The sequence below is a fragment of the Megascapheus bottae genome, chromosome 3, assembly GCF_031878675.1.
Source record: "Megascapheus bottae isolate mThoBot1 chromosome 3, mThoBot2.hap1, whole genome shotgun sequence".
NCBI lineage: Eukaryota > Metazoa > Chordata > Mammalia > Rodentia > Geomyidae > Megascapheus > Megascapheus bottae.
The window spans coordinates 43,299,327-43,371,415 of record NC_143511.1 but is presented as its reverse complement, the minus strand read 5'-3'; the positions used below and the strand labels follow the sequence as shown (position 1 = coordinate 43,371,415).

At 37.9% G+C, this 72,089-nt stretch overlaps 1 protein-coding gene across 2 annotated transcripts; it reads right to left on the bottom strand.

Annotated features, from left to right (window-relative positions):
* Positions 1–28,716: 28,716 nt before the first annotated feature.
* Lurap1l (leucine rich adaptor protein 1 like) lies at positions 28,717–60,850 on the bottom strand. Of its 2 annotated transcripts, XM_090329990.1 has the most exons (3): positions 60,583–60,850; positions 59,700–60,322; positions 28,717–29,472 (listed from the first exon to the last, which is right to left on the bottom strand). In XM_090329990.1, exons 2-3 carry the CDS (start codon positions 59,985–59,987, stop codon positions 29,098–29,100), a joined length of 663 nt encoding a protein of 220 aa, XP_090186116.1. In that variant the 5' UTR covers positions 59,988–60,322; positions 60,583–60,850; the 3' UTR covers positions 28,717–29,097. The 2 variants fall into 2 exon arrangements, with proteins under 2 accessions (XP_090186116.1, XP_090186117.1); XM_090329991.1 differs by having other exon boundaries at positions 59,700–60,850.
* Positions 60,851–72,089: the final 11,239 nt, after the last annotated feature.

The following is a 72,089-nucleotide window of genomic DNA, read 5'->3' as shown; positions in this document are numbered from 1 at the left end:
CTACTGTGTTTCACCTATTTTTGTTGCTATAATTTATTTACATTTCATATTGAACTTTTGTGTCTTTATATTCTGTAATTTATATATTCTACTATTCATAAACGATTAGGTAGTCTTTCCAGTCTGGCCCTTAATTGAACATTTTTATGTTGCTATTATGACATTCATGTAGGTAAGTTGTTTAACAGTTAATTTAACTTTTGTTGTTGGTGGTGGTGGTCGTGGGGCTTGAACTCTGAGCTTAGGCACTGTCCCTGAGCTCTTCAGCTCAAGGCTAGTGCTCTACCACTTGAACCACAGTACCACTTCTGGTTTTCTGGTGGTTAACTGGAGATATGAGTCTCACGGTCTTTAGTGCCTAGGCTAGCTTTGAACTATGATCTTCAGATTTCATGCTCTTGAGTAACTAAGACTACAGGCATGAGCCACTAACCCCCAGCAAATATAACTTTTTATAATCAAACTTTAGGAGCTAACATTTTCTCTACTTTAAAACACTGTCATAAAATAAATTCTATGGTGGTTGTATACTCTAGATGTTGCAAATGTATGTAATATTAAAAATAGTTGAATGCTTCTGCATTAAATATTCTTTCTACGACAAATATCACTCTAAGAAGTACCATTTAGGAAGGTATTTTCTTTACATTATGTTATTTGTACAGGGATTCACTTGCTGAAATTCCCTGGTCAAATATGAATATTGAAAGATTCTTGCTTTATTTTTATAGCTGTTTACACAAGTAGAGAAAAACTTTATTTGGTGTATTTTTCAGCATGACAATGTACTTTAAAATCATAGATCAAAGTGTTCCTAGTACCTAGCTACATGAAAATTCTTTTTTAAATTTATTTTTAAAGTAATAGAGGAGGGATTGCAGTTTCCTACGTAAGGTAATGAGTACATTTCTTGTCAAACATTGTTATACCCTCCCTCATTTTTCTCCCACTTTCTCCACCCCTAACCTACTCCCCCATATTGTAAATTTTATTTGCAACCTATTGTTTTGAGAGTATTTCGGTTGCCTTAATTCATTCTTTGTCCTTTGTCTCATCATTTTGTTGTTCCCCTTTCCTTCCCCACTTCAGATAAACATATACACAATACACAGGATACCAAAATCAAATACAGTGACTACAGTACATAAACTGTAGGGGAAAAAATGAAAGAAGAGAAATCATTTCACATAGTACATTAAAAACAACATCCATAAAGAAACACCTCTTGTTTCCAAATCTTGGAGTTGATCTCACGTAACATCATCTCCTATGGTCATATGTACATACCTATTGCAATCCTCTGCTAGGACTATCCCAGACATACTAATTATTTCAAATGAGGGAAACCATGGAGTCTATGTTTCTTAAGTGATTTTTTCCAAATCTTCCCATTTCTTTATGAATGGGTGATGTCTTTCTGATGAGAGGCATATAACTGCTAGGGTGTTGTACACATTTGTAGTAACCTTTGTATATTTGAAAATAAAATGTTTTTGGAAGTATGATTCAATACATTGGTTGACATTATGATTAAATGGTTTTAGTATTGCAGTCACTTAAATATATCAAACATGTTTGTTTCAGTAATAACCCCTAAGAAGAATTATTCTTATGATACATATATCTTACATATATATGTAGGTATGTACACACACACCACACACACATACCCACACATCATGCATATAACACTTAAATAAATGGGAAAGAACAAATGCTTACGAATTAGCAGTAAGGTAGAAACAATCTATTTTGTCCTTTCCAGTAACTGACAGCCCTCTGCCCAAATCCATTTGTCACAGTGTCATACACAAGGCTTGGGCTGAGTTTTATGTACCGCCCTTAGTGACTGGAAATAAACCCTGGGAAAATGTGAAAAGAGGAGATGATAAATGGCACTGCTTGTTCCTCTAAATTAAACAATTGAAAACACCACAAGCCTGTGTGGTTATGATATCTATGGAAAGAAGGAATGAGGCAGTGATTATAAAATAAGGTGCCAAGACTGCTCCTAATAAGGAAAAGTGAGTGAGCTCAGCTGGACCGAGGCTAGGTGTTGCGTGCAATTCACACAGGAGGAGTCTGTTTTCATGGTTGTGTTGCCCTATTAAAAACTTGTCCTATTTTCTGCATTGGTCCATTGCTATGTCTTTTTTCTGGATAAAGCAAAAATACAAAAATTCTGTGCATATATTTTATATTGACCTGAGTTTTATTCTGTTACAAAAGGGAATGTATTTTATTCATGTATTTTTGACCATAACAACCTGGATATGACCCTCTTAGATACATAATTTAATGCTAACATAAGTTTTATTTGGTTGTGTTTTACCCTTCTTGAAAGAGATCTCTTTAGTTGAGAACACATCCAGTTTTACTTGAAGACATCTTCACTTCTACAGATATCTGGTGCCATTTCTTTTCGGTAGAGGTAGGCTTTCATTTCAACAGAGGCTTCCTGGATTGCTGGAAGGCAGGATTCAAAGTCTGGAGGAATGGCTTCTAGCTTGGTGTAAAAATGGAGTCATTATCCTGATACCAATGTTAGCCTAGTAGATTTTGAATTATTTATTTTATTTAATTTTATTGTTGTCAGTCATGGGGATTGAACTCTGGTCCTGGGCATTGTTCCTGAGCTTTTCAGCTCAAGGCAAGCACTCTACCAGTTGAACCACAGCACCACTTCTGGTTTCTGGTGGTTAACTGGAGATAAGAGTCTCACAGACCTTCCTGCCCAAGCCAGCTTCGAACCTCCATCCTCAGATCTCAGCCTGCTGAGTAGCTAGGATTACAGGGATGAGGCACCAGCGTCCAGCAACTTTGAACATTTTTTTTCCTATGTATGTGGTACCGAGGAATCGAACCCAGGTCTTCATGCATGCTCAGCAAGCACTCTACCATTAGGCCAAACTCCCCGCCCCAACTTTGAACATTTTTTAGTTATCTTTTTTGAAATAAAGTTCATCTGAGGACTCGGATTATAGCTAGGATGATGGAAGTACAGTTTATGTATGAAAAACATACCGTAGTTAATGAGAGAAAACCTACTCAAGAATCACAGAATGAACTGATTGCTCAAGTGATCTCTTAATGCTGTTTATAAGTTTAACAGTGAGATTTCTAGCTATAGTTTGCATGAGTTGCTTCTCTTCCATATGTGTCAGTCTTATAGTTATACTCATGATGGAGCTTCAGATTGCTTTACTATTTATTATTACCATAGCAAAAAATTCTTAGTATCAGCTCACAATTGCCTGAAGATTTCACAGTGTCATTTCCTACCTAACCTTTTAGACTTTGTTTCTAACTACTGCATTGTAAATCTTAACCACATCTGACATGTTCTCTTGTTCAATTTCATTCTTACAAGCATTGGCACTCATTCCTAGAGATGTAAGAATAAATGCCATCCTCCATTTTTAATCATATAGTGATCTCCTGAGGAGCAATGTTTCCACTAGTTGGTGTTTCTAATATTTTTACCTATTTCTTTGGTCACAAAGGTCTGGGTAAGATGTAATTTACACACAATGTTTGGCCATGTGTCCTTGTCTCCTGCTTCTCAAACACTATCGTAGATTAAATCATGTATCAAATAATGAACACAATTCACCACACATGATATATTTCAAATATACCTCTAACCTCATATTTTACTAGGTGTGCCCCCACAAATTTTTTTTACTGTTTTTAATTAAGTAAACTTTTGATCTAACAATTAAATAAACTTTTGATCTAACAATTAAATACTATTGATTCAATCCACTATCTATCTAGCCAGTTCTAATAAACCTGGACTTATTCTATCAAGACTTATAGTACAGCAAAATGGTTTTCTCCAGGAAGATGAAAATGAATTTTTAAAATTTTTATTGTAATTAATGGAGGGGTTACAGTTATATTCGCCAGTTAGAAGTATTACTTCACACACATTGATACCCATTCTCATGTTTTTGTTCCCATTTCACTCCCTTTACACTCTTCCCTCATTTGTTTTCCCCCCTTCCCTTTCCTATTTCAAATAAACAAATAAACATATATACAATATACCAGATTACAAGGTAAGATACTGTAACAATATGAGATAACCAAGGGACAACAAAAGGGATGAGAAATAACAGTACATTAAGAACAACATTCACTCATTATATAGCTCTTGTTTCCATATCCTGGAGATCCTTTCATTTAACCTCATCCTATATGACCTTATGTATCTAGGTTTTGTGCTATTGTAATCCTCTTCTAGGAGAGTCCAAGGTTTGTACTAATTATTACAAGTGAGGGAAACCATTGAGCCTATGTTCCCTTGGGTCTGGCTTACTTCACTTAATATGATTTTGTAAATGAATTTTTATGAGTGACTTTTGGGTGAAAACAATCCTATCCCTTCCATTATGATGAATCAAATTAAGGAAGATGCATGCACTCGGGCTGAGAGTCAGCCAAAGCAGTACAGATGATCACACCATTGAACCATGTCATGATGGAAATAAAGGGGGGGGGGCTTGTGTAATTTTTTTTGAGGAACCCTGTTCCCTTTTGTGGAACACCAGAGGACACTGGAATGTAGAATGGGTATTCCATACCCATTCTTGGAACGCATGTTCTGACTTAGATCCTCAGGGAAAAAGGAAAGAGAGAGAGAGAGAGAGAGAGAGAGAGAGAGAGAGAGAGAGAGAGAGAGAGAGGGGGGGGGGGAGAGGGAGAGGGAAAGGGAGAGGGAGAGGGAGAGGGAGAGGGAGAGAGAGAGAGAGAGAGAGAGAGAGAGAGAGAGAGAGAGAGAGAGGAGGGAGGGAGGGAGGGAGGGAGAGAGAAGGAGAGAGGGAGGGAGAGAGAGAGAAGGAGAGAGGGAGAGAGAGAGGAAGAGAGGGAGAGAGGGAGAGAGAGAGAGGGAGAACAGAAGGAAGGAAGGAAGGAAGGAAGGAAGGAAGGAAGGAAGGAAGGAAGGAAGGAAGGAAGGATCGAGAGATTGCTGCCTTGGAAGACATTTTACATTCAAATATGTAGTAAAATTATAACAGTTAAAATAGTTTTAAATAAATTTCAAGTATTTATGAAGGAAAAATTAAGATGACAGCTACTTTAGTGACAAAATTATAATTTAAAGCTAGAGTGAGTATATAGATCCCTCTGATATCATGGCTCTTAATCTTTCTGGGTGTCATAAGCCTACCAAAACCTGAAGAAAGCAGCACTCTCTTTCCTCACAAAAATGCAACAAGGCATACCCTTATATAGTTTTCTATCAACCAAAAAGTAGAGTCAGGCATGGCAACATATGCCTGTAATCCCATCCTCGCTACTCAGAAGGCAGAGGCAGGAGGATGACAAAACTAATAGCATAAAGGGATGAGTGTGTGCCTTAAATGTTGTCTAAGCAAGTACATGGCTTCTTACCTTTCTTATGGTGGACACATGAGCGAGCACACAAATGCACAGTTGCTTGTGCACACTCAAACTAACATGTAAACTTTCTTGGTCTCTGGCTTAAACAAATTCTCTTAATGGTAATGGAAAGATTTTGCTGAGCAAATTCTCCCATAGCTAACAATTATAAAACATGGACAAGCAGGTTGCCAGTGGCTCACGCCCATAATCCTAGTTACTCAGGAGGCTGAAATCTGATGATACATGCACTTGGGCAGTAAAAAGGCAGCCAGGGCAGGAAAGTCTGCGACTCTTACCTCCAATTAACCACCAGAAAATGGGAAGTGGCACTGTGGCTCAAAGTGGTAGAGCACTAACCTTGAGCGTAAGAGCTCAGGGTCAGCTCCCAGGCCCAAAGTTCAAGCCCTATGACCACCAACAACAATGAAAAACAAAACAAACAAACAAAATAACCAATGACAAAACATTTAAGGAAACAAAAGGAATTGTAGGAAATTGAGGAGTAAGAATTATCTGAGTGGCATTTTTTTGATCCAACAGAACTTCTCTACCCCCTGGCATTTTTTAAAACTTCGCTTTGTTTTTAGTTCTATCCAGGCTGCTGGATGCTGAACAGTAACATTTAATTTTTCACAGTTCTAGAGGCTTGGAACTACACAATAAATATGCCCACAGGTCAGACTTCTGGTGAATGAGCAACTCACTCTTAGTTCACAGAAGGATGTTTCTCCTCCCCAACCGCACATAACTTTTATACCAAAAGGAGCAAAGGAGTTGTGTTCTGCTGACCTAATTACCACACAGGCTATGGACATATGAATATAGGGAAAACTTAAACATATAGTCTATATGTTATACTGAAGAAATTAAGAGGGAATCCATAGATAAGAGAATTTAGAGTGATCATTAAAGCTAGCATATACTTTCTACATACATGGTTAGCTGACTGATTCCTTGTTTGGTTTTGAATAAAAAAATAAGCAAATATACTCAGAGAAAAATTTAGTGGCCAGAGAAAAACCTAATGTTCAAAGAGCTTGTTGCACCAAACTCTTCTTTCTACTCGTTTCACTGAGTTCATTTCTCAGAGCCTGTCTAGGTCAAGTGATGGAGAGTCAAACCATACTAATTTGTGATGGTAAGGCACAGAGGCCAAGGCTGGTTGAGCTGCTAAAAATAGAGGAAATTTTTCCAGGAAGAGCCAAACAGAAGGTGTACCCTTCATAGCCCCAAATTTGCTCAAGTCCTTGATTGCCGCTAAATTATGCAACCAGAACAGACCAACAAAGAACTAAGTTAAAAAGCAAATAGAACTTGAAGCTGAAATGTCAGCTACTGTGTAGCTACATGTAGCTGTAGTCACAGGCCAATAGGAAGGTAAATTATGTGCCATGTTAGTTTCCCACATGCTCACAGAGTCAGCAAAGCATGAATACATGACTAAAGCCTTTGTGTTCATTTATGTCCAGATAAACATACTGTGTGGATTTATAACATATCCTTAGCAACCTAACCTTAAGGAGTTACTTCCTTTAAGACACAAATCACTCACTTACATTGTTTATTTTTTATATGTTAAAGTTTATCCTAAGGATATGCTAATAAGGGTAATTTTAGCCTCCCTTTCTTTTTCCCAGATATTTGTGGAATGTTTGTTTGTTTTTTTCCAGGAGAGCATGCTATTCACTGTTGCTATGACAAATCCAAAACTATCTTAAGAAACTCATACTTTCAGTATTGCAATGACATTTAGCTTTATTTTTAAAATGAGAAATTTTTTCTAAAACTTGGCCATGCAAGCTAGTGATAGTTCCTTTGTTTACTTTTTTGCTTGCTGAAAAATAAGCATGAATCATAGAACAATAACTCTGAAAATGTCTACAAAACGTACCAATTGACATTTGGACATACGTTTTAGTCTCTGTTATACTTCGAGGCAGAATATGTTACACAATTGTTTTTGGCATCTACAGATCCTTTCCCAGTGAACTCTGTTGTATAAATAATCTTTCTCTTTGTCTGTTGGACAACTTTTCCTTTTTTCTGAAAGGAAGAGTTATATATTGATATGTTTTATGAAAAATCACCATACAGGTCTTATCAAAGTTATCTATGACTATGCTACAGCTTGAAAATATTTTCAGTAGTTCACAGCTAGTCTCCAAGACATATTTTTTAAGTTTATTTTTGTTTCTTGATCCTCCAGTATTTACTTTGATATCTTTTAATATTCTTTGCTTTTCTGTTTTTTATCTTAAATATCTCCATGTGTTTACAGTATGCAAAATAAAGTTTACCTTTACCAAATCTTCTTTTGAATAAATCAATTTGAGATAAAAGTTTATAAAATGATGTGGAACATTATAGAATTAATAAAAACAAATATCTTAGTGTTAAGTGGCTTGGAAGAAAGAAATGGGTATTTATGGCAATTCAACTTCTTTATGACATTCAGTTTGAAAGCACTCTATAACATATTGTTTATGTGATGGTTTAAATCCTACTAGGAAATTTTCATATTTTCAGAACTCTAAATCAAGAGTCCACTAATCAAGTGCTGTGAATAATCATGAACGCTCAGATAAACATATATCCCATATCATATATAGATACATCTGGGAAGATACATAAATCTACATAAAAGATAACTGTGGGACAACCTCTGTCATTACTGAGGGATTTATAATAATAATAAAGTGCACTTGCATGGCATACACTGCCTAATCTGACTTTGATTTCCTCCTCCCTTTTTTTTTTACTGAGTAATCGTCTTTTTTCTTTTTATAAAATACTTCATCATTTCTTTGTCTCTTTCCAGATTTCCACATCTCACTACAATTCAGCAGTTCTTTTCCAGGTCTTTCCTTTTGTCTATGCACTGATCCTTCAAGTCTTTTTCTCACTAGTTCATATGTATTTTCTACAGGTCCTTGTATCTTTTTTTTTTTTTTTTTGCCAGTCCTGGGCTTGAGCTCAGGGCCTGAGCACTGTCCTTGGACTTTCTCAAGGCTAGAGCTCTACCACTTGAGCCTCAGCACCACTTCCGGCTTTTTTCTATGTATGTGGTACCGAGGAATCGAACCCGGGTCTTCATGCATGCTAGGCAAGCACTTTAACCACTAGGCCAAACTCCCGGTCCAGGTCCTTGTATCTTATTCTCAGAGCTAGTCAAGATCTCTGCGGCTCACTGATTCTGAGAGTCTAGCGTTGACTTTTTCTAGGGAAATAAAACAGTAACCAGATAATGAAGCTTTGCTTACAAGTGATACTCTGAATAAGGTTTCATTATTCGAATCTATTTTAGTCATTATCATTCTTGTCATTGTGCTTGCTTTTAAGATAATGTACTACTGTACATTTTTCTTTTTAATTTCAAACTTTTTCCTTTTACCTCCAACAAAGCGAATGGCTCAGTGAGAACACATCATAACTCTGTAGAATGAATGACCACTTCAAAGATGAGATTTGTCTCCATAGAATTGCATTATTTCTTTCTATATTGCTTCATTGTTCTTCCCAATACATCTACATTCTGTAGCTCCAGAATATATTAGTTGTGAATGTAACATTTCCTTGGAATGCATAAAATAGGAAAATATTTTAATTCATCAAACACTTATATTAGCTTTCAACAGCCTATTTTCTCTACATATAATCTTTTTTCTCTCTACAAATTCAAATGATTCTACTGGACTCTTGGCACACAAATAAAGTTTTCTTTCCTTTCATGAACATTTGATTCTGATTAAATCCAAACCTAAATCTACTGAAGCAATAGATAACTTAATTGAACTAAGAGAAGAAAGTATCTATGAACATCTGGATGTGGACATTCTCCAATCAGTTTATTTTATTTAGAGTTTAATTATGAAATAAATCAATCACAAAAAAAATACTCAAATTGGCCAGGAGTTTAGCCTACTGGTGGAGTCCTTGCCTAGCATGCACGAAGACCCACTTTCGATTCCTTGGTACCATATACCTAGAAAAAGCCAGAAGTGATGCTGTGGCTCAAGTGGTAGAGCTCTAGCCTTGAGATAGCCCAATGACAGTGCTCAGGCCCTGACCTCAAGCCTAGGACTGTCAAAAACAAAACAAAACAAAACAAAATGGCAAATCACAAAGTAACTGTGCAAGTTTGAGAAAGCAAGCCCTTGCTCCAAAATCAAGTTGCATGAAATCAAATGCTGAATAAACCAAACAACAGCTTTGAAAATCTTTCTAGAAAATGACTACTTAGCATGATATTTTTACTATTAATCATATAGCAGAAAATCACATATTTATCTACCATATTTTGAGAAGTAGGTTAAACAAATTTAATCATTCTCAGTACTGATAGTCTTGCACTAGTTTTTAACAGTTCCCTCTTCCCCCCACCCAACACACACACAGCAATAAGTAGAATGAGAATTTCTTGAGTGAAAAATTCAGAGGCTACATGGAAATGGATCACCTTAGTTTTACCAACACTTATGTCATTTGTCTAGCTTTCTGGAGTCATGGCATTTTCACAATAGTGTTGCTTTATAGAATGTTTCATAGGATTTCTTGATCATGGCCATTCTAACTGGAGTGAGGTGGAATCTCAAAATTGTTCTGATTTGCATTTCTTTAATGGCCAGCGATGTCGAGCATTTCTTCCTGTGTCTATAGGCCATACTTATTTCTTCTTCAAAGAAGTCTCTCTTTACATCTTTGGCCCATCTTTTAATGGAATTCTATGTTGCCATCAGAAAGAATGACATTACCCCATTTGTAAGGAAATGGAAAGACTTGGAAAAAATCATGTTAAGTGAAGTAAGCCAAACCAAGTGGTTTCCCTCATTTGTAATAATTAATACCCAACTAGGACTCTCCTAGCAGAGGATTTCAATAGCGCAAAACCTAGATATATAAGGTCATATAGGATGAGGCTAAATGAAAGGACCTCCAGGATATGGAAACTAGGGCTTTATCTTGTAGGGTTTGTTGTTTTTAATGTTCTCTTCTCCTTTTGTTGCCCTTTGGTTAATCTCATAGTTACTGTATCTGACTTTGTTAACTGGTATATTGTATATATATTTATTTGTTTATTTGAAGTAGGAAAGGGAAGGGGAAAACAAGATGATTGGGAGAGAGCGGGGTGGGGGACAAAAGGGGACAAAAACATGAGAAGGGGTATCAATGTGTGAGAAGTAATGCACTTACTACCTGGTGAATATAAATGTAACCCTGTCTAAACATTACAATAAAAAAATAAAAGAATGTTTCATAGGAAAGTCATCAAATAAATCATGAATAAACACCAGTCACCAAACAATACTAAATAGATTGGTGCTCCCAGTAGAACTACATCCTATGATGGGTAGCAGAACTAAATTACAAACACAACAAAAGGACACTCCCTAGCATTTGTGGAGGGTGCCACAGTTTTCTAGTGCCAACTGAATGACTCCTTCCATAGCCTTGGAGTATAGGTTTTCAGTTTTACCCATGAACAAAAAGAAGGTTTGCCTATGATGATATAGCTCCTAAAAAGAACCATTAGATTTAAGCCCTGTACAGCTGGCTATGAGTCTAAAGAACTTCTCATTACAAAAATAATCATTTTAATTAAAAAAAACACTGCCCACCTTAAAATAAGATAAACTAGGGGTCCTAAACAATTTAAAATTTAATTTTTCAAATCCAATATCAAAAAGTAAAATTAGGTAATATATTTTGAAATGACTATGAGACAATATACACATTTATGTACTTAATGACATACAAATGATCTAAGTGTCAACAGACAGCAAGAGATAGCAAGTATTTTTAAAGATCTTATACTTTAAATAATATTTTAAAATACATGTTATTTTTATCTGTTGTATATGAGCACTTCTATATCTACAAGAAAAGTATTAATAAAGATCACAGGAAATTAGCCAGGCACCAATGGTTTACCCCTGTAATCCTAGGGAATCAGGAAGCTGGCATCCGAGGAATTGTGAGTCAGAGCTAGTCTGAGCAGGAAAATCTTATAATACTCTTACCTCCAATTAGCCACCAAAAAGCCAGAAATAGAGCTATGGCTCAAATGGTAGAGTACTAGCCTTGAGGGAAAAAAAATGCTAAGGGACAGTCCACAAAAAAGGAAGAAAGAAGTTAATTAAATTAAAACTATTCATAGAAGAAAAGTCAAGGGTAAATTAACATAAGTGAATGTCCAACCTCACCAGTTACTAAAAAAGGAAGACAGAAATAAAAACAAAATTGTACTAAATATATATCCATTACTGATAAATTGATACAAGCCAAGTAGGGATCTGTTTGAGAATGTGTCTAAAAAATATCTTCCATTCAATGGATACAGAAAATGTAGTATACATATATACAATGGAATTCTATATAGCCAACAGACAAGATAAAATAATGTCATATGCAGGGAAGTGGATGAATCTAGAGCGAGTCATGTTGAGTGAGACAAGTCAAGACCAAAGGAACAGAAGGTGCATGATATTCTTAATATGTGGCTATTAGATCCAAACAGTACAAGAGCGAGGACTCAATATTTGCATACCCAATGCTATGGACATGGTATTGGAAATATAAACACAACTACATAGACATAAAAACCTATGACTCTATAGATATGTTTTATTTCATAAATTAATATGTATCTATGATATAAAAACCCTTAGCCTAATTTGGATTATGTTCTAAAAACTAAGTGCCCGTGATTGTATATAGAGATTCCCTTCTTGAACACTTGTTTGGTAAACATGTCATTTGAAATATGATATAAAAATCAATGTTAATAAATTCTTTAATTAAAAAATATCTTCCATTCAAAATGTAAGTTCAATAATATAAAGTTCTATAATGCAAATGAGAAAACTTTCATGATGTACATACAGAAACAAAACTCCTACATATGTATTTCTTTACAGAACTTCAGTCATTCCAGCTAAAAATCAAAATTTTCTCTATATATACTTCAAAATACTTTCATCTTGCTCTGTGAAATTTGTATTATTACTTCCCTTCTCACACTTTTTTTTAAAACTTCTCTTCCTGTTCTCATACTTTTTCATATATTTTTATTGTAATTAATAGAAGGGATACATTATATTTGCCAGAGAGAAGGTGCATTAATTCCCATACATTGATACCCTTTCACATGTCTTGGTCCCCATTTCCCTCCCCCTCATCCCCACCCCTCATCATGTTTTCCCCCCTTCCCTATCCAATTTCAAATAACCAAATACAAATATATCCAATATATTAGATAACAAAGTGAGATACAGTAACAATAGTAGATAACCAAGGGACCAGCAAAAGAGATGAGAGATAATATAGTACATTAAGGACAAAAATGACTCATTATATGGCTTTTGTTTCTATATCCTAGAGGTCCTTATATTTAGCCTCATACTGTATGGCCTTATGTATCTAGGTTTTGCTCTATTGCAAATCTCTGCTAGGAGAGCCCAAGGTTTCCACTGATTATGACAAATGAGGGAAACCATTGAGCCTATGTTCTTTGAATCGGGCTTACTTCACTTAAGATGATTTTTTTCAAAGTTTTTCCATTTCCTTACAAATGAGGCAATGTCATTCTTTCTGACAACAGCATAGAATTCCATTGTGTATAAATACAACGTCTTGTGATCCACTCAACAACTGAGAGACATCTGGGTTGGTTCCAAATCTTTGCTATGGTAAATAGTGCTGCAATGAACATCATTGTGCTAGTGGATTTAGTGTGTCCCTGTTTCTAGACGAGTGGGTAAATGCCAAGTAGTGGAATTGCTGGCTCATAGGGGAGCTCTATGTTAGTCTTTTGAGGAACTGCTTTCCATAGTAGTTGAACGAGTTTACACTCCCACCAACAGTGTAGCAGTGATCCCTCCTGGCCACATCCCCTCCAGCATCTGTTGTTATTAATTTTCTTGATCCTGGCCATTCTAATTGGAGTGAAGTGTAATCTTAGAGTTGTTTTGATTTGCATTTCTTTTATGACCAGAGATGTTGAGCATTTCTTCATGTGTCTATGGGCATGTTTGTTTCTTCTTCAGAGAAGACTCTCTTTAAGTCTTTGGCCCATCTTTTAATGGGATGGTTGTTTCTTTGGAGATTAGTTTTGGAGTGATTCAATTTTTTGAGCTGTTGATATATTTTAGATATGAGGCCTTTGTCTGTTGTATGGTTGGTGAAGATCTTCTCCCATTCTGTAGGCTTCTTAATTTACTAGCTATGTCCTTTGCCATACAAAAGCTCTGCAATTTAATGCAGTCTCACTCATCCAGCCTTTCTCTGATTTGTTGTGATTCTTGGTCCTTATTAACAAAGTTTCAACCTGTGCCTATGAAGCCTAGTGTACCTCCTATTCCTTCTTGTAAAGTTTTCAGAGTGTCAGCTTTTACCTCCAGGTCTCTGATCCATTTGGAGTTAATTCTAGTGCAGGGTGACAAAGAAGGATCCAACTTTAGTTTTCTGCAGGTGCTTAACCAGTTCTGCCAGCACCACTTGTTGAAGAGGCTTTCTTTCTTCCATTCTATTTTTTTTTTTTTGCTCCCCTGTCAAAGATTAGGTGACCATAGGTCTGTGGTTTAATATCTGGGTCCTCAGTTCTATTCCACTGGTCTTCAGGCCTGTTCTTGTGCCAGTATTAAGCTGTTTTGATAATTAGAGCTCTGCAATAGAGTCTAAAGTTTGGTATTGAAATTCATCCTGAACTGTTCTTTCTGCTAAGAAGTGTTTTTGCTATACAGGGTCTTTTATTATTCCATATGAAATTTTGGATTGCCTCTTCTATTTCTTTAAAGAATGACATTGGGATATTGATGGATATTGCGTTGAATTTGTAGATACCCCTTGGCAAGACTGCCAGTTTCACGATGTTGATTCTTCCAATCCAGGAGTATGGGAGGTTTTTCCATTTCCTCAGGTCTGCTTTAATTTCCTTTTCCAAGGTTTTAAAGTTTGCATCAAAAAGGTCCTTTACATTCTTAGTTAAGCTAATTCCTAGGTACTTTATTTTCTTTGAGGCTATTGTGAAAGGAGTTTCTTTCCTGATTATTGCCTCGTTCCTCTCACTGTTGGCGTAAAGGAAGGCAGTTGATTTTTGAGGGTTAATTTTATACTCTGCTACTCTTCCAAAGTTTTGAATAAGCTCATGGAGCTTGGGAGTGGAGTCTATAGGATTCTTTAAACACAGAATCATGTCATCTGCAAAGAGGGAAAGTTTACTTCTTCTTTCCCTATTTGGATCCCCTTTATGCTTGCTTCTTGCCTTATTGCACTGGCTAGGAATTCTAATACTGTGTTAAAGGGGAGTGGAGAGAGTGGGCATCCTTGTCTGATTCCTGATTTTAGAGGGAATGGCTTTAGCTTTTTGCCATTAAGTATAATACTAGCTGTGGGTTTGTCATACACAGCCTTTATTATATTGAGAAATGTTCCATGGATTCCTGGTTTCTCCAGAGCTTTTAACATAAAGGAGTGTTGGATCTTGTCAAATGCCTTTTCCGCATCTATCGAGACAATCATGTGATTTTTGTCCTTGCTCCTATTGATGTGCTGAATTATATTAATTGATTTGCATATGTTGAACCAGCTTTGCCTCCCTGTGATGAATCCTGTTTGATCATAGTGTATAATTTTTTGATGAGTTGTTGTAGACAGTTGGCCAGTATTTTGTTGAGAAGTTTTGCATCGATGTTCATCAAAGAAATAGGTCTATAGTTCTCTTTCTTTGATGAATCTCTGTCTGGTTTGGGAATGAGGGTTATACTGGCTTCATAGAATGAGTTTGGTAAAGAACCTTCATTTTCAATTTCGTTGAAGAGATTGAGAAGTATTGGTGTGAGCTCTGCTTTGAAGACCTTATAGAATCAGCTGTGAATCCATCTGGCCCTGGGCTTTTCTTAGGTGGAAGGTCTCTTGTTGCCATTTCTATTTCAGTGCTTGAAATAGGCCTGTTTAGTTGGGATAGTTCTTCTTGGTTCAGTGTGGGTATGTTAATATTGGCTAGAAATTCATCCATTTCTTCTAGATTCTCAAATTTGCTGGTGTAAAGGTTTGAGAAGTATTCCCTCATGATACTCTGGATCTTGGTAATTTCTGTCGTGATATTACCATTTTCTTCTGTGATTTTGTTTATTTCGGTATGCTCCTTTCTTTTTTTTTTGGTAAGATTTTCTAAGGGTCTGTCAATTTTGTTAATTTTTTCAAAGAACCAACTCCTTGTTTTGTTGATTCTTTCTATAATTTTTTTTTTTACTCCAATTCATTTAATTCTACTTTGACTTTAATAATTTGCTTCCTTCTACTGGGATTAGGGTTGGCTTGTTGCTCTTTTTTCCAGGAGCTTAAGGTGACACATTAAATTGTTGGTTTGTGATTTTTCCAGTTTGTTATTGTAGGTACTCAGAGCTATAAATTTTCTACTGAGTACTGCCTTTGCTGTGTCCCAAAGGAGCTGGTATTTTGTGTGCTCCTTTTTGTTAAATTTCATAAACTGTTGGATTTCTGTTCTGATCTCTTTGATGACCCATTGGTGATTCAACAATGTGTTGTTCAATCTCCATGAGTTACAGGGTTTTCGTTGGTAGAGATGGGTGTTCATTTCAAATTTGATGCCCTTGTGGTCTGAGAGAGTGCAGGGAATAATGTCAGTGAATCTGCCCAGGTTTGTTTTATGCCCTAAAATGTGGTCTATTTTGGAAAATGTTCCATGAGCTGCTGAAAAATAAACGTATATTGTGTTGTTACTGGGTGGAATAATCTGCAGATGTCTGTTAGATCTAGTTGGTCTATACAGTTGTCCAATCCTAAGGTTTCTCTGTTGAGTTTATGCCTGGTTGATCTGTCCATAGGTGAGAGTGGTGTGTTAACGTCACCAACAATCACTGTGTTTCGATCTATGTATGGTTTCAGTGAAAGTAAAGTTTGCTTGATGAAGTTTGGAGCTCCAGGATTAGGTGTGTAGATATTTAGGATGGCTTTGTCCTCCTGAAGGAAAGATCCCTTTATTAGTATGTAGTAACCTGCTTTGTCTTTTCTCACGAATTTTAGTTTGAAGTCTATTTTATCCCTGATATGAGGATGGCAACTCCAGCCTGTTTATGGAGACCATTAGCTTGATAAAGTTTATTCCAACCTCTCACTTTCAAAAAATATTTGTTTTTTGGGGTAAGACGTGTCTCTTGAAGACAGCAGAATGATGGATCTTGCTTTTTGATCCAACTAGATAGTCTATGTCGTTTAATTGGAGAGTTAAGTCCTTTGATGTTGAGAGTCAGTATTGAGAAATATTTATTAGTTCCTGCCATTTTTGCAAGCTTTCATTAGGGCCTGTGTCTTGATAGTTCTTGTGGTACTTAGATGTTATGAGTTTTAGGTGCCATGTCTTTTTCTGTATTACGTTTGTATTGGTTTTCTATGTGTAGAACATCTTTGAGAATTTTCTGTAATATTGGTTTTGTTGCTACATATTGTTTCAGCTTTTCCCTGGAATGGAATGTTTTTATTGTTCCCTCAGTTATGAATGAGAGTTTAGCTGGGTACAGTATTCTTGGTTGGTAATTATTTGACTTCAGGGCATGACATATATCATTCCAATCTCTTCTTGCTTGCATGGTCTCTGTTGAGAAATCTGGGGTTATTCTCATTGGTTTGCCTTTATAGGTGATTATTCTCTTCTCCCTGGCTCTTTTAGGATCCTATCTTTGGTCTCTATTGATCCAGTTTGGATTATAATGTGGCGGTGGGATGTCCTTTTCTGGTCAGGTCTGTTTGGGGTTCTAACAGCTTCTTGTATCTGGATGGGCCTGCCCTTCTGGATATTTGGGAAGTTCTCTGAGATGATTCCCTGAAGTATATTCCCAATACCATTGACCTCTTTCTCCAGACCCTTCTCAATACCAATTAGCCTTAAATTAGTCTTCCTAATTGTATCTTGGACCTCCTGAAGCACTCTCTCATATTTCCTAGATTTGGATTGACTCATTTTTCTGTTCTTTCTCTATAACAACTAAAATATCTTCAACCCTGGAAATTCTCTCTTCTGCATTGTCTAACCTGCTATCAAAGATTACTTTATTCTTCATCTCCCTTGCTTCTAATTGCTCATTTTTGATGCCTTGCATCTCTTGTTTTAGATCAAGTATGTATTTCTTTAGCTCCTTGATTTCCATTTGAGTGGTTAGTTCAGCAGCTTTATTCTCTTTGGAGCTTTATTCTTTGTTGGAGCTTGGTCACCTTTTTGTTTGTGGATTCTATGAATTCTTCCATTTTTCTTTGAAAAACGTTTATTATGGTCTCCTTTATGGCTTCCCCTTTTTTACATATCACCTTGTTTATGGTTTCCTCCTGATTAGCTATGGCTTCCTCCCTCATCTCTTTCTCTATGTTTTCACACTTTTCATTAATGATGTTTAGCAATTGCATTTGTATAGCACTTGGAAGACTCTCCTCTAGATTTGCCACTGACTGCTCCATTACCTGTTTATGTTGGGTGGGAAATGCTATTCCTTGATTTGACATTTTTCTTGAGTTTCTTGTTCTACCCATTTGAAAATGGGAGCAAGATTAATACTAAACAAGATTATAATTTTTCAGATATAACCAACCTAGATCTTTTTAGTTGGCTGACAATAGATGTTCAGTCTTTTAGATTGGTAATATCACTCACTCTTTCTTTTTGTGCACTTACATACAAATCTAATACAACCACAGATTACCGGCTATGACCAAAACAATAAGCCCCTAGATCCAATCTCTATTGTATTTAAGTCCCTCTGGACCTAGAGTATAATTGAACACCTAGATGCACAGCATTGCTCAACAACCATCAAATGTAGATCCATGCATTATAAGAGTTGAAGAATGAACAGAGGACCAGAGATAAAAAAATAATATGAAAGATGACAAGGGAGGTAGGAAAAGAATACTGCAGGAGTTTAAGAATATTATAGTAATGAAGAAAAGGTATCGTGTAAGGATAACTGACCTAAGGTGATAGACAGATAAAATATTTGAGTAGAAAGTTTAGATGAACTTAGATAAAACTTATGAAAATAAGCAGAGTAATAAAAATATATAGAGAAAAGAGGGAGGTAGATATAGGAGATTTCAATGATACAAATTTTAAAAAGAAAAGAGAAACAAAACAACAAAATAAAAGAAAACAGAACACACACACACACACACACACACACAACCAAAAAACAAAAAAACAAACCAAAAAACAAAAAAAAAAAGAAAAGAAAAGGTGTGGGGAGATTCCTCACTATTGTGAGTTCTTACCCAAGGGATACTAGGGTTGAGAACCAGGAGTTTAAGAAGCAGGTGACTGTATCAATATGGATATCATTTTTATTCAGACTGTACCCAGAGCTGTCACTGTGTTTCTAGGAACGACCACAGTGACAGAAGGAATGCAGAAAAGAGAGGAGGGAAAAAAAGAAAAAAGGAATGAATCATAACATTAGAAAAAAAAGTGTAAGTTAAATGGCAAAGAGAAAAATAAAAACATCTAAAAATTCAAATAAAAAGGTGTAGGTAACATGGCAAAGAGAAAAATAAGAACATCTAAAAATGCAAATGAAATAGGTAGAAGAACAAAGAAAAAAAAGAAAAAGAAAAAGAGTATTCTTCAGTTGTTTTTTTGAGGGGTGGGGCAGGATAGGAAACGTGTCTCCACTAAATTCGGGATCTAAACACTTCACAAAGTCTTTTTCTCTTGTGATTTGGCTTTGCGCTTTTTCAGATCAGATTGCTTGATTGGTAAAACAAAGCTGAAAGATCTGCGATGGCTGTGGTGGGCAAAGGGAACGGACTTCAGCAGCCCTGGGGCTGGATTTCTGGCTAAGGAATCTCTGAGAAATCCTTTGCCCTATAGGTTGGTGGTGCTGTCAGCAACACCTCTCAGGCTGCAATTTCTTTGGCCAGGTCTTTGCCAGCAGTCAAGATGGTGCTGCTCTCAGCTGGAGGGGGAGGGGCTCCCTCCCAATGCCGTTCCAGGAGCAGAAGTGGAAACTTCTCCTTGGATGTACTCACAAATTGCTGGATTCTCCGGTTCCGTGAAGCTGGCAGGTCTGTGCACCGCCGGGTGTGGGCTCTGGGCTCGTGCAGACTCTGTGTGGCTCTGTCTGCAGCCAGCGGGTCTGCGCAACTGTGAAGCGCTGTCTGCTCCGCTTACTAGGATCAATTTCTGGTAAAGAACTGTCCCCTACACTGCCAGAACTTGAATCTTGGCGGGAGTTCAGTATGTCTCACACTGAACTGCCGCCACCTTCCGCTGATCTTGTTCTCATATTTTTACTGTCTAAAAAATAACAAGCAGGCTGGGAGTGTGGCCTAGTGGTTAGAGTGCTAGCCTAGCATGCATGAAGACCCGGGTTCAAGTCCTTGGTACCACATACATAGAAAAAAAAGGAAATGGTCCTGTGGCTCAGGTGGCAGAGTGCTAGCCTTTAGGAAAAAGCCCAAGGACAGTGCTCAAGTCCCTGAGTTCAAGCCCTAGGACTGGCAAAAAAAAAAAAAAAGCAAAAACTTAGCGATAGTAATAAGTAAAGAATAGCAATGAATGCCAGGCACCCACGGCTCATATTGATAATCCCAGCTACTCAGGAGACTGAGGTCTGAGAATCATGCTATGGAGTCAGCCATCAGGGACAGGAAGGTCTGTGAGACTCTTATCTCCAACAAACCAGCAAAAAGTGTGAAATGGAGCTACGGCTTATGTGGTACAGCGCCAGCCTTGAGCACAAAATTTCCAAGATAGTGCCTAGGACCCTGAATTCAAGCCCCAGAGCCACCATCCACACGCAGACACACGCGCGCACACACACACACACACACACACACACACACACACACACACACAAAGCAGCAATGGCTGTGCACTTTTTTTCTTTGGATTTTAATAGGAACTTAGTGCTAGCTAGATAGTTGCTCAACTGCTTAAACCATGCTTTCAGCCCAATGTGAAGTTAGATTTTATTGATATGGCAGCCCATAAAAACAAACTCAACTAATCTTCTAGAAATGGATTTTGAAAGTATACTGAAACTATCATAAAATAAGTAATACTTTAAGCAAAGAGGAGCTTGAAAATTATGCCTCATTTTAAAATTGTTTATACTTAAATACATGTATTAGAGAAAATTCTTAAGTGCCAAAATATATTGTAGTGCCAGTGAATATTCCTGACTTGAAATGAAGCTGACCGCTCTTTGGACTCAGTAGATCTTCAAAGATGAATAGAGTTAAATGGACAGCTAGCAGAGAGTCTGGAGAAGAAAAAGCAAAGATGTGGCAACTGTATTCTCGAGGCTGATTCAAAGACTAGGGACTTCAGTCTTACTGCTGGAGAGAGTAAGCATTTCTCCCAGACACATTAACCAGCTTGATCTGTTAAGGAGACATGTTTCTGCTGGCCTTTAGAACTGTCAGGACTTACAACAGATTAGAGTTTATGATTGTTCTCTATTGCAGCTCAGACCTCTTTCCCTGTGTTCCCTTATCAAAGTTCCACACACTTAGCTTTGTATCCTACTTTGATCAGCTTCCTGATCTCGTTTCCTTGCCTGCTAGATATGATTCAGGATCTTACATACCGTTTAAAAGATGGACCAGACAATAAAATGTTTAATAAAATCATTGGCTTTGCTATCAACTTTCATTACACAAAAATCTTCATTAAATATTTTATTAAATCTCTGCAATGATTTAATAAACATCTTATTGTCTGGGCCATCTTTTGGGTCTTTATGATGGTTTCTCCTATTTGTCCCCTTTCTTGAGAATGAAGGATGCTTGTACAGTATGTAATTAGTTGTGCTTAAAGTTGTAAGTTTGAATGAGAGATTATTTTGCAGCCGAAAATTCTTAACAAGAGTATGTTAGAAGACAGGTACAGAATAACTAAAAGGCTTTCTAAATGTAGCTACTACTGTGGCTTGACCGCTGACTCATACTTTCTTGGCTGGTTTGCTTATAGTTGATGCACTGCCACTTGATTCACACTTCCAATCTGACTTTTTGCTGGTTATTTTGTAGGGGGAGTCCTGTGGACTTTTCTCGCTGGTCTGGCCTCAAACTTCAGTCCTTTGGATATTCTGAATAATTTACTATATAGGCATGAACCACTGATATCCCGTTCAAAGAGGGAAATTGTCATTAAAATATCTCTTATTTTCTTTGTACTTTGTTTGAGCGGGTCTTGATATGTAGCTGAGGGTAGTCAAGAACTTGTTATATAGCCTACACTTAATTAGAACTCAAAGTCCACCCACCTCCATCTCCTGAATGCTTGGATTATAGGAGAGCTCTAAGTCACAACGGACAAAGAAGTCCATAAAGGTTGTGTCTTAGTATATGTGAAATAACCTATGACCAAAGGAAAGTTTTATATAAGTCTGTATGTATATTATATTGTTCATTGAAAATGAATATATATGAAATGAGTTTGGGTCATAATTATAAAGACAAGACTGAAAGAATGTGAAATATTTGTTTCACTTAAAGAAAGCACAGGTCATAATATTTATTTAAAAGAGAATTGTTTAACTTAAAACAAATCCAAGTCATTCCCAGTTACCAAATCATGGGGACTTAATTAGTAATTCAGATTCCTTGTAGCACTCTGAAGATACAATCTTGTGGCAAAAAGATGTCATTTGCTTTTCTGTTCTCAATTTCAGAGCAAAACCTCAAATTGAATTCTTACGGTCTTCAAGACCTCCAAGTTCATATATGTTCCTCATTAAAATAGCAACCTCAAACAGAAAAAGAATGACGTTTTAACTGTGGTATTTTCATTCTTTCTTATAGTATGCAGTAGACTGAACTTGTTGAACTTTGCAAATTCTCTGAGAGGAGTTTACCATTTCCTATTTTGCCAGCCATCTTGGATTGCATGAAGTGTCCACCATTTTTAAAGCAGTGGTGGTGTTTAAGAATTTGAGCCCACATGGGAACCTCAAGGATTATTTATGTTAAGAGGACAAACTCAGCAAAAGGTTTTCCTTTCATTAAGATTTCTGCTTAGAGTTTGTTAATCAAAACTTCATTCTACATTCACATTTAGCTACAGAGGCAACTGCAACAGGAACTATTTTCTATAGTTTCCAAAGAGGAAATCCTTGGATTGATCACAGTGCTGTATAATTTCTTAAGATGTATTAATTCTTCCAGTTCATTTAGCATTTATGTGTGCTAACAGATATTATAAGCATCTTCTAAATATTTAATTGTCTAATGGTTCTCTAAGCCAAATTTCATTATGTCCATTTTATAAATAAAAAACAAACATGCAAAGAAAGGAATAGAGTTCCTTTCTCATAACAAGTAGAACAGAGGCTCTTAAATACTTTTTATACTCCTCATTTGTTAAGTTAATAATTGTGTGATTTTACCTGTTCGATGTCTTTCATTTTTGCTTTTAATATAATTTTTATTTTGTTGAACTCAGGGGACTTGAACTCAGAGCCTGAGTAGTGTCCCTGAATCTCTTCATGCTCAAGGCTATCAGTCTGCAACTTGAGCCACAGCACCACTTCCAGCTTTTTCTGAATAGTTTATTGGAGATAAGAGTGTCAGAGACTTTTCTGCCCAGGCTGGCTTTGAACTATGATCCTCAGATAGCCTCCTGAGCTAGGATTACGGGCTTTTTAGATGACATTTTAAATTTTAATAAAGTTAATTACTTTTGTTTATTGGCTTCTCATTAAAACTTTGGGCTATTAGCACCATGTTATACATGTAGGTCATGTGATTGTCCAGAAGATAATGCAGAAAGACAATGTGGCTTATGGACTATCATTTACCTAGCTTGTCAAGAAAGATATTATTTAACATGCCTCCTGTCAGCCTCTCCAGCCCTAACAGCATATATAATTTCAATATTTTAAGAAAATATGATTTTTCATTTCCAGCAGAATATATATATATATATACACATGTAATCATCTTAGTCATTATTTTATCATGGACAAAACATTTCAAGCCTTATTTTGGAGAGTCACTGTTAGAATTGTACAGGAATCTTCACTAGAAAAACCAAAGGAAGTGTTTTGAAGGAAAAGCCCATTGACAAGAACCTGGGATGTCTCAAAGATAAAGGTGAAAGAGGTCCCTCGTCTTTGCATGGAAGGAAAAAAAAATGCATAGTTGATAGCTAGAACTACATTGATTTATAAGTAGGTTTGAATGATGGAAAATAATTGTAGTAAATTACTCTGAACACAATCTAAACACATCAAATACCTACATTTCCCTACCCGCACTCAGTGCATCATTTAGTAAAGAATGAAATATCACCACGTCTGACATTTCCTCCTTGCACTTTGAATAAACAGGGCCTGTACCTGATGGGAAAGGCTTGACAGAATGCCAACTTTGGGCAATGTTTGGGATTTAACTAGCACCCCAATACATATAGATATGATTCTGCTACTGGCTCTGGTTTGGCTCAAGCAGGCTTTGAGTTAAACATACTGCACAAAATAATCCACAATGACAGGTGAGAATATTTAAATGTTCAGTGTTTAATGGAAATGCTCTGCACAATATTTAAACAGTGATAACTGTGAACTCATAGAAGTAGTAAAAGATTAATGAGTTAGTCAATAAAATCTGTGCTGAGCAATAGAAACTGTCCCCTGTTGCACATTCCTCCTTAGTTCATGGCCTCTTCTGGCTTCACAGCTAGCAGTATGCTTTTACAATTTTCTTCCTCCATTTCATTCTTTCTCTCTTCTATCCTTTCCCTTTTTCTTTTCCTTTCTTCCCTCCCTCCCTCCCTCCCTCCCTCCCTCCCTCCCTCCCTCCCTCCCTCTCTCTCTCTCTCTCTCTCTCTCTCTCTCTCTCTCTCTCTCTTTCTTTCTTTCTTTCTTTCTTCCTTTCTTCTTTCCTTTCTTCTTTTCTTTCTCTGTCCTCTTTTTTTCCGTCCATGCATAAGTCACATTTAGATGATCCCGTATCATCTTGACCTGTGAAGATCCTTACCTTAACCAGATCTTTGAAGTCCCTTATTCTGTGCAACTTTGCATACTTGGGAGATTCTAGTGCTTATATCTCAGACATCTTCAGGGGTAGGAGTGAGGGATATTGCTCATTCTACCACAGAAACATACTCGACATATGGCCTTCTAAAGGACAGGGCCTCATAGCCTCTTCATGTTTACATTACCAGAACACACATTGCCTGGCACTCAGAGGGCAACTTCACAAATGTGTAATAATTGCTTCAGTCAAAAATATTTATTTAATATCTATTATATGACAAGATATACTTCTAGGTGGTGGGAGATATGGCAATGAATAAAGCCATCCCTGCTCTTGTTCTCACAGACCTCACTCTGTAGTATTGGGAAAGATAGAATGCACACAGAAATATGAATCAGATGCAAATAGGAGAGGTATGAATATGTAAATAAGAGAAATTAGAAGTACAAAGCTTCAGCTGTTCAATTTAAGGCATACTAGAGCTATAACATGGAGCTTCTCAATGGTAGATGGAGAAACAATGCAAGGTGAAGGGAAGTGGGCAGACGATGACAGATGGCACAGGATTTTGCAGTCCGTGGTAAAGATTTGGTTTAGACTCTGAGATGGAAGTCCATTACAGAATTGGAGGAGAGCCTGGCAAAATTTGACTGGTATCTTGCCAAATTACTCTGCTGTATCAGGCATTCAATGGAAGAAAGTAATGAAAGGAGCAAGAAAACAAGACCAGCAAGGGCTATTGTCCCAGGAAGAAGTAGAGGTGACTTAGAGTGGCCGTTGAGGTGCAGGGGAGAATATGGAGCATTCTGGATCTGCTTTTAAGGTGGAGCTTAGTGTGTGACGGAAACCCAGAAACTAAGACTCTACTGATTCTGAGCTGCGGATTTGACTAGTTGAAGGAAACTCCATTTACTGAACTGGTAAGGATGGTAAAATATCCAGAAGGAGGTATTTATACTATATCAAGTACAAATGGTACAGCAGCAGATGGACACGGGACACTGAGGTTTAGGAGTTGTACCCGGGACACACAATTTATATTCAGAATTCTCAAAACTCTTTTCAGCCTCTGAACCTGGATGGCTTCCACTGGAGAAATCTGTTTAGGAAGAGACTGAATCCAAGAGTATTCTTGCATTATGGAGGTGAGGAAAATGAAGGTAAATGAGCTGTGGAGTCTGTGAACAAGCAAGCTGTGGGGAATGGATGGGTTCAAGAGAAAGAGTGTCCTAGAAGCCCGCTGAAGACATTCTCTCCAAAATGTTCTGTTGAGATGCCAGGGAGATAAGCATCTTGAAATAACCATTTTTTTTGTCATCATAGATAGGATTGTATTTTGATGGAGTTGGAAAAATGTATCAAAATTATTCATGGTTTTGCAAGTGCCTCTATAATAGGCGCAGCAGAATCTTTGTTGCATCTCTAAGCATCACAAACACTTAAAAACTATTTAGGGCTGACTGGTCAAATAAATATTAGGATTTCCTTGCAGTGAACACCAGATTGGTTTGTCATCTAGTCCTCTTTTATTTGCAAAATTTCCAAAATATATTAGTTTTAGCTTGTCTATATTCCTTACATTGCAATTATTTCCCTTCCACTTGAAGACTAACAAAACCATAAAATAGATTAATGCAACCCCGGCACATTCCATTTTCTCTGGAAAAACAAAACTCAGTTCAGGGAGAATAGTTGGAAAAATACTTCAACTTTTTACCCCATTTCCTCATGGTGATAATAGAGATTGGATATCAAATGCTCCAGGCCAGAGATTAGTTATGGGGATTCATCCACTGAAAATGAGACACCTCTATGTATTCTTTCTCCTGAGACCCATAATATATTAATGATTAGTTTTATTGAACTGTACTTCCCTACCTCTTAGTAAAATCAACTATATAGTTTGTGTATCTGTGATTTCCTGTATCTGAATCATACGATCTATACTGCAAATGATTGTATTTTTGCAAAATGTTATTGAGATAAGTGTAAAGCTTATAAACTATTGAAACTTATTAAAGGAGCAAAAATTTCTCAACTATTCTGCCAATGTTTATTGCAGATTCCTTAAAGTACCATGCATAAATGAAAGCTACTGAATGTATTTCTCCCACATTATATTTTCATGATTTCTTTCATCTTTCACTAGACGGAAAATTTATAGCGATTCTAGACAAATAAAAGAGGAAGTTGTTTGTAAAAGGACGGTGCAAAACAAACTTGCCAGATTCAGTTCATAATCTGCACCTGAGATCCAAAATCAGAAATGTTTCCTGTGCACACTTTGTTCTGGGCAAAGGATAGATTCTAAAGATGTTGGAATAGCTCTTGTTTCTTAAGTAGCTAGCTGCCCATTTTCCTCATGTTAAGGGCATTCTACTTACAATGCTGTAGACATATAGTTACGCATTTCTGTTTGATATTCATCTGTCTTAGTTCTGAGGTTTACTCTGTTGTGTGTCCTTGAATTTTAATCTGGTAAACAATCTGTGCTAAAAATTGCTTGGTTTGGTCCCAGACTGAAACTAAACAATAACCAATCAAACTGCGTTTACTAGGCTGAACAATAGAAGTATACAGAAAGAAAGGGACCATTAGTGTGTGGCCAGCTTCCTGAATCACCACTCAGTATAAACCTAATTCAGGTTTGTGAATTCAAGAAAAAGTTAGGCAGGCTCAGTATTGGGAAACACAAAGGCACAGATCAGAGGGAAAGTAATTGGTTGCATTTTTTTAGTCTTTGGAGCTAAATTTGCTTTCTCATCTGTAGTTTATTATTTAAGGTCAATAAGTAGAAAAAAGGTAACTAAATGTCACTGATAGGGATCAGATAGAGCAAAGTTCAAATTCTAGATTGACAGTTACCAGAAGATTTTACCTATTTATCTGCCTTCCACATCTCTCAGCTTCTTTAAACATGGGCTGGTAGTTTGGTGATGTAGCTCAGTGGTAGAACATTACCTAGCATGCTCAAGGCCTTGGCTTGATACCTAACACTGGAAAAAGCAACTAAAAAAGAGGGAGGGAGGGAATGAAGGAAGGAAAGCAAGCAAGCAGGCAGGCAGGCAGGCAGGCAGGCAGGCAAGCAGGCAGGCAAGCCAAACATAGAATGATAACAATCCAAAGATGATAGTTAAGATTGATGTGATAATAATTATGTAAAGAAATTCACTTGAGGGCCTGGAGTTTAGCCTAGTGGTAGAGTGCTTGCCTAGCATGCACGGGGACCCAGGTTCAATCCCTTGTGGTACCACATACATAGAAAAAAGCCAGAAATGGTGCTGAGGCTCAAGTAGTAGAGCTCTAGCCTTGAGAAAGTCCAAGGACAGTGCTCAGGCCCTGAGTTCATGGCCCAGGACTGGCAAAAAAAAAAAAAAAAAATTCCCTTGAGTAAATCAGGCCACCCCACCCACTGTGGCTGTTCTTATGGCCAAGTTACCTGTCCCTTGTCCCCTTCCAAGCTTCTATAAGAGATGCCAATGTAGTCACAGAATAATAAAAAGAAATTCATAGGAAAAGACTAGTGCAAATTATAGGCTAATACATTTTAAATGTATTTCTTCAGAATGGATGTTTCTCAGTTATGAATAAGACTTTTTGATTTATTTCTGAGAAGTGTTTAGTATAAAAACATACAACATTATAAGGAATAGTTTTGAAAACTTAAATACCTCACGAGGAATAATCAAGATAAGTAAAATGGAGAGGACTGATATGTGATATTATCAAGCATCATATCAAAACTAAGTGATTTCACTCACTATATGGGTTATAATATTTCCAGTCTTTACTTCAGAAAACTAAATTATATATCCATCCCAGGGTCAAAAAATACCATGTGGGATAAGTAGATAATTATCATGCTTCAAGGATATCTCTGATCTACATATCTATCCATTTATCTTGAGTTATGCCTACACAATTTATCAGAATACCAAATGTATAAAAGTAAATGTCAAGAAATATTAAGATACATCTACTTCAGGATCTTTTGCTTCTAGTCATTTTCATGTCTAGTATCAATTGTTCACTGACATTACCTATCCATATATCTGTAATTTGAGATGACCAAATGGTAATATGTAGTATGAGTACCAGAGTGAGTAGAGCACAAGGCATATCACTCGGGGCTTCCATAGGGCCACATAGAATACTGTATGAATAACAGTATTAAGTACATCCTAGGACAGGGTAGCCTTGGAATGATGGGAGTTTTGGTTTATGCATTTTATTCAACTTTACTTATTAACACAACTATACCTCAATTTATTTTGTTTGTTTTTTTAATCTCAATTTATTTTGGAAGATAAATTCTTGAATCATTTAAAAACACAACAAAATTAATAGTTATCATACTTTGGTTTATTGTAAAATTTAGCAAAGTTTTTTTTTGTAGTCCCTGACCCCTTACTCTGAAAACAAAAGCAAAGACATCATTATTGCTTATTCTTCTCCCCCACTTTGTCTATGCTACTGTAAGAGAAGGGAGAATGTTTTATTGTAAATAAATAAAAATAAAGATGTGACAGAGAAAAATAAATCAGTCTAGATGAGCAATATTAAGAGCAACAGAAATGTCATTGAGCAGTTTAAAAATAAGCTTCTTTTAAAAGGTTGCCTCATTAAAAAAAAATTACACCAAAAATATAGCAGCAGAGAAGAAGAATGCATACAAGTTAATTGCACACCAGTCCCGTGCAGAAAACAAAACAAAACAACCCTGGGTCATTAGCTAAAGCAGTAGTACTCAGAATCCAATTTGGGATGCTTCGACAGTGCCTGTGAGTCGTCTATTATGGAGCTGTCACTGAACTGGTCCAAGTCTGACGGTGTCTGATGACCTGGAACATCGTCTGCCAAAGTGTCCAGATAGCTTCCCACAGAGATCCCATCCATCCCATCGCTGCCATCATGTAGGCTGTTGTAGCTGCCGTGTAAGGAGGTGCTCTGACTCTCCAGCAAACTGCACAGGCTGCCACTGAGGCTGCTGCCTCGGCTGGTGATAGTGGCTTTCTCCTCGATCATCCACTTGATGGACTCAATGCTCTCATTGATAACGAGCAACTGGCGCATGAGCCTGACATCCGTGGCTCTGAGGTTCACCTATGGAAGAGTGGGTGAAAGGAAAGACATGCCAGTTAGTCTACATTCATCCCTCAACACAAATTCAAATGATTCAAGTGATCACAGTTTTAAACCCACGGAAGAAAATGCAAGCTCACTTGAATTCAAGACCACTTTGAAAATGACTGCCTCATAGGAAGGGTTACAGACAAATAGCTCGCTTCCTGCCAACTGGATCAATGAGACTTCTACTGTGGAAGAAAATGGGTGAGAAGGAAGGATGAGTAATACTGACCAAGAAGTACTGCACTCATAAACTGACCTATGGAATTGTAATCCCTTTGTACAATTACTTAATAGCATCAATATCAAAATATCAAAACAACAACAACAACAAAAACTTATACGGCTTTCTTGGCCCTAATGAACTACCCAGAAAGGGAGATTTGTTGCTAAGAAATTTATTCTGTCTGGCTAGATTAAGAATTTATAGCTATGGGAATATCTGCATGGATCATCTCAGTGGAGAGAAGAGCAAGGTATAGGAATTATCATCAGTGTCCTTGTATTGAGGGACAGAATACCCGGTTATGAGAACAAAAACTCAACTTTCACTGGAAAAACCTGGGGACAGACATTGTTATTGCTTTCATTCTAGAGAGAAAGACATTGAAATCTACAGAAGAGTTAAGAGTACAGAAAAAGATTTGAGGTTTTCATGTCTATACTGACCTAAAAAAGTGAAGAATGTTTTACTTTTTAAGAAATACGTTTCTCTATCAGAAGACGGCTGACACACTAGAATATCCACATGAAGAAGTATATAAACAAGATGATTGGGAGGGGGTGGGGAGAGGGAAATGGGGACAAAAACATGAGAAGGTGTATCAATGTGTGAGAAGTAATGCACCTACTAGCTGGCAAATGTAACTACAACCCCTCTATACATTAGCTAGGCAATAAAAAAATAAATAAATAAAAAGAAGTATATAAATACTTCTGCCCCTCTCATTGTTTCAGAGCTTTCAGGACCCTTTTCTCAAAATTAAGTCGAGGGGCTGGGAGTTTGGCCTTGTGGTAGAGTGCTTGCCTAGCACAAAGACCCAGGTTCGATTCCTTGGTACCACATAAATAGAAAAAAGCCAGAAGTGGTGCTGAGGCTCAAATGGTAGGGCTCTAGCCTTGAGAAAGTCTAAGAACAGTGATCAGGGCCTGAGCTCAAGCCCAGGACTGGCGCGCACGCACACACACACACACACACACACACACACACACACACACACACACACACACACAAACAAAAAAAAACTGAGTCAACATTCTTCCATATGCCATCTCAGTGTGTGGTATTTTTTGTGTATGTACTTTGAGAGAGGAGAGCTTGACCTCTCTTCCTAGGGGCTGTCCCTGAGCTTCCTTTGCTAGTGGGTAGATTTATCATTTGAGCTACAGTTCTGTTTGCTTGTTTGTTTGGTAGTTTATTGGAGATAAAAGTCTCACAAAATTTCCTTCTTGGACTGGCTTTGAATCACAATCCTCAGATCTCAGCCTGAGTACCTAGGATTACAGGCCTGAGCCAGTGGTGGCTGGCTGGTGTGTGGTCCTTCTGATAATTCTATGGAACTATGAAACAAACAAACAAACAAAAAAACCAAAAACAGAGAAAACAAAACAAAACAAAACAAAAAACCTCTGTCTCCAAAGCCACAAAGCACAGTTCTTGCTCTCCAAAGTTCTCCAAAGCTTAAGGGGCAATACCAGTATTGTGGATATAGTGTCTTGAGAATTATTGTACTGAGGTTATTGCTTCCCATGATTGGCTCTGTCCTAGGTGCTCTCCTAGGTGCCTGTGCCTAATCAGGAAGTAGAGACATCTCTGACCACTAGAGGTCCTATTCACATTCAATAAGGTTTGCAAAAGGAATCTTGTTCCTACACTTTTGGGGATATTAACCAGAAAGGCTGGGTCATGACAATCCTTTCTTTAAGATCCAAATTAATTCAGATTTGTGGGTTTCAAGAATTATCAAAGACACTCATTCTTGACTGATTTAGTTGTAAGAGAAAAAGGAGCCCATTGTGTTCAAAAATATGCATGCGTATAAAATATTTCCTGGTAAGGAGTTAATCCATAACTGAAAGTGAACTTTTGGTTGAATGAACATGATGATAAAACTTCAAGAGATAAAAGTTCTACCACTGATTCCAGTGATGTAAGATTATAGGTTTCAGAAAAATGAAAATATGAGTGCAAAAAGGAGAAAATATATTTTAAAAAACTGAATTTAAAAAAATTGAAGGAGGCCCCTCTGGTAAAAGCATCAAGAATAACTTGAATAGACTGTAACACTGAAAACTTTTTCTCTCTGACATATTCATGACCAGAAGGACATGAACCTAAGGCTTGAACAGTTTCTCTATCCATAACCCTATCTCAATGACCTTGTAATATGTTGGGACAGGAGGTATTTTGGCTCAAAATCACCCACCTACCCCATATACTGTCAAGAAACTACTTAACTTATAATAATATTACAAATTATCCATCAACAAGTGATACCCTAGGATCTATGAAGGATCTAAGAAATTCAATGAGCCAAAAGCTTCCCAAAGTTCTTCAGCAATATCTGTTGCTGATAAAAAATATATTGTACCTAACGTAGGCATGGTGCAATGCCATGCAATGCCAGTCTGGCCATTTCCTAAAAGCTCCTCAAGTAGACCACAGATGCATGTGTTCAGATCTCCATCCTGTCCTGTGAAAAATACTCAGGTCCAGGCCAAGCTCTGCCTCTAACCCACACCTATCACTTACTTCCTCACTTGAAATACTCCCATCTCTTCCTCTCCAAACCTTTTCTATTTCATTCTTCCAACTTTGATGTTTGCAGACCCAGTCAACTTCAGGAGTGATTTTAATAACACTAACTTTGTACCATTGGGTTCTGCTATGAATTATCCTGTCGTTTAGCCTTTTCTTCAACTTTAAAGAAACAAGTTATCTTTTACCTTACTTCTATATTTGACGCTTTTTTAGAAATTCATTATGTGAGGATCTGTGGAAAATCCGTTCTTAAGATAATAATAAATACATGTTCCCAATGGCTATATCATCCGGGGTGAAAATGCATTTTGAATAAATTCTTTGACAGCAGTTTTTGTCTGCCTTACACAGTGGCTGCCTCGAATACAGATTTTTCTATTTTATTGAGTAATAAGAATAAAAGAGGATTAGGCTGTGCAGTAACAAAAGCTTCCTTTGACCATGAAATGATTTATTTAAATAAGAACATCTTTTGCTTCGAAAGGCAAAACATTCACAGATCATTGAGCCATTGTTGGGGGCGGGAGGGGTGTGAAGGAGTGAGGATGATGAAAGTAAGTCAGTGAGAACATGTTGATGGGGCTGATAATGATTATAGATTTAAGTGTGTCTAACCCTGTGTCCTCCAGCGAGAGTCAACAGCTGTCTTCTGTGGGAGCGCTGGGCTGGCTGGTTCACACGGTTGCTCTGCTGTGCTCTGCTCTGCTGTGCTCTGTCCTGGGAATACCAGGCACTGAGCCCTCACCTGCTCTACACACAGCTTTCTTTAAGAACTAAGGTGTAGCTATGCTGCTGATGAATCTTGAAAAGATGAGCCATCTGCCAAAAAACCGCAGTCACAATGCTTCCTCTGTCTTCATTAGCAGTCCCACCTTCCACATTTTTACTCACTCCAGTCCCTGTTATGTCTGGCCATCAGTTAAGAACAGTGCAACCTTGCCATGAAATCTTGTGGTTCTTTGAGTTATGGGCTCAATATCTGAAGATATTTCGAGTTGGGACTTTCCTCAAGCTCTAAGTTTAAAGGTAACATCCTTGAAGAACCTATTCCTGATGAATCATGGTATCCAGTTTCCTGTTTCTTGTTTCCTTAAAATGTTTATGACTGGTTGAAATCAAACTTCTTATTGACTTATTGTGTACTGTCCCCCTTAGGAACAGCAAGGAATTACAATAGTGTAGGTACACGCTCCATCTGGTCACTCACCACTTGAGCTAAAAAGAGTGTCTGCCACAGAGAATGAGCTCAACCAGAATCTGTCCAGTGGCTGAATTACTAGCTTTGCTATAGATATGACCAGTTGTCAGGAACTTGCAACGTTAGTATGGATCAATCTCAGGTTACTGAGGAAGAAGGAAAGTATAGTTGAGGAAAGAACATTCCAGAACTGAAGCATCTCAGTATTCAATCCTTTTTCTAGTCAATGACAGTATTCAGATTCTAAAGGAGCTATGAGATTCTTCCTAGCTTAAATTTGCAGAGAACAGGTAGTATCTCTAAAAGGAAGTGGACTTCAAGATGTGAGTCACACTTCAAACATTGTTCTGTTTGCGCAGAGGTGAGAATGGGTGCTAGCCCAGCACAGGTGTACTGTAAATATTTGGTGAAATGAATGGAACAAAGGGAACAAATAAACAGGATGTATTCTGCCTTCCTCCATACCCCCACTCCAGTAAAAAAAAAAAAAAAAAAGACTGACCCAAGTACCTGTCAATAACCTTTCGTCATCCTCCTTATTTTTGCTCTGGACATCACAATTTCTGCAATATGCAGTGTGACTGATTTATCTTCCTATTCAGCCTCTCATGCTTCAAGACTGGAGCACAACCACTAGGGAAAATGATTCAATTTCATGTCGTTTTTTAACAAGTGATGAAACTGAGTTTATGGAGGAATTTGAAATAAGAGATCTTGAAAAGACAAATGTTTCCCATAGTAAACTCTTATAGATATATATTTTCTTTTCAAAGTGTCATTTGAATAGTGAAGAAATGCCAGAGTAATAAAAAATCTCATGACAGAATCCAAGAATGTGGTCAACCTTCGAATTCATATCCTTTATTAATTAATTCCCTGAATTAATCTCCTTGTGCTGCTATGGTGGTGTGAGGAGCACGTGGTCCAGGTGTTTCACTGACATAATCCACCTATTTGACCTTTGGTAAAGTAGCTTGGAGTTTCTCTACATGAAGAGTAATCATAGGACTTCATAGGAGTGAAATCCTATGAAGTCTGCATTCAACTTATGGTTTCAACTAATATTTTGTCTTCATTTTGTAGTGAGATTTCATTTCAGATAGTATTTGGTAATAAGATGTTATAGTATAGATCAGAGAATCTCAGGATTTTTCTCTGTTCTGACCTGTTCTCTGATTGTCTGTCTTTCCTTCCTGCAGCCATTTGAATAATAAATTGCTGTTAGGAGAAAAAGGCTACAACAGGAGAGACGAAATAATCAGTTTTGTTGCTCAGTATCTTTAGCAACCATTGGCCAAAGCCATACACTTGAGCTCTCCATGAATTTTAATGACCCCTTCTAAAATTTTGTTGCACATGTATTAATAATTTGTGCTCTTATTTGTATTTAAATAAAAATTATGTTTTTGTTCTCAAGACAAATGTTCATGTCATTTAATGTGTGTAAATTATATGGAACATGTTCAAAAGCTGCTGCCTGTATCTTCCAAATAAAGCATTTTTTTTTCTCTCCATCCTGTCATACTGAAATCTGGGCTAGCAATGTGTTCTCAGATAAAGTCCTATCTCACCACTTTTATTATTTGTGAATGTCATGTCCAAGGAACAGATTAAAAGCAAGCCACATCCTTGCTATACATTCCTACTGTAAAATCCACAAAATTAATCATATAAACCCCAAATGTTCTGCCAGATACAATATATGAATTGAACATATGAAGGCTTCTTTGCAAGTCTATAATAATGAAGTTCATGGAAAAAGGATTATTAAACTTGCTTTTCATGGAATGCTCTAACCCAGGTTCTAATTAGGAGAAAACAATTGATTTTTTTGTAATGCTTTGTAACTGAACCAACAGTTTAATTCTGGCAAGACTTCTTTCCTAGCCATATTTATTTCTGTGTAATCATAGCTTAAATGAAACTTTTCCACACTATTTTTAGTTTTTATTTACAAATGTTGACCAAACATCAAAGCATCTATATAGGAATTGAAGAGTGGCTGTCTGCGATTTGGGGATGTTGTTTGTTCAGAGGCTTACTCTAGCCCAATTGCATTTTTCCCTTGCAAAACTTCCTTATACCCAAATCTTCTAATCTTCCTTTACTAATACACCAGAACTTCCACGAATGATTAGAGATTTTTGGCTCAGCCATCCTTATAACTTCTGGTCACTTTATGAACACCTGTATTTATAATATATTCATTTAACCATTTTCTTGGAGGGATATTATCATAGTCTTTTCAGTGTCACACTGGATATGATCTTCCTACTTTGGATTGAAAATTTTCAGGGGAAAAAAATTAAAGCATGTAGTCATGTATAAGTTAGTGCTAAACCTTCCACAAAGCTTTTCTTTCCTGAGTCAGTTTCAAATTTATGGCAAAATTTGCTCCTAATGGAACAGCAGAGAATTCCATTTTTCTATCAGTCAGCTTTGTCTTATTTCATTTGTGGTGTTTGTAGAAAAAACCAAGCAATAACTAAAACACAACTATCTTTCCCTAAAGTCCTATACTAGAAAAATTTCCCCCAAAGGCTAAATTACCCACATGAAAACACTGCCATCAACTACAACTACAACTACAACCACAACTAACTGATGACTGTAGTTTGTATAACACTGGAAGCTACATTTGGTTCATGTAGTGGAGCACAGGATACACCCCTGAAAATTACACGTAAATTCAGGCTACCAGGCCAGCTAGAGATCTGTCATTACAGCTGCTCCTGCTGAGTCTTCTGATTACTAAAGTAAGATGTGGTACATTTCATTCTATTCCATCATGTTGGATTTCATATTGGTACCTACAATCCCTAGGATATCACTTCCTTTTCCATATTCCAATAGAGCGGAAATCAACTCTCTAGATGTTTTCACTACATATAAGCAAAGATTATTTGTGGCTAAAAGAACAGATTGCAAATCACCTAACTAGAGAGTCACAAAAACATGGACTTTCTGTGTTCACCCACAGGACTCTTCAATGGTAATAAGTATACTGCATATGGGTTTTTTTCTTATATAGACTTAAAAGTAGCATTTCCACATGGAAAGTCTAGGATATGGTAATGGTATGGTGCCTCTATAATCTGTAAAGTTTATGACTACCTAAGAGTGTGGGGTAGGGGGTGATGTGTTACTCAGTGAGCAATAACCAGTTCCTTAGGGGAGGCTTACATAACCAAATCCTATCAAATACATAAAGATATTACAAGTTGTGTTGATACAACAGAGGCCAACATTCTTCATAAGCAATAATAAAAAGCAAATTCACTTGTATTATAAAGTCCACACAACCAACTGGTCCTCAGAGAATGTTTTGCTGATCTCACTGATCCCTCTGATTCACAACAGGGTTCAAACAGGATTTTGCTAGAAGTTGATTCACTTCGTTAACTCTTTTTTTAACTATTTTTTTTATCATTACACATGACTATCTTCTCCATAATATATTAGGACACAGCCTACTAAAGACACATGAAGAAATGCTCGACATCTTTGCCTATAAAAGAAATGCAAATCAAAACAACTTTGAATGGCCATGATCAAGAAATCTAACAACAGATACTGGCAGGGATGTGGCCAGGAGGGATCACTACTACACTGTTGGTGGGAGTGTAAACTCATTCAACTACTGTGGAAAGCAATATGGCAGTTCCTCAAAAGACTAAACACAGAACTCCCCTATGGCCCAGCAATTCCACTCCTTGGCATTTACCTATAAGCCCAGAAACAACGACATACTAAAGCCACTAGCACAACGATGTGCATTGCAGCACTATTTACCATAGCAAAAATATGGAACCAACCCAGATGCCCCTCAGTAGATGATTGGATCAAGATTTGGTACACAATGGAATTCTATGCTGCTGTCAGAAAGAACGACAACACCCCATTTGTAAGGAAATGGAAAGACTTGGAAAAAATCTTATTAAGTGAAGTAAGCCAGACCCAAAGGAATATAGGCTCAATGTTTTCCCTCATTTATAATAATTAGTATACATTTAGGACTCTCCTAGCAAAGGATTACAATATCATAAAATCTAGATATATAAGGTCATATAGGATGAGACTAAATGAAAGAATTGCTAGGATATGGAAACAAAAGCTTTATTTTGTGTGATTGTTGTTCTTAATGTACTATGTTATTTATCCTTCTCCTTTGTTGCCTTTTGGTTAATCTCATATTGTTACTGTTTCTGGCTTTGTTACCTGGTATATTGTATATACATTTATTTGTTTATTTGAAATAGGAAAGGGAAGGGGGGAAACCAAGATGATTGGGAGGGGGAGGGAGGAGGGAAATGGGGACAAAAACATTAGAAGGGATATCAATGTGTGAGAAGTAATGCACCTACTATATGTTGAATGTAACTATAACCCCTCTATACATTACCCTGACAAAAAATAAAATTCTATGCTGCTATCAGAAAGAATGACATCGCCCCATTTGTTAGGAAATGGAAAGACTTAGAAAAAATCATATTAAGTGAAGTAAGCCAGACTCAAAGGAACTTAGGCTCAATGGTTTCCCTCATTCGTCATAATCAGTAGAAACCTTGGGCTCTACTAGCAGAGATTTGCAATAGAGCAAAATCTTGATACATAAGGACATATAATGTGAAACTAATTGAAAGGACCTCCAGGATAGTGAAACAAAAGCCATATAATGAATGATTGTTGTCCTTAATGTACTATGTTGTCTCTCATCTCCTTTGCTGTCCCTTGGTTATCTCATATTGGTATAGTATCTCACTTTGTTATCTGATATATTGAACTTATTTGTATTTGGATATTTGAAATTTGATAGGGAAGGGGGGAAAACCAAGACGGGTGGGGGGTGTGGGGGGGGAGGGAAACGGGTACCAAGACATGTGAAAGGGTATCAATGTATGTGAATTAATGCACCTTCTATCTGGCAAATATCATGTAACCCTTTTACTAATTACAATAAAAAAAATTTTGAAGCATATCTTTTAAAAAAAAATAAATAAATAAAATAAAATAAAAAACTTTAAAAGAGAACACAGTCTAAGAGGCTCATCAAAGCACTTACTTGTTTATCTATTGGAACAGGCTTTTGTATGAACTGCTGTTTACTTCTATAATGTGGTAATGTACCTGAGAACAGAGGTTGACTTTTTGCTAGGAAGAGAAGTGAGATGGCTATGATGATCCTCACCAAGAAAAATGTTATCACTTGAGTCTGGGATGAGGAAAATAAGCAAAGTCTGTAAGATGCAAAAGTTCATTTTATGCTTACCAATGACCAAGGCAACCAAAGGCTAGGGATCTAGAGTCTGGGGAGAGGTAAATTGTAGACTGGAGGCATGTCATAGAGGATCTGATGAGCAAGACAACCCCAGGAAATGAATCCCAGTCCAGTTCCCGGTAGGAAATTCTCCACTTTATGCTCTTGACCCAGAGCTTTAGTTCACTGCTATGCTGCAGGCTACTGACAGTTAGCTGCTCTCAAAAGTTTGCGGATGTCTTATTAGCATCTTATATTCATGCTTTCTTATAGTTCAGAATTTACTACCAACAAAAGATGCTACCATGTGAGTAAAAGTAGAAAAAATACAAATTAGATGGACACAGGCCAGCTTTAACTTGTAAGTCTCTTTCTTGGAATGGATGGGAATTCTTTATGTATGAAATGTGCTTACTCTGAGGACTGTTTCCTTCTCCTGAAGCCAGAGTGACAGATCCACTCTAAGGAGGAGGAAAGGAATTGCAAAGAAAAACAAGACTTGGTTTGTGTATGTGAAACATAGCTGTTTTCTATTTCTCAGTCAGAGACAAAAATGAGGGTAAAGGGCTTTTCAAGTAAGTACATGACACACACCCAGAGGGCTTGACACCAAATTCTTATTCTGATCTCCCATTTCCTCCCCATGAACCCAGTCTTACTGTTCTTCAAATTCTCATGGCAAATATGTCCTTCCTCTTGGGTTCTGAGTAGTTCTCTCTTTCTAAGGACATTCTTTTTAAGTTTCTCTGAAATCTGTGTCTCTTTACAATGGACACAGGAAGTTTGCACATGATTTTTCAAATGCAGTAAGACTTCTTCCCAATTTTAATTTCCAAACATACTCTATACTTTATATTAATTATTTGACAGTATTCTTGGCTTGATGTGGTTGCTCATGCCTGCAACTTCAGCTGACTGGAGGCTGAAGCCTCACTTTTCTGAATGAGTAGTTTAGTGGAGGTAAGAGTCTCAAAGGGACTTTTCTGCCTGAGCTTACTTTGAACTTCAGTCCTCAGATCTCAGCCTCCTGAGTAGCTAGGATTATAGGTGTGAGCCACTGTGACTGGCTATCTTTTTAAATCAAGGATTATTTTAGGAGGACATGTTTCCATTTATAAAGACATATGTATAGACTCATGCTCTAGCATAAGGAAGAGGGAAACAGATTCAGATTCAGAAGCTAAGTAACACTTAATTCACAAATCACTATGAGAACATGTTATACTTAACCACATTTAAAATACTGTCTTAGTGCTAGACTACTTCAGAGAGGTAAAGCTCAATTAGTTATAGCTTGTGGTATGACTGCATGTTTTGGGAGAAAGAGGCTAAGGGAATTGCAATCTAATTACTATAATTAAGAGACCCACATTCTCCACTTATGCAATGCACTGGAAAAATATTTTTGTACCAAAGATAAGAATTTTGATCTTTATCATAATGTAAAAGCCCTGAATATTTACTTGCTTTTATACCTTAAGAGTCCTAATTAACTTTATGCCAAGTAAAAATAAGAATATCTAGAGCTTGAAAAGAAAAGAGTACAATTCAGGTATTATTTCTCTTCCATTGATCAAATTATTAAAATATCAAATAATCAAAGTAACTTGAAAGGTGATGGATTGGTATAGATTATAACATGTTAAAGACTTTACCTAAATCCTTTTTTCAAATGCAAATTTGACTAAGGAGTAATAGGTTTCTTTTTTTTTTTACTTTTGACTCAATATATTTGGGCTTTACAAAATATTATTATACTCAGACTCTATGCTGAAAATGAACTCTATCATTTACTGGTGGGAACGGGAGAGAAAAACTATAAGAGAGGGAAGAAATTACTTTGTTCCAAAAGAAAAATGTACTCTTTATCTGACTTATATAACTGGAGCTCCTCTGTACATCACCTTTGCACTAACAATAAATAAATGAAAAGAAGAAGAAGAAGGAGAACGAGAAGGAGAAGGAGGAGGAGGAGGAAGCAGCAGCACAAGAACAGCACCCAGGCCCTGAGTTTAGGGTGCACACCAGCACCAAAAAAAAAAGGTTGGGAAAGATGAAGAACAATGACAATGAAAGGGGCAACACTGATCACCCTCCCTTTTGCCCTTTCTACTCATAAACTGATTTTTTGAATTAATATTCTTTTGTACAATTATCTAAAGATAATAATAAAATTGGGGCCAGGAATTTGGCCTAGTGGTAGAGTGCTTGCCTTGCGTGCACAAAGACCGGGGTTCAATTCCTCAGTACCACATCCATAGAAAAAGCTGGAAGTGGTGCTGTGGCTCAAGTGGTAGAGCTCTAGCCTTGAGAAAGCCCAAGGACAGTGTCTGGGCCTTGAGGCCCCAGGCTGGTTTAAAAAAAAAAAAAAAGAAAAGAAAAGAAAAGAAAAAGAAAAATTTGAGGAGCAAAAAAAAATGTGTGTGACAAATCTAAGGATGTTGCAATTTGATCCTATTAAACAAGTTAGTCATACTGACTGAATTTTACTTGTTCAAAAAGATTTAGTTCAGGCACAGAAAAATCTCCCCATATACATTATTTCAGGAGTTTAAAAGATTTTATTTTTGAAAGACAATGTGACCTGAATATAAATATCTTGTATTGTTGATATTACATTACGCTAAAGAAATGCATGTGGCCTAGTGGCAATGGCTCACACCTATAATCCAAGTGACTCCAGGGCTGAGAGCTGAGGATTCTGGCTCAAATGCAGCTTTGGCAAGAAAGTCAATGAGGCATATGTTCTCTAAATCACCAAAACAGTTGGAAATGGATCTATGGCTGAAGTGGTAAGATGCTAGCCTTGAGCACAAAAGCTCATGGAGAGGATCTATCTACACTTTGAGTTAAATTCCCAAGATACACACACACACACACACACACACACACACACACACACACACACACACACATTTGTGTATAAAGAATGGAGAACCAGATAGGTCATTTAAAAACTAGACAGGCCGGGCACGTGTGGCTCCACTATCGACAGGAGAGAAAAAACAACAACAACTAGACAGGTCCATTCTGCTTAATTTTCAGGATCAGAAAACAGCAGGGCATGTTCACAGTGGTATAACCCTACACTTTCAAGACATTCTGATAACATTTCGGGTCAAATAAAAAGTAATAGTACCTTCTTCAAGAAAGAACAGCCCTGTAACTTAGGTCAAACATGCGCTAGCTTGCCATCATCATTCAAAAATAAATCTGTCTTTTACCTGGTGTCAGATTTGATAGAAAAATCTACTAATATTTTACAAGGAAGGATAACTCCGCACATGTTAAAGATGTTACAAAAAGTTATATACTGCTGGCTGGAAATACAAATGCAGTTTTGATTTCTATTCTTATCTTCTAATATTGTTCACATCTGAAAATCAGTGCTGCCAGAATAAATGGTTTGCAAATGCTGTTCAAGCATTACAAATTAGCATATATACAATGTTAATTCATCACTTCCAGCTTTGAAGGTCCACAAATGAGGATGATAAATGCAGACGTCTGGCATATGGCAACAGATGGGTCACCACATCTAAAAAGAACTACTGGGAATAGCATGGTTCACTTTCCTCAATTCTTATTTCTTTAAAAAAAAAAAAAAGGTGAAAGGGATAGAGAAGAATGCAATCTATACAATGCTGATTTAATTGACTTCTAATTTTCCCACAGTTTTTAAGTGTCCTACAAATATGGGACTTACAGTGTACTAGTATATTTCCTGTCATGGTGTTGTATATAGCCATGTAGGAAAAAAAAACTTATAAGCAAGTCAACGAATGATAGACCAGATCTTACAATAACTCTGCCAAAATGTCTGCTGGTGGCAAGAATTACAGAACAGATGGTACATGATGAATTCATCAGGACACACCCACATACCAGGGTTTTTACCACCAAGTTCTATAGTTATTGCTCATTGGGTGCCCTGGAAATTTCACCTATGAAGTATTTATAGTTTTATGTTTAAAATTAAAAAACAAACATTCATGCCTGCATTAAAATGACTCAGGGATACATAAATGGTAGACACTATTGTTACAGTATCTTACCTTGTTATCTGATATATTGAATATATGCTTATTTGTTTGTTTGAAATAGGATAGGGAAGGGGGGAAACAAGATGAGGAGAAGGGAAGAAGAGGGAAATGGGGATGAAAACATGAGAAGGGGTAAAATTGATTTTTAAGTAATGCACCTTCTATCTGGTAAATATAATGTAACCCTTCTATTAATTACAATAAAAAAAACAAGGTAGACAATTTAAGATACCTTCCCACAGAAGGTATCTGAATTAATGTACATGTAAAGAGAATATTCCAGAATTGTTTTCGGGTTATTCAATACATAGAGTGTATAAACTCAAAAGATGAAAATGAGAACCAGGAATAAAGCTAATAGCTGATGTTTATTCACTATAACTGTTTCATGTATCTAGAAAGGAGTCGCCAGACTATATGCTTTCCCTCGGATGTCAATTCTCTAAACAAGGCTCTGTTGGCTTGATTGGTTTCTTTCTAGTTAGGCAAATATATAATTCTTACAGAAACCCTTAGAGCATTTGCTAAATTAAGACAAAACTTAGAAGCTTTTCCTAAATGCTAACACATAGAAAGAAAGAAGTTAAAGCAACAAAGTCCCAAACCTTTGTACCAACAACTATCACTGAAATGTGAGAGGACTTCAAACTACTTGAAACCTGGATGCACGCAGCACCTGTGGCTCATGCCAGTAATCCTAGCTACTCAGGAGGGTAGGATCTGAGGATTACAGTTCAAAGCCAGTCTGGGCACAAAAGTCTGTGAGACACTTATCTCCAATTAACCACCAGAAGTGGCACTGTGGCTCAACATGGTAGAGCGAGAGCCTTGACCTGAAGAGCTCAAGCACAGCGCTAAAGCCCACGACTGACCAACTCCCCCCCCCCCACACACACACACACAAAAAGCCTGGATGCATACAGTTAAAGTTTTAATTGTATCACTTCTAGATTTCTCTCACAGTTGTCAAACAGCTACTTTTTCCTTCTTTAGGGTCTATAACCGATTTTAAGAGTGAAATTTTTAGAAACAACCAAAGTTGTGGCATCTTTCATTTTTTCATTTTCTGCTTTGATAAAGTAAGCAGAGTATAATTTCATCATTCTTCTCCAAGGAGAATATCTTTCTAGATTGGTTTCATGGTTACTAAAGTTCACTGCTCAGGAAGGAGATAAGGAACAACTGATAGTGATAAGTACTAACTTCTTAAAACTCAGTATTATTCCTGTACTAAAAGCAATTCATCTTTAACTCTCCCCTTTCCTTATTGCTAACTTATGTTCTTATATTTCTACAAGTTTGAAATTAAATATAAATACTGCTTGGATGGTTAGTTTAAAATTTTTATTTAGGGGCCCGAGAGTTTGGCCTAGTGGTAGAGCGCTTGCCTAGCATGCAGAAATCCCTGTTTTCAATTCTTACGTACCAGATACACAGAAAAAGCCATAAGTGGTGCTGTGGCTCAACTGTTTGGGCACTAGCCTTGAATACAGAGAGGCTCAGGGACAGTGTCCAGGCCCAGAGTTCAATCCCAGGACTGGAAAAAAAGATATTAGAAAGCTTCAACATGAAAATAAAGGCAACTTAATTGAGATCATAGTGTAAGATCACAAAAATCTCTGATAGGAAGAAAACATTTTTTAAAATATATCTCAGGCAAGTTTAATGTTCTTACTCTTTCTATTCTTGTTCCAATTATTTTTGTTTTTCTAAAAAATTTACTGCATATTTTTATTCCGTAGTAATCAACAGTATGTTTTCTTCTTTATGTCAAGTTCAAAACTACAACGTCCTTTAGGGATCCTATAATATGAAACACATGGAAATTGTTTGGTTCTCAAGAAGAGAATTAGAAGGGGAAAAAAAGTAACTATGCAAAAACAATACAGCTTTCATTGCATGACTTCCCTAAAATAATGTCTATAATTGGTCTATGTTGACTATTAAGTGACATACAAACTTTTTGGGTTGCCATTCAGTGTTTGCTATGAATTGAAATTATTTTAATTTTTCAGTCTTGATTCACTAGTTCCAATTCAACTATCACATCTATCTTATTAAGGTTTCCTAGTTAATCCAAATGTATCGCTAACCTGAGATATGCTCACATTATAACAAATGACCCTTCTCAAATCACGTCCATTACCTCTGTCTAATCTAATATAGAAAACAAATTATCTACTCTTATTTTATTAAAAACTGAACCTACTGAGGGAATGAACAAACTAAAAACCTAAAAAGGCAATAATCAGAATCCAAAACTAGATAAAATGCAACCAGTAGTTTGACTTGAAGGATCATAAATCAGAGTTATCTATGTGAGGTCTGGGAAATGAGGGCAGGAAAGGAAGAAAAACCCAGGCAAAAGAAAAGGCACCTACAAATACCAGAAGGAAACTACATAGGGGAAAGTCTGATGAACTGAGATGGAGCTCGGGTTCCAGACGAAGCTAGAAATGGCCTGCTCCTGGTACAAAATTTTTCTTTCCTATTAAAAAATAATAAATTCTCCAGGTGCTGGTGACTTATGCCTGTAATCCTAGCTACTCAGGTGGCTGAGATCTGAGAATCACTGTTTGAAGCCAACCTGGGCAGGAAAGTCCATAAAATTCTTATTTCTAATTTACTGAAAAACCAGAAGTAGAGCTATGGCTCAAAGTGGTAGAGAACTAGCCTTGAATAAAAACAAACAAAATTAGGAATAGCACCTAGACCTTGAATTCAAGTCCCATGCTGGCCAAAAAAATTACATTTATATATGTATACGTATGTATGTGTGTGTGTGTGTGTGTGTATATATATATATATATATCACATATTACAAGACTGTTAAGATTAAACCAGAATCTTCAATGCCATGGAAATTGTTTTAGTTGTAAATTCACATGCTGTTTACCTGATAGGCTGACAAGTAACCACAAATCAATGCTTTTAGCATTATCTGCATCCTTTGGAAGATTATCAAGGAGGGGATATTTTTCATGCTTAAAATGTGTTTTGTGTTTGCTTCCTCTTACAGAAATACTCTTCCAAGCAGAGATGGGAGCGATGTCCAGGAAATATATTTTCATACTTAAATGATGCACTGCTGGGAGTTTCCATCTGTCTCTGGATGAAAAAATGAGGATTTGGGACTTTGTGTATTTATTCTAGATTCCCATTAGCAGAGTTTAATTAGGAAAAAAAGAAGATGTTTGGCCAGAACAAAACTATTCTCATGTGTAAGGTCACAGAGATGGTACATACTTAATAATTCTGTATGTTCTCAGAAGAGTAGCTCTAAGTTCTCTTTATGACAAGGTATCGGAGAATTTGCACACAGAAGATAATTTTTTTGCAGTTTGGGTTCTTGTTGCCACAAAACTTAACTCAATAAATGTAAAAATTAAAAAAGAAATAAGAGTAATAGTACATTTCTCTTTAAGAATTCGTCAAAATCCAAACAGAAACAATTGATCTTAAGACTGAATAGCAACTAAATCCAACTCAATGTTTTAAAATTGCTGAGCTTTCCTGGTAATGGTCCCCGGATTTCTGGAATTGAAGTATAAACAGGAATGCATTTCCTCTATTTATACTGGCCACTCTGTGACACCTGGAACAACCAGTTTGGTACCTAGGAAAGTTAACCTCCTCTTTATCAGCTGTGAAATTGCACAATCTCTGTATCTCCATTTCCAACTCTGCAATGTGAGCATTTGATATTGGTCCCAGGAGACCTAATTAATGGTTAGTGGTTTCAAATAAGAGTGTTAAGAGGCTCTAATAATAACCACTTGAACCCACTTGTTTATTAATGCCAATAAAGTAAGATATTTAATAGCGTCTTATTTATAAAGCATATGGAGATTCAAGAGCATCTAACAAAGAAATCAGTAACCACTTCTGGAATCACTTTTATTCTGAACTCATTTTGATTTATTTAATATAAAAGTCTCATTTTGATGAATCTCATTTTGTGCCAGTACCACACAGAAAGCCAGAAAGATAGATGGTTTTTCATGAATGCCACATAAGTGGTTTTCCTTATCGGGGTGCTGAGTAGAGCTATCATCATCATTCACTGAAGTGATTTCTTTGTACTATGACTAGAAAGAATACTGTTCAAAGTAGATTTCACATGATGTATTTAATCTCTCCTTCTCTAGTGCTAGTCCTGGATCTTGAACTCAGGATCGTGGCACTATCCCTAGGCTGTTGTGGTCAAGGCTAGAACCCTACCTCTTGAGCCATAGCTAACTCTACTTCCATTTTTTTGGTGGTTAATTGACGATAAGAGTCTCCCAGACTTTCCCGCTGGATCTGGCTTTGAAACCTGATTCTCAGATCCCAGACTCCTGAGTGACTAGGATTGATTATAGGAATGAGCCAGCCCTTGACTACATTGTCTTTTTACTAGACTACGTGAGGGCTGAAAGTTTAGCCTAGTGGTGCAGTGCTTGCCTACTATGCACAAAGAGCTGGGTTCAATTCCTTAGTACCACATACATAGAAAAAAACAGAACTGGTGCTGTGGCTCAAGTGGTAGAGTTCTAGCCTCAAGAAGCCCAAGGACAGTGCACAGGCCCTGAGTTCAAAGCCCAGAACTGGCAAAAAAAAAACAAAAACAAAAAAAAAAAAACCAGAACACATGATGATCATTAAGATCTCAAATTCCAGATCTTATCATACATGAATCCATTGTATATTTCAACCTTAGCACAATGGAAATACTTCATTGTTTTACTGCAAAAGTTTCCCAGCTTCTGTGAAATTAGTCTCTTATAATTCTTCTTGTAAACGTAAGTTAATAACGCTGTTGGAAAGCGAAAACAATTCATTGCAAAAAGAAGAGGTTGAGTAATCAAAGTCTTAAAAAAAAAAAATGAAAAACTATCCAGCAGAAATCAATCAAAGCTAAGGTCAATAAGTATATACACTGATAACAAACCAATTCAAATGATAACCGATATCATACCTATACAGACCTAAGAAACAGTTGTGGAGTAATGTGCATAGTAGTGGAGAATCTTGGTTTTATTTCCTTCTGTTATGAGATTATCTGGCATTTAGGCCAGAGTTTCTGGCATTTAGAGTGAGGAGTTCAGGCTTGCTCTTCTAATTGCTCTTACAATGCCATAGATAGCTCTGCTGAGCTGCTAAGCTGATGAGCTGCTGGCCTCAGGTAGTTGTCACAGAGGTGGCCACTGGTAGTGCATTATTAAAACATATTCTTAGGCTAGATCTGAACTCAGTAGGGAAAAGTGACATGAATCATTACTTGTATAACAATGTAGGCAAGACAGCAAACAGCCAACAGGGTTCATTAATGTCCTTAACATGGGGGAGTTGAGGGGGGCGGGGAGAAGGGGGAGGAGGTGGGGAAGAGGTGGGGCAGGGTCCAGGATGTTCACTGAACTTTTTAGAAGCAAAAAGATATCATATCTTCAGTTTTCAGGAATGTTGAAGAAATGTTTTAAGTTTGCATGTATAGAAAGACGAATAAGGCTGGGAAAGAATGAGAAGGACAAAATGTGAAATGCTAATGTTTAGGAGGATCAAGGTGAGAGCTATGTAATGATTTCTGGATCTGTTTTTGCAGCTTTTATGTGAAGTCTAAAATTATTGCAAAATAATTAACTTACACATGGAGTTTTTCCTGGGGATGATGTAAATAAAAAAGGTTGAGATGAAAAGCAGCAGAATCCCATGTAGTAGAGCATTTTGAAAAGGGGTAGGACTAATACCTTTAGGTCAGTGAGTATCTTAAAACTTCATCTAGAGATTAAAAAAGAAAGAAAAAAAGAAAACAGAAGGAAATACATACAGCTGCTGCTTTAATGCAGTTCAAGGCTGGTGCTCTACCACTTGTGTCATAGCACTACTTCTGGCTTTTACCAAGAAATGTTTTGGAAGTAAGAGACTCCTGGACTTTTCTACCCATGCTGGCTTAGAACATCAATCCTCAGATCTCAGCCTCTGGAGTAGCTAGGATTACAGGTGTGAGACACTGCTGTCCAGTTTAAGCTTTGCTTTTTTAAGTGAAATTTTTTTTTTAAGATCAAAATATTCCAATTTGTTCTTGACAAGATCAAAAAAGGAGGCTGGGAATGTAGCTTAGTTGTAGAGTGCTTCCCTAGCATGCATAAAGCCTTGGGTTCATTCCTCAGTACCACATAAACAGAAAAAGCCAGGAGTGGTGATGTGGCTCAAGTGGGAGAGGGCTAACCTTGAACAAAGTACCCAGGCCCTGAGTTCAAGCCCCAGGACTGGCAAAAAACAAAGCAAAACAAAAAGACTTTAGGAGGAAAAAAGCCTCCATTTTAGTTTTATACAGATATCACAGACAAATACCTAACTAAAATTATACTTTATAGGTTATTACTGTTTTAAGATGTGATTGGGAAATTGTAAAGAGATAATGCCCAAGGAGTCCCTAATATCACAACCTTTTGCCACTTAGCTGCTGACTGCTTCGGTTCCAGTACAAAACCTAATACGTTATTAGTACACTATAGACAATGTATTGGCGAGGGCCCGCCTGCCAATAAAACATGCTATTGTTAGCTGGGCGATGGAAACAATCCAGATGCCCAACTGCTGATGAATGGATACATAAAATGTGGTATATATATACACAATGGAATTCTACATAGCCAACAGACAAGATAAAATAATGGCACTTGCAGGGAAGTGGATGAATCTAGAGCGAATCATGTTGAATGAGACAAGTCAAGATCAAAGGAACAAAAGGCGCATGGTATCCTTAATATGTGGCTATTAGATCCAAACAGTACAACAGTGAGGACTCGATATTTGCGTACCCAATGCTATGGACATGGTATTGGAAATAGAAACACAACTACATAGGCATAAAAATCTATGACTCTATAGACATAATGTTTTATTACATAGATTAATATGTATGTATGACATACAAACCCTCAGCCTAATTTTAATTATGTTCTAAAATCTAAGTACCAATGATTGTATATAGAGATTTCCTTCTTGAATACTTGCTAAATATGTCATTTGAAATATGATGTAAAAATCAATGTTAATAAATTCATTAATAAAAAAATGCTATTGTTTAAAAGGTATTTATAAGTTTTTTGAGGCTAAAGACTTCCACAGAGTAAAATTCTGACAAAACTGTGATGTCATTTGTCATTTTCCTGTTATGGCAGATTTCAGATTCTGTATTCCTGCATGGCCATTGCTATTTCATACTCTTTTTCCTTTCACAATATAATCACCTTAAAGACAGAAGATGGAACTCACCAATGCTCGCACTCCCCTAATGCCTTGCCACGTATGGAGGGACAAAAAGTTTGTCTAATGTGTAAATTAAAGTACACTTTAAGCCTGATTCCCACTTTGCATTTGGAGTGCACCAGCAGCATTTCCTTTTTTGGACTAGAACAAAGAACTCAATGCCTCCTTTGCCTCCTTTGCCTCCCACCCGCTAAGCTCAGTCGCTTGGAACTTAGGTACTTCATTAAAGAAAGACTCAAAGATCTTTTTGCTGACCTTAGTGTGGAAAATGGCTTAAGAAAAATAACTTTTGTGCCTGCTTTGAAATGGCGCAGGAAAATTTCTTCAGATATAGTCAGCCTTGGGGCCATCATTCCCAGGGTGTCTATAAAGCACAGAAAGGAAAGATAGTCATTTTTCTTTGTCAAAAGAAACAAAGAACAGGAATTTTAATATTACCTACCACAGACACATATTAATACATGGCACAGTAGAGATGTTTCTATTTGAAAGTAATTATTTCACTCAGCAATGCTGGTTTAATGTCGATATTCAATGCAGCTTAGAGACAGTGTCCAGAGAACCAGAGTTCAAGATGCAGGACCAAAATACACACACACACACACACACACACACACACACACACACACACACACACACAAACAACAAAAAAAAAAAAACCAAACCAAAAACAAAACAATCTAAAAACCTATGTGAACATTTATCTAAGACCTGGAACTATTTCTGACAAACAAGCACAAGGCTCTCATATGCTCCTCTGAAGACACTTTATAGAAATAACACTTTGTAAGTATTTGAGAGTAGTTACCAGTTCGATAACCATTTTTTCTTTTTTAAACTCTGGGCCTGGGCCAGAGCTAAAGGTTATTGCTCTACCTCTTGAGCCACAGCACCACTTCTGGTTTTCTAGTGGTTAATTGGAGATAGGAATCTCCAGGACTTTAGTGCCTGGGCTGACTTTGAACAACTATCCTCAGATCTCAGCTTCCTGAGCAAGCTAGGATTACAGGCGTGACCCACAGTGCTCGGCTTTCTATAATCTTCTTATGATGAATCTGGTCATGATTAATATTTGCTGCTATGACTCAAGTCCTATTCATCAGTTGGTTATGAATTCTCCTCTTACAGACTATCTTCCCAAGATTGGACTGGCCAGATACTTGGCTACTTCTGGACAAGACCTGCCAATGACAAAGTCAGTCGTTTACAGCAGTACTTGCAGGAAAGTAAGTTATTATATATCTTGATATGCTTCCTTCCATGAAATAGAACTAGAAGAATAAAGGGAAAAATAAAGGGTAAGAAAAACTCTAGTTCCTCTTTCCAGTGAAAGTTGCATAGTTTAACCACTAATCAAGTTGGAAGAATAAGAGCACAGAAGTATAATGAGTGTTTTCTATTTATTAGCCAGGATCTCAGCTACTCTGAATATATTAATCTCATTATTAAATTTATGGGCCTAAAGTCATTAGGTACCAAATGGCTGGGCTATCGCCTTGAAATAAGTTCTATTTTATTTTAAAGTCTAAATTTCTTAATATTATGGCTTTTAAAAAATCTTTTTAACTAGATTTTAAAAATCAAAACAAATATACTTATGTCAGAGAAAACTGGTCACAATAAAAAAGCAAAATAGAGAACTGGGAGCATGGCCTAGTGGCAGCAAGCATGAAGCCCTGGGTCGATTCCTCCATACCACATACACAGAAAATTCTCGAAGTGTTGCTGTGGCTCAAGTGGTAGAGCACTAGCCTTGAGCACAGAGAGACTTAGGAACAGTGCTGAAGCCCTGAGTTCAAGCCCCAGGACTGGCAATAGATAGATAGATAGATAGATAGATAGATAGATAGATAGATAGATAGATAGATGAAATTCAATCTAAGACTCGTCCACTGGCCAAGATGTCAATGAAGAATCTGTCAGATGACCTCTAAAGTTTCTGTCATATGATTCTGCAATGTTCTTTGCTATTTCTGGAGACTACTGACTTATTTTGCATCACCAATTGCCAATGTTTTTTATTTTAACAGAATGACTCTTTAAATGATGGGGATATTTTTTAAATCAATAATCTATTTAAAGCCACAACACTCTTAAGTTATACTTGAGGTAAAGTGTGTGTATGCACAATATAAATAATAAAAATAGGAAGATCAATAGCTGAGTATTTGTTGAATCTAGAAAAAGTCACATCCATAGCTCCTGAATCTCAGTTTTAAAACTATAAATATAAAAGGTAGATAACTATAGAAAAGTACACTTAAAAAGAGGTGTTTTTAGCCTGTAATCCTAGCTACTCAGGAGGCTGAGATCTAAGGATCAAGGTTCAAAGAGCCAGCCCAGGCACAAAAGGACCTGAGACTCTTATCTCCAATTAACTTCCAGAAAAGGGAAGGGGGCTTGGCTCAAGGGTAGGGTGGTAGCCTTGAGCTGAAGAGCTCAAGGACAGCACCCAAGCTGAGTTCAAGTCCCATGATGCACAAAAAAAGAATAACAATAAAAAACAAAACAAAACAAACAAACAAAAAAACCTAGGTGTCTTGGCCTGACTTCCAAGAGTTTTTAGGAGAGTATATAAAATAGTATACTGTGGGGAGTAGAAATAGGGAAAAGGGATATGGGAAACTTTTATTTTCTACTTCCTTTTATAATATTGCATGCTTAAGGAACAGGGTGCAATCCCTTTAATAATACAAAAATTTTTAATATATTTTTATTGCAATTAATAGAAAGATTACATTATATTCACCAGATAGAAGGTGCATTACTTCACAAACATTGATACCCTTTCTCATATTTTTGTCCCCATTTCCCTCCCACCACCCCATCTCCTCATCTTGTTTTCCCCTTCCCTATTCTATTTCAAATAAACAAATAAACATATATACTATATATCAGATAACAAGGTAAGATACTATAACAATTAATAATACATTTTTATACATAAAAGAAATCTTAGAAACCATGTGAACTCCACATGAGTATCCAATGGCAGCTATTTGTCATTCAATTCTCAGCCAAAGAATTACAAATGGTTCCCAGCCTTCAAAGTTGGGGTTTATTACCTTGAGAGAAATTAATTTTCTTCACCGTTTTGTCCCTAAGCTTTGATTAGTTGACATAAAACCAGTATATGTAGGCAAGTTGAGTTAAATGTCTGTTACTAAAACACTAGAAGAACTAATGAAGTACTAATTACGTTCATTAATGATTACCAAGTGGTAACTATTATGGGTATAATCTTACCATGCAGAATAATTAAGAATAGACACAGCATGGATTAGTGAAAAGATATCAGGGTTATACATACATACAACACATATGCAGGAAAAAACTGAAAACCAGGTGAGAGGACTCATTACAGAATATCAACAAGTTGTTTACTTGGAGGTACTGAGTAGGATGGGAGTTGAGAGCCAGATGAACTGGTGCTTCGATTTTTCTCTTACCTGTACCTGAAAAAGGTTTTCTTCATTTTCACAGTGAGAAAGCATTGATTCAATTGTATCTATTTGAGTGTCAATCTACAAGCCACTGAATAAGGTAGTGTCAACCTTCCCTCCCTTCCAGCCTCTCTTTCTTCCCTTCTTTCTTCTTTCTATAACTATATTAACAGTACACAGGCAAAAGGATAGGAAAAAAAAAAAAAGCACTGCTCAAAATAGGATTTCCTCATTTCCTTGATGTCTTTATTCCTAGTATTAAGTGCTCATTTGCATGGTTCCCAGAATTCGTAATTCCTCCTAAAAGGCGTATTTCCTGTGAGTTATCTACATAATTGTGTCTGTTGGTCTCAATGCTTAGATCTGATCTCCACTATGGCATCAGAAGCCTGCTGACTTCTTGGTTAGTAATCTTTCTCTGACCCAATTACATTCCCATTTTATCTTGTCAGCAATCTTGAGAACTCATCAAGAAAGAGCCCTACTACTTTCTAGTTTCTACCGAAGGGTATTTAAGTGATAAAAATCTTTTCACCTATTTTAAAGCATGCCAAAAGAAAGTGTTAAGTTAATTTAATGAAATTACTAGCTCCCTTTTTAGAGAATGTAAAGTGTTTTGTATTTTTATTAAAAAAGCAAGAAAGTTATTTAAAACAGAGGGAAATGTGGAAAAGATGAACTGGAGAAGCAAAGTGTCAATGAAAATCACACATTATGTTGATTTGTGTTCTATTATTTTCTATGATTATTTCTTGCATAGATGTGTGTTTGTATGTAGCTCTATGTGCTCGTTACAAGACTATTAAAGCAGGAGGTGAGCAATCAGGTGAGGTATTTGACTACCTTAGCTATAAGAAAATATAAGCACTTTGAAATTACTTGAGCTTCACTATTACTGGCTGCTGTACAAATTATTGCAAAAAGATATGGAAATTGGGACACTGTATTTTCCAATCAAGTTTTCACAATGGCACTGCAGAATCTAAAGGGAGGACACCATCTCTACATAGTGCTTGACCGTGCTGCAGCATGCTATATTCCAAACTGTGCTTTGACATTCTGAGTATTCATCTAGAAATGCAGACTGGGCGTAGTCTAGTGATAGAGTGTGTGTGCCTAGCATGCAAGAAGGCCTGGGTTTGATTCCGCAGTACCACATACACAGAAAAATCCAGAAGTGGAGCTGTGGCTCAAGTGGTAGAACACTAGCCTTGACCAAAAAGTGCCCAAGGACAGTGACCAGACCCTGGGTTCAAGTGGCAGGACTGGGGGGGAAAAAGGGAAAAACAAGAAAGAAAAAGGTAAAGAGAAAAGAAAAGCAGACTAAGGGACATGCCTTAGAATCCTTCTAATTTCAAGTACCTGTTCCTTGATGCCTATATTCTTAAGTCCACATACTTGAAGCTTCTTTCAAACTAAATTGATAAAAAAAAAAGAAGTTTTACTTTCCAACTAGTAGTATCATAAAGACGTATAACATAGTACTAAGGCTTTTGGTTAGGGAAAACATTAAAAAAAAAAAAAAAAGAGTACAGAAATCTAAGACCTGAAACGGCTACAGGAAAAGATAAAGATAATAGGAAATAGAGGCATAGAGAGCAATTTTTAAATTGAACTCCAGTTATTCAGGAAGTAAGAGTAGGAACTAATGGATCATATCACATTAAGTAAGAACTAAATGTTCTTTATCACATCTCACATTAAAAAAGCTTTGCCAGCTATTCATCCCTAGAATAGAAATATGTCCCCAAAAATAAGTACTAAAAGATGAAATATTACAATTACTAAATGAGGCAATGAATCAGACAATTCTTAAGAAGTATAAATGATCAATAAATATTCTTCAACACTCTCTATATAAACGAAATGCAAATCAAAAGCCACACAGAAATTCCATCATACCTCAGTCAGAATGGCTATATTAAAAAATAAATAACAACAAACAGAAGTGGGAAAACTTATCTTAATACAGTCCCCATGGAAGTCAGTCTGGAGGTTACTGAAGAAACTAAATATAGAAATACTATATGACCCTGTTATATGTCTCAAGGGCATAGACCTGAAGGAATGTATGTCAGCCTATAACTTGGAGACTGTTGGGGAAAGAAACCACTCTAAAGAGGAAAGAGGCAAAGACATGGGTAATATGAAAGTATACCATATACATATGTGTATAGGACATAATGAAACCTATGTATGAATTTGTAAGGAAGTTTAAGGAAAAAGATCACTCAGCCTGTTGTTTTAAGGAAGCCGTTTGTCTCCGTGACCCCAAGGTCAAAAGCAGGTTGGTTTACAATAGGAATGTGCAGTGACTGTGTAGACTAACAAGTGAATTCATATTTAAAATAATTGCGCTACATACCCAGCTGGTTTGTCCCTTAACACTTCACTAGGTACTAAGATAGCACCGACTTACAAGGGCTGTATTTTATTTTGAAAAAAAAAAAATTACTGGAAAAAAGAAAGCACAGCATATTGAGTTAGACAATATAACTTGAGGTTCAAACCCCACATCTAATTTTTATGATCAATTTCCTTATGTGGATTTCTGTATTTCCTTATTATAATATCAAATCTCCTTATCTCTAACTTCAAAACAAATTCTTATCGTTAGGAAAGTTCATTTCCTCCTGAAAACATCCTTGAAGTAACCTTGAATTGGCCTATCATATCAACTACCAACCTCCAGTTTTCCTTTCTAACATCTTCCCTCCCACATCTTTTATTATCCATTGCTTGTCTGTATTAATGAAGATTTCAGTCCCAAACTCTCTCTCAACCTCTTTCAGTGTGCCTGCTTTACAAGTCATCTCCCAAATCAGTAAGAGCAGTGAGTGTAACATTTACAGGCAAGAATTAAAGAAACTAAGAAAAACCGAGGTGAAATTCTATGTATACGGATTAGGACTAAAGTATTGAGACTGACACCCTGCAGTGTATCCTCTACTGTGCCACCAACAGACACATCCATTCTAATAGGAAAACAAGAGGAGCTTGATTCCTGAGAACCTCTACTAAAGCTTATGTACAGCTAATATGTCCTGGAGTACAAGCCCAAAGCCTGATAATTCCAGGAGATTCACGAGAAAAGCCTGTGAACAATTTTAACATAAACATAAGACATGGGATCTCACAGTGAGCAGTGCTCATCCTTCATGATAAGAGAGAACAGCAAAATGATCAAGATGTTGTAGGCCAACAGCCTCTCCCTAACTTTGCTCTTGGAGAAGCTAAGGAGACCAGGAGAACCGCAGAACTGCATCTGTTCAATGTTTATAACAAAACTGCCAACTCTTTGTAATAACAAATCTGTTACTTTGCAACTATGCTGAAGCCAGGGTTTTGAGCACCCACAGAAATTATGTAAAATGTGTGGAGAAAAATTATCTTGTTGGCAAAGGAACAGATACCTACTTCCAGTCTCCACCTTCTGAACATCCACAGTCAGAAGATTTACTCTGTGGAGATCTTCTTTAGGGTACAAAGTTCATCAAAGAAACGTGTTCTAACATTAAGCCCCACATTGAAACTCACACAGAAGACATAATGAACAGTCAACTGAGAAATACGCCGCTGCTGTCTCTGCCTTTCTTTTTATTTCTCCTTCATGCATGTACCAGTCCTGGGGTTTGAACTGAATGCTTGGGCACTTTTGCTCAAGACTGTCACTGTACCACTTGAGTCACAGCTCCACTCCTGGCTTTGTGGTGGTTAATTGGCAATAAGAGTGTCAGGGATTTTCCTGCTTGGGCTGGCTTCAAACCACAATCTTCAGATATCTGCCTCCTGAGTATCTAAGATTACAGGCATGAGTCTCTGCTTTTAAAAAAAAAATCAGTATACCATAATCATTAGACATGGTTAAAGGGGAAAAAGAAAAGGTATTAAGTCTGAAATTTTCATTAAGAAGAACAGATATTTAAGCTGTCACTGGTGATTTATGCCTGGAATCCTAAGCTACTCAAGAGACTAAAATCTGAGAATCTCAGTTTAGAGCCAACCCAGGCAGACAAATGCAAGAGACTCATCTCCAATTAACCAGCAAAAAACTGGAAGGGGAGGAATGGCTCAACTGGTACAACAGCAGCTGTGAGAGGAAAACAAACACTAGGCCCTGAGTTCAAGTCCAGTGTTGACATACAGAAAAGATACAAAAGCAAATGTTTAGAAAATATTCTTGGCTGAAAAATAACCAGATTTTTTCTTCTTCACCCTGTGCAATTTTTCATCACACTGTATGGATCTGACACAGGTAAGAAATTGCAAATTAGTGAGACTTAAAAGCCTTAACAAACTATGAAACTTTTTCATTTTGTATTTTTAGTTCCCAGTTAATTACTTGGAGACACACACACATCCATACACGGATATATAAACATATATATGGAAATGAAAAATGTATTTAATAAAATCACTTGTAGTACACATATGTATGAATGAATATATGGATATGTATGCACGTATTCATATACAGACACACAAAGAGATGTACGCATATTTACTTTCAACATCTATAATGTTCCTAGTGGTAAGAAAATGATTCCTCAAACCTAAGAATTATATTTCTTAGGTAGACAGGCCTTAAAGATCTAGTGGTAGGATTTTTAGATGACATCCTAGTGTACTAACATGACCTCTGAAAGTTGACCTTTGGCACTAACAGCGTTCCCAAGATTACTTCATGACTGGAATGCATTCTTTCCTCAAGTCTTCCTAGACTCAGAAAGACCAAAATGTGGGATGTTAAGGAAGAGAGTGTGTGTGTGTGTGTGTGTGTGTGTGTGTGTGTGTGTGTGTGTGTGTTGTGCCTGGAATGGGGTTTGAACTCAGAACTCATCATCTTATGCTGCCCCCAGGTTTTTGCTCAAGGTTGATGCTCTACCACTTGACACACAGCTCCACTTCTCGTTTTTTAATAGCTAAGTGGAGATAAGAGTTTCATGGATGTTTCTGCTGAAGCTGGCATTAAACCATGATGTTCAGACCTCAGCCTCCTGAGTCTCTAATGTTACAGGTGTAAGCCATCAGTGCCCAAAGGAAACTTTTTTTTTGATGCAAACACACGGCTGACTGGTTCATTTTTGTACAAGTTCCTCTTCAAGCCCTGAGTGACTGAGGCCTACTATGGAATAGATCCACCACTTTATAAACTGGTAGAAAAGGCTGTTGGTGGTGGTCATTTTCTCCCAAGGATTTAGAGATAATCTACCACCAGCTCAAACACTGTAAACACACACACACACACACACACACACACACACACACACACACACACACACACACACACACACACACACACAGGTCTAAGAGAGGCCAAATGACTGGCCCACGAGCTCAAGGCAAGTCAATAAATGCTTAAGCCTAAATACATCCGGAAAAACAAGTATTCTCAGGTCGGGGCCACCGTTTCCTTGTCCTAGGCAGGGGTCAACGTTTGCAAACTGCAGAGAAAACAATTGCGGGTTGCAGATTGAGGAAGGATAGGAAGTGGCCTTTAGCAAATCCGCGGGCCCGGGTTGGAGTTGGGGGGAGGGCGGGAAATCACCTGCTCGCCAGTATCAAAACAGTGAGACCAGCCATTCACCAGCACATCAAGGGCGGGTGGGCCATTGTTTCCAGAACCAGCTGTGAGGACTCCGCGCAGCAGTGGCCTTGGAACGGCTGCAGCTGCTGCGTCCCGGGGGAGGGAGGAGGAGCGGCCTGGGCGGCCGAGCCGGCGAGGCTGGAGGGCGGCTTCGGAAGCCGGACCCCGCCGCGCCACCTCCCGGCAAGCCAGGAAGCTTTCCGGCCGCCAAGGCACGGATCTGAGCCTCGCTGCGAACCCGTGGAAAGTGTAAATGGCTCGCTGCAGGCTCCAGACCCGGGCGGTCTCTCTACAAAACCTTCCGGAAGGCTGACCCCACTCCCACCCCTCGCACCCGGGGAGACTGCGGCTAGGCGCAGCCCCGACCCGCGCTCCTTCGGCCGCCCAGCGGACGACCGCAGCCAGCTCAGCCGGAGCAAAGTCCGCGGTCAATAAGGCCGGCCCGGCGGCGCGCCCCTCCCCGGGCCGGGCCCTCCAGCACCCGCGGCGCGCCCCAGCTCCCAGTCCGCCTTTCCCACGCGCCCAGCGCCCCGCCCCGAGGTCCTGGTCCTCCCCCCCGCCCCCACTCACCTCCGACCGGGTCCTCCGATCGCCCCCTATTTCAGCCCGATCCCCGGAATCCCCGGCCCTCACCCCGGCGGGTCAGAACCTCGCACTCACCATCTCTTGGCGGAGGAGCTGAAGCTTAGTTTCCAGTCTCTCCAGGGTGCCGGAGTGGCCACGTCGTAGGGATCCAGGGGTTGGGGAGGACGAAGAGGAGGAGGAGGAGGAAGGGGGGAAGCTGCAGTTGCTACTGCTCTCGCTACTGCCGCCGTCCCCGCGGGGATCCCGGCCCCTCTCGCCGGGAACCGGCTCCTCCCCACGGAGGGAGCGCGCCAGGCTCTCGGGGACTTTGCGCCCCAGCTTCAGTTCGATGTCTCTGAGGTCCGGCAGCGGGCCGTCTTCCATGACTTTTTTTCTTTTTACCCCCCCACCTCCAAGATCGGTGATAAGGATAATCAATGTCGCCAAAGACCGGCAGCCCAGGCCTCGAGGGAGGGCCGTGAGGTCATCAGACGCCCGGGGCTCCCCCTCCCCGGTGTCTTCTCCGCCGCGCACCCCGGGCGCCGTCCGCCCCAGGGCCGCTCACGCCGCGTCCGGGCCCCCGGGATCCGCGCGGGCGGGCGGTGGGTCTCGGCCTCGGCGACTCGGTCTTGTCCGTCTCTCGTTCTCTCTCTCCAACACTTGTCTGTCTACCACGACCCAGGTCGCTTCATTCTCCTCCTCCTTTTCCGCCCGTGCCACTGCAAAGTTGAGTGGATTGATGTTGCCAGGAGGATGGAAGCAGGGGAGGGGAGGTGGAAAGGCAAGTATTTCTACACCCAAAGAAAGAGCGGGGGCGGGAGGGGGATCAAACCTGTCCTGGGGTGTTACATAGGAAGGGGGAGAATCGAATCGTATTTAAAATTGGCCACGCACATCCCTGAGCCCCTTTCCCTTCACCATCTGGTAAGGTGCGTCACACATACACATACACAACACGCACACACACACACAGCGGTACCCCACTCTCGGGTCGTTTCAGTTTCCAGGCTTAGGTGGGTCTCCCCGCGTTCAGGATATCCTGGGTTGTCACCAATCATCTCTGGTGAGTGGAAGAGGAGCCTGGTTGACCGGTTGAGTCTGGAGGCCTCATGGACCCATCAAAAAATAATTTAAAAAATAATAATTAGTAATAATAAGAGAGAGATGGTGAGCTTGGCCAAAGTTTAACCGCTTCTTGGGTGGGGGCAGAATAAACACCCTTCTTCTCATTGATCCGAGTCATTGTGTGCGTCTGAGCCTCGGAAACTTTAAACTCCACTGGCAGGTGGACCCAACCAGGGCCAACCCCTCTACCGTATGTCGCCGACAAGAAGAGCAACAGGAATCTCCCCGCCCCTGAAGATGGTTAGCAGAGTTCCAACATCCTGGGAAGGTATCAGGTTGTTTTTTGTTTTTTGTTGTTGTTGTTTAGTTTTTCCAGGAGAAATACCATGCCAGGTAGTTAGAACATTTACGAAGATGAAGGAGAAGGAGGAGGAGGAAGTAGAACTAAATTTTCTTCCTATCTCTCCCCATCTTTTCTAAAAACACTTAGATTTAGAAACCTTTCCTAATAAGTTTTTTTTTTTAAATAAGAGGCATGAAGAGATTCAGCCACAAGCTGAACAAAAATGTGCAATGAATCATAATTGTCAGAGAAACCTGAGTATGTCATTGGATGCTGAAGTCAAACCCCAGAATAACTACAGAGGACTTATAGGCATAGCTGTAGAATTTTAGGGGGTGGAAGGGGCAGTTGCTGAGATACTTCTGTTTTAAATATGAAAGAAGGAAATACAGAGTATAATTTGTGAACAGGTTACCCGCCTTAACCGTTTATCTATAAATTTTCATCTATTTAGCAGAAACTATCTAGTTGTGCAAATTTTTAATTGGTGATGCTTTTAACATGTAAGTTACTACACACACTACATAGAGAAAGGATTGATTCCACACAGGGTTTGCATTGATGATCTTCAAGGAAAGGACACTTTTTTTTTTTTTTTTTTTTTGCCAGTCCTGGGCTTGAGCTCAGGGCCTGAGCACTGTCCTCGGGCTTTCTCAAGGCTAGAGCTCTACCACTTGAGCCTCAGCACCACTTCCGGCTTTTTTGTATGTATGTGGTACCAAGGAATCGAACCGGGTCTTCGTTCATGCTAGGCAAGCACTTTAACCACTAGGCCAAACTCCCGGCCCCAAGGACACTATTTTCAACCCAGTAAACTACAATTTTCTGATTTAATTGCAGTATTTCAGAGGCCTAGCCCCTGTGTTACAGGAGTTGGGACACAAATAAGTATTTTATGTTCTTGGTCCTCCTGGACTCATAACCAAGGCCATGAATCAGGTAGATGCATCCCGGAATAAGTTTTAATCGTAGCCTCATCTAGGGAACCATCTAAAGAGAGAAAACATGGACTTTCTGAATGAGATGGTCCACGTCAGGCAGAAAGTTGAATATAATCTCTGTCCACAAGCCAGTAATTTGCATGTTACTTTTTCTTTTTACTCTTAAAAAGAAAAGACGAACATAGTCATATGGTGGGTGGCCCAATTCAAGGTTAGAACCATCATTTATGGGAATCAAAGGAAAACAAAATTAAAACTCAACTTACTGATAAAACTACAAGTTTATCCTAAATCTGGAGAACCAGAAGATCCTGGCATAAGAATTGAACCATGACATGTAATTATGAGAGGCTTGTGTTTCAGTGAGAAACAGCTTCCATTATAAACCCTTTACAAAGTTCAGTGTAGGCTGGTCAGAATAGTGGCTTTCACATACAAATCTAGCTTGAGCTTGGTCAATAAAAACTCATGTTTATTGTTTAAATTACCATCATTGTAACTATAAAAATGGGACACATTTACTATGAGTCACAGAGGATAAAGTTAGTACTTGATACTAAAGATAAGTCCAGATATTTTTCTTTCTTTTTTTTTTCTTGTATAGTGGTTTGAACTCAGTGTGTCTGTTAAGCAGACAGGTGCTCTACCATATGAAACATGTCCCCGTTCCTTTTTAGATGTTTTGTTTTGCTTTGTTTTAACCAAAAAGAGCCAACTATTTCTACTCTTAGAAAGATATCCTTCAACTTAACTACTGCCCTCTGTGGCTGGGAACTGGTGAACCACCCCTCCTCCCATGGCTTGTTTTTTAAAGAAGTATGCAGAAAAGGGGGGGATAAAACCCCAAAACTTTTATAATAAAATATATGGCATATATGCATATTCTGTCTAGAAATACATAACAAATATATTTCTTTATGACAGTTTACTTTAAAATAGGGCATTAGCCATCTTAGCCAATTGTTAGAAGCTATTAGAGTCATACAATTTTAATAATTTGTGCTAACCTTAACATTACTGCTTTGTGCAGTCTGATCTGGTACTTCCTTGAGTAAGACGTTACTTGTCCAAAGTATTTGAGAAATAAAGATCTTTTTTTTCATATATTTTTATCACTTTATCTTTAGTTCTTTTTTTTACAATAACAATTTTTATTGTAATTAATAAAAGGGTTACATGATATTTGCCATATAGAAGGTGCATTAATTCACATACATTGATACCCTTTCACATGTCTTGGTACCCTTTACCCTCTCCCCTACTGCCCCCCCCATCTTTAGTTCTTAAGTATTGTTTTTGACAGTTGTCAAGATGCATCTGTGAGAAAGTTATACACGCAGTTTTACCAGTTTGTGGATTGCTGTTCTCCTGCAGTGTTAATTAATCGAGCGTTTCAGTTTGGGGAATTCTTTGACAGTAATCAGTGGATGGGTACTTGGGATCCAGATAGGAGCTTGGGGTAGAGACCTGCAAGAAGTGAGAAGAGGACAGAAGAAAGACAGATCAAGACCAAGATCAAGAGGGAAGGGTCTGTGGTTCTCAGTCTTAGCTGCATTCACTTCCTATGCTTCTCTGAGTTATCCATCTTCAGAACTCAGGCTGTTTCAGCAGGACAATAAAGAGTAAAACTGTAAAAATATTCATTTCTTATGTTTGTAATGCACTAGTTTACATTTTACTATATGCTCTATTAGGCTGCTAAAGGATGACTTAAACAAGCCTTTTCTTTCTTTCCTTCCTTCCTTCCTTCCTTCCTTCCTTCCTTCCTTCCTTCCTTCCTTCCTTCCTTCCTTCCTTCCTTCTTAGAATGCACAGGGGTTCTAAGAATGAATGTTAAACTATAGAGAACATGAAGAGGCTGGGTTTCTTCTCCACTCAGCTTGTGCTCACAGAAAATGAAAAGGAGCTTCTTATTAGAAAAACCCCAGTAGTTAATTAAATAGGAACGTTATTGGACGCAGATGACACGTTTTCAAAGAATGCCTCAGTCACAACAAACTGAGGTGATGCATGCTTCATACATTCCACACACAGCACCACCCAGTTGGAACTCCAGATCTTACAACAAAAGTAGACACAGCAAGACCTGTAGAGTGTGGGTAACACCACTCCTTAATTTGCTGCCAGCATTGTGGTCAGAAGAAGAAAGGCCTTCCCATTCTCTGGCACTGACTAGAAGTCTGAAGCATTTCCAATATCTACTGGCATGGAGTTCAAGGCCTAGGGCAGAATTTCTAACCTGAGATTCCACTCCCTGCTGAGGAAAAGAATATCAAGAAGCCACCAGTCTCCAATTATCTTTAAGAGTATTGGGAGGTCACTATTTTATGGGTTTCGGTTTCCTTGGATCATTGTTTTAAATGTGTAGAGCTGCTGCTTCTATAAATATTTTTGTTCAGCTTATAGGCATAATACAGAAGACGTCATAACAAAGCTAAAGCATGTTGACCTTTCCCATACGTGGCAGAATTACATATCAACTAAAGCTACTAAAGTTTTATCTGGCCCATTTATAGAGTCATTTGATTCACCTATAATTTTGTAGTTAGCTTGGGCCTGTGTTGCATAGTGAAATCATCTATTTTATTACCAACTTGAGCAAATTGTGTTTATGTCATACCTAGTCCTGTCAATTGATCCGTCTACCTACAATCATCTATCTCTGCTATCTTTTTTAAATTTTATTTTATTTTATTATAAGAATGTCTATCTGGTTTTTATAGATCCAAAATGTCTCATCTATAAAAAGCAAAGACCCTTTAAACAGTGTTTGCATAGGAATTTAATTAATATTTATAATCAGAGCTAACCACTTCCCTGAGAGATTTAGCAGACGATACTAAGGATACTAAGATGTAGGTCAGCTGCATCTAAGTCTCCCTTATCCCCCTTCACAATCCCAGTCAAATCTCTTCCTTCGTTATTTGTAATAATGCACTTTACTTTCTTGTTCTTCCTTTCCTCAGGCTCAGACTCCTAACGAAAGATTCTGAAAGGCCAGAGAAAAGGTGTCTCCAGCTACTCTTGGTTTGTTTTATTGTAGCCATTATAGCTTGGCTTACAGAACCATAAATTCTTTCAGTGTTGCATTGATGTGGGTTTACAACTAGTTCTCTGAAAATATAAAGACAATTTTCATGATGTAAATACGCCATGGCCTGATATCAAGCTGCCAGTGAGAGTTGGCAAATGATAGCCAGTACCAAAGCATTATGTACTGTTACTGCCATGCAGACAAAATTGTTATAACTGTGCTATTAATAAATAAATAAAAATGTTAATTAAATAAACATAGTCCATGACATACAGTGGTAAAATATAGTCTGATAATTCAGAAGTGATGACATAGTTTGATTTATTACCTTTGTTTTAGCCTAGCTAATTTAAAGCTTGTGTCATACAATTGTTTTTTCTAGTTCCATAATTTTATTCATGAGCTATTCATTATCTGTTATGCTCCTAGTGTTTAATTCAGTTTCTTATCTTAGTTTTGCCCGGCCTAAGCTCAGGTACATCCTTATCAATAATTATTGACTCGTTTATTTATTTTTTATTCCTTCAATTATATATTATTTATTGTTATGATTTTTTCATATATTTTTATTGTAATTAATAGAAGGGTTACATTATATTCACCAGGTAGAAGGTGCATTACTTCACATACATTGATACCCTTTCTCATGTCTTGGTCCTCATTTCCCTTCCCCTCACCCCCACCCCTCATCTGTTTTCTCCCCTTCCCTATCCAATTTCAAATAACCAAATACGCATTTGTCCAATATAGTGTGATATAATTTTTAAAAATAATGGTTGTAGGGCCAGGAGGTTGGCCTAGTGGTTGCGTGCTTGCCTAGCATGCACAAAGACCCAGGTTCAATTCCTTGGTACCACATACATGGGAAAAAAGCTGGAAATGGTGCTGAGGCTCAAGTGGTAGAGCTCTAGCCTTGAGAAAAAGTCCAAGGACAGTGCTCCGGCCCTAAGCTCAAGCCCAGGACTGGCAAAAATAATAATAATAATAATAATAATAATAATAATAATGGTTGTACCTAGCAATAGGCTTGCAAAATTCCTAAATATTTAACAAGTAGCTCCAGCAAACCAATGTGGACTGCAGCCATACACCTGTGTTTCATATCATCATCAGAAGGTGTTCTACACTGGTTAAGAAAGGAATGAAACCTCTACCATGGAAAATTAGCATCATCTTATAGCTCAGGGCTGGGCAAGGCCATAATCTGAGAACTGAATCCCAAAGTCAGAAAGCCAAAAGACTAAGGAACTAAGACTAAGCAACACACACTAAGTCATGTGCATTTCTTAGCAACATATCATAAACTAAGTATGAGTAGATTAAAATAACAAGGCTTTATTATTTTACAATTCTGTAAGCTAGAAGTCCAAAATCAAGGTGTTAGCCCTGGCCAGGAAAGACCATTCCTTGCCTCTTCCCGCTTCTGGCAGATGAAAATGTTCCTTGGCTTGTGGCAGCCTAACAAGTCACTGTGTCTATCTTCAGAGAGCTGCCTTCAATTCTGGGTCTGGGTCTAAGTTTGTCTATAGTTATAAGGATACCATATGGGATCATGACCTATCATCCTGCTTACTTTCATTTGGCAAGTTATACCTTTGTTCCCAAGCAAGAGCATATTCTGAGGTGGCCTAAGATGGCAGTCAGGAGGCTTTAATTTATGGCCTATGCACTGAGCTTCTTTTGTTCAACCACTTGAGCCATAGCACCACTTCTGGCCTTTTCTAAATTTGTTGGAGGTAAGACTCATAAACTTCCCTGCCCTGACTGTCTTCAAACCACAGTCCTCAGCTCTTAGCCTCCTGAATAGCTAAGGTTATAGGCATAAGGCATTATTACTTAGCTCATGTCAACACAATTCAACCCATTACACTATAGAACAGTGTTGGATCTTGGATATAGAGTTTACGTGGGAGGCTGTGAACCATATACAACAACTGGAATCATCTCTTCTTTCATTCTGTTTTTATTTGATATAGATATGGCCTTGAAAGATTAAATCTATGGTGAATGATAAATAACAACATTTTTCCTAGTTTTCCAGAAAAAAATGTAGTTTGAATGAGGTTTATTTACCTTATTATTTACAATTGCCAGTGAGTTGGATAATAGAGTGTATTAACCTTTCTTTAACTTTCATTTTGCAAGTCCTAGGGCTTGAACTCAGGGACTGAGCAATGTCCATGGGCTTTCTCAAGGCTAGCACTCCACCACTTGAGCCACAGCTCCACTTCTGGATTTTTCTGCTTATGTGGTACCAAGGAATCGAACCCAGTAATTTATGCATGCTAGGTAGGCACTCTACCATTAGGCCATGCTCCTGTTACTTTCTTTAATTTTTTTAAAATGTGCTTTCACAGCTGAGAAAAATCAATTGCAGATATAGCCTTCTCTTACAATCCAGTGATTTTATAAATATAAATATTCATTTAATTTACTTTTGTTCTCTTTCACAGTATATAATACAAACATTGAAAATTCCAAGGAAATAATACCCATGTTTATGTATTAGTTTAAAATTTACCCTGTGCATTTAGTACAAAACATGTTTGACAGACTTTACTAAAAACCTTGATTTTTTTTTTTTTTTTTTTTTTTTGCCAGTCCTGGGCTTGAGCTCAGGGCCTGAGCAATGTCCTTGGACTTTCTCAAGGCTAGAGCTCTACCACTTGAGCCTCAGCACCACTTCCGGCTTTTTTCTATGTATGTGGTACCAAGGAATCGAACCCGGGTCTTCATGCATGCTAGGCAAGCACTTTAACCACTAGGCCAAACTCCCGGCCCAAACCTTGATTTTTTTAAAGATTTTATCAGCACTGATTTTTACATAATACTTCAAATGTCATGTGTAACAAACAAGTATTCAAGAAGGGAATCCCTATATGCAATCACTGGCACTTAGATTTTAGAACATAATTAAAATTAAGCTGGGGGTTGTATGTCATAGATACATATTAATCTATATAATAAAACATTATGTCTATAGAGTTTCTCATCATAGATTTTTATATCTATGTAGTTATGTTTATATCTCCAAGACCATGTCCGTTACCTTGGGTACCCAAATTCTGAGTCATCGTTCTTGTAATGTTTGGATCTAACATCCACATATTAAAGAGACTTTGTTCATCCAATTCTCAGTGAATGTCATAATTTTATCTTGTCTGTTGACTATGTAGAATATATATATATATATATATCACATTTTTTGTAGCCATTCATCTGTAGTGGGGCATCTGGGTTATTTCCATTGCTTGGTTATTGTGAATAGTGCAGAGATGAACATGACTAAAACCTTGATTTTTAAAATATCACAGCAATGTGAGGAGCATGGCCTAGTGGTAATAGTGCTTGCCTAGCATGCATGAATTACTGGGTTCGATTCCTCGGTACCACATACACAGAAAAAGCCAGAAGTGGAGCTCTGGCTCCCCCTGAGCTGTAGCTCAAGTGATAGAATGCTAGCCATGAGAACTCCCTAGGAGAGTGCTCAGGCCCTGAGTTCAAGCCCCAGGATTGGCAAAATAAAATAAAATACCATAGCAGAGCAGTTGGAATTACCTTACAGTGGCAAATGCTTCCTTAAGGCTGGTGTCCTGAAAGCGTAGCATGAGCTGTGAGATCTTGCTACAGTTTCCACCTGTGCCATAAACTTCCTCCCATGCCTTTGCTTCCTGATCAACTTCCCTTTTGACAGTGTCCTGTGAATGTCTCAATTGATGCCTATTTTTGAGATTTCTAGTCTCTCCTTATCTTGGGGTCAATAGGCTTAGAAAGACAATTACCTATCATAAGCCTTGGGGAAAAGAAAATAAAGGGCCAGGAGCTTAGCCTAGTGGTAGAGTGCTTGCCTAGCAGGCATGAGGATCTGGGTTCAATTCCTCAGTACCACATAGATAAAAAAAAAAAAAAAAAAAGCCAAAAGTGGTGCTGTGGCTCAGGTGGTAGAGCTCTAGCCTTGAGAAGGCCCAAGGACAGTGCCCAGGCCCTGAGTTCAAGGCCCAGGACTGGCAAAAGCACTGTCCTTGGGCCTTCTCAAGGCTAGAGCTCTACCACTTGAGCCTCAGCCCCACTTCTGGCTTTTTTCTATGTATGTGGTACCGTGGAATCAAACCTGGGTCTTCGTACATGCTAGGCAAACACTCAACCACTAGGCAAAACTCCTGGCCCCATTTTTGAATCTAAACAATAATACTATGCAAACGCACACACACAAAGTACCTGGTGTTATTGAGGAATCAAAAAAAAAAAAAGTGAGTGTAAACTCGCTCAACCACAATGGAAAGCAGAATGGCCATTCCTCAAAAGACTAAACATAAAGCTCCCCTATCACCCAGCAATCCACTCCTTGGCATTTACCCACTCGTTCAGAAACAAGGACATACTAAAGCCACTAGCACAATGATGTTCATTGCAGCACTATTTACCATAGCAAAGATATAGAACCAACCCAGATGTCCCTCAGTTGATGAGTGAATCAACAAGATGTGGTATTTATACACAATGGAATTCTATGCTGCCATCAGAAAGAATGACATTCCCCCATTTGTAAGGAAATGGAAAGACTTAGAAAAAATCATATTAAGTGAAGTAAGCCAGACTCAAAGGAACATAGGCTCAATTTGTCATAATTAGTAGAAACCTTGGACTCTCCTGGAAGAGGTTTACAATAGGGCAAAACCTAGATACACAAGGCCATATAGGATGAGGCTAAATGAAAGAACCTCCAAGATATGGAAACAAGAGCCATATAATGTGTGATTGTTGTTCTTAATGTACTATGTTATTTCTCATCTCTTTTGCTCTCCTTTGGTTATCTCATATTGTTATAGCATTTTACCTTGTTATCTGATATATTGTATATATGTTTGTTTATTTGAAATAGGATCGGGAAGTGGGGAGCAAGATCGGGAGGGCAATGGGGACAAAAACATGAGAAAACATGAGAAGGGGTATCAATGTTTGTGAAGTAATGCACCTTCTATCTGGTCAATATAATATAACCCTTCTATTAATTACAATAAAAATATATTTAAAAAAACAAGTATTTTCCAAATTAGAATTGCAGATAGTAGTCTTATGAATTAAGGGAATCAGTCCCTTAATTAGCCTTCTTAAGCTATTAGCTAATCTTTTGTGTGTCCAGTGTGAGTGTGTGTGTATATGTGTGTGTGGGGGGGGAGATTTCATTTAAAATGTAGGTGTGATTCAATGAAAATAGTTTTGTTGCCATAATAAGACATACTGAGTACATGCATCTCATATAAAAGATAAGTACTGTAATTATAGCCTCAAAATATTAAAACAGATAACTACTGGTCATTATATCCATTTGATGAATCAGCAAGTCTTTTTTTGTTTTTTTGAAATAGGGAAACACCTTCATTCAAAGCAGTACAAATCACTATGATCACATCAGAGAGACAAAAATGGTACAGGAGGGCTACTGTGCATGGAGCACTCTGTTAGGACAAATGTTGACAGCTTTTTGATTATCGGGATTTAATCGTCCTAATAATCTAAAGGAGCAAATGTTATTAGCACCCCTATGTTTAGATAGTCTGAAGCTCCAAGAAGTAAATCACTTGCCCAGCATTACAGCTATCAGGTAAGGAGACTGGAATTCCTCCCAAATTGTATTTACTCTCAACCCATCTTTCAGAACTACTGAGAGTTTCTATTGTATGCATTTTTGCTAGGCAAGCATTCTGTTACTGACCTATACCCTCAATCCTGATGTGTGTGTGTGTGTGTGTGTGTGTGTGTGTGTGTGTGTGTGTGTGTGTGTATACATTCCTCCTCCTCTTCTTTTTCCTCCTTCCTCTTAGGCAGGATCTTGCTGTAACTCAGGCTAGTTTGGAACCTGTTACCTACCTTAAACTCCAGAGTGTTGGGATTATAACCAAGTATTACTACACTTGTCTCCAAAGATATATTTTATTTTTATTTTTGCTAGTTCTAGGGTTTGTACTCAGGGCCTGGATGCTGTCCCTGAGCTTCTTTTGCTCAAGGCTAGCACTCTACCATTTGAACCACAGTGACACTTCCAACTTTTTCTGTTTATGTGTTGCTGAAGAATTGAACCCAGGGCAAGTACTCTACTGCTAAGCCACAATCCTTGAACTCTGAATCTGGGTACAGTCCCTGAACTCTTCAGCTCAAGGCTATCACTCTACCCCTTGAGCCACAGCATCACTTCCGGTTTTCTGGAGGTTTTGCCCAGGCTGGCTTTGAACCAGGATCCTCAAACCTCAGCTTCCTGAGTAGTTAGCCACTGGCACCCAGCTTCTGAAGATGTATTTTTAAGAAGACAAAATCATACTATTGTTTCTGATGATGTGGGTAGTGCATGTACTCAGTGAAGTAAAATACAAATACAATGAGAGAGGGGAGGAGGACATAGGAATATTTGTGGAAAATTCATTCTTGATGAATTATTAAATTGTTCCCATTCTCAACCTATGGTTTTATGTAAGCTATCAGACTTTAGTGTAGTCTCAGTTCATTGTGTAAGACCAAATCTGCCATACTTTAGCTCAAATCTGGATAGTTATAGAAGTCAACAATTCAGTTGACAAGGAGGTTGCTCACAGAGGTATGAAGGTGGGGACAAAGAATTCATAAAAAGTTGCTCTGTGGAAGTTTGTGCAATTATTAGGGCTGGGTTATAGAGTTTGTGACCTTCTGGCCAGGTAGACTATTCCTGGCCTCTGTGGTGTGGCCAATAGAATAGGAAATGCACAGGTAGCAGTCCCAGGGCTCTGATGTTCCAGAGGATAAAAGACAGCCATGCTTATAAAGTTGCTCAAGCACTTCTGTCTTCTAGTCTGTGTGTGGTAGTGATTTTGTGGTGGTTAACCCTCAATTCTGTAATAACCTTTGGCTTTGGTAATTCAAACACTTCAGAGTATATTTTAAGAACAAACTAGTCCATTCACAGATATATTTTGGTTTTTTTTTAACTGCTGCCATTATAACAAAGGAACAATATATGGAAGTTGGAAACTCTTAAGTATTAATTTTTAAGTTCTATTTAAATTTCGTTATGCTCTACCAGAAACCATGTAATGTTCTGTTTGAATTTGTGATGTACAAACAGGAGTATA

What these genes read in the sequence shown, in the direction of transcription:
- Lurap1l (XM_090329991.1), bottom strand. Translation starts at nt 59,987, where the DNA reads ATGGAAGACGGCCCGCTGCCGGACCTCAGAGACATCGAACTGAAGCTG. An exon ending in AGCTCCTCCGCCAAGAGATG is followed by an intron (nt 29,473 to 59,699) that starts GTGAGTGCGAGG and finishes ACTCTTCCATAG; the next exon opens with GTGAACCTCAGAGCCACGGA.